The following is a 63,527-nucleotide window of genomic DNA, read 5'->3' as shown; positions in this document are numbered from 1 at the left end:
CAATCTAAGAACCAAAAAATATCTTTAAGGATAGACTAAACTGAGCCAAACCTTATGAGCTAGATCCTATCAAGTAGGATATACCCATTAGGACACGAACAAATGTCAATGCATGAACATACATGTTCATATACATTTCATATGCTCATTAAATCTCCACCGATCCTTACAGGAAGTGTGAGATGGAAAAACCCATTACTATTGAGGAATTTTTGACCAGATCAGAATTGAGCCAACATGATGAAGGGGATTGTTTGCCATCAGAATTTGAGTCTCAATTACCAGCACATGTTAAATTAGATGACAGACCACTTGGTACAGGACAACTGCTAGACTGCTGGGAAAAGTTATCCTCTCATGATCAAATCACTTTCCAGAAACAATATGGGGATCTGTCACAATTACTGAAAATTAGGGTCCAACATGCTTGTTTTGAGGCCATGATAGGGTTTTGGGATCCAGAATATCGGTGCTTCACATTTGATACTGTGGATATGACTCCTACTATCAATTGCACTGTAAACATTTGATACTTTCATATATATTTTGAATTTTTAAACTTTTTTCTTAATTTTTTTGGATTTTTATAAATAATAATAGAAATAAAATAACATTCAAGAAAATCTTGGTGGATCCAAAATTGGGTTACAACAGTTGCCCCCTCTTTACAATGCTTACAGTGCAAAGGCATTGAAAAATTCATTTTCTTTTGACTTTGCATAGTAAGTTTTGTAAAGAAAAACGATGGAAGTGTTGAAAAATGCACAGATTTTCAATTGGTCTAATTCTTATGGGCGACCTGCCCAAGTGAAAAACATGAAAGTGTTTTCAATATTCATCTTGTGAAATACATGGAAGTGATTTCAGATTAATGTTGTGAAATACATGAAAGTGATTTCAAAATTGATTGATTTTTTTTTTTTTTGTGAAATACATGAAAGTGATTTCAACCTTAGTCTTGTGAAATACATGAAAGTGATTTCAAAAATTGATTTTTTTGGTGAAATACATGAAAGTGATTTCAACATTGGTCAAGCGGTCTAATTGTTCCTGGCGACCTGCCCGATGGTGAAAATGCGAGGAAACTCGCAAGTGGTCTAATTGTTCCAGGCGACCTGCCCAATGGTGAAAATGCGAGGGAACTCGCAAGTGGTCTAATTGTTCCAGGCGACCTGCCCGATAGTAAAATGCGAGGGAACTCGCAAGTGGTCTAATTGTTCCAGGCGACCTGCCCAATGATAAAATGCGAAGAAACTCATCTTTGGAAAGATTGGCCTGATTGGGTAAAGGGTTAGAATTCACATTCGGTGCATCATCAAAAGTTATCCATCCAGCTTTTATCAATTGCAGAAGCTTGTTTTTAAATGCATTACAGCTTTCAATGTTATGCCCAGCAATGCCAGCATGATACTCACATGTCAGATCCGGCTTATACCAATTTGGGTATGGAGGTTGCAGTGGGGTTAAGGGAACAGGAGCCACTTGCCCAATACTCAACAACTTTGAATACATTTCTCCCAAGGGAAGTGGTAATGGTGGCAATCGTTCTTGGGTTCTTTGAAAGTTCCTTCTTGGAGGATTAACAATTTGGTTACTTTGTTGGTCATTTGGTGGGTTTTGTTGGTTGGTAGGGAAAGGCTTAGTGAAGTTTACACTTGCAACTTGTTGGGTAGGTATTTGGAAGTTATAATGATGGTAATTTTTCTTCTTACCCTTATACACTCCTTCCACGTTGTTTACCTCAGAATCCTTCTTTTTCCCAATAAAGCCTTTCTTCTCAGTAGGCTCTACCATTCTCCCTATTCTTATTGCTTGTTCTATCCTCTCAGCGATAGTTACGGCATCATAGAAATGTTGAGCTGAACTACCCACTAGGTGTTCAAAGTAAGGAGATTTAAAAGTGTTGGAAAACAAAGTGACCATTTCTTTTTCTAACAAAGAGGGTTGCACATGAGATGCTTTTTCACGCCATCTCAAAGCGTATTCTCTTACAGTCTCTTTGTTGCCCTTCTCCATGACTAACAAGCTTGACCTGTCCGGGGCTACCTCCATGTTGAATTTATACTGCTCCACAAAAGCTTTTACCAAATCTTTCCACTTTTTGATCTTGGTATTATCTAGCCTTGTATACCAACTTAGTGCCGATCCAGAAAGACTGTCTTGAAAGAAATGGATGAGAAGTTTCTCATCATTCACTACTTCTGCCATCTTATTGCAATAAGATTTAAGATGTGTGGCTGGGCATTCAGTTCCAGTATACTTGATGAATTCTGGTACCCTAAATTCTTTGGGTACAACTACATTTGGAACTAAACACATCTCTGCAGCATGAACAGGATCATATAAGTCTGCCCCTTCGACTGCCCTCAATCTGTCTTCTAGAGCGGTCAACTTCTCATAATCAACTTGTTTAGAGAATTTCATCATATGTGGGTCATCAGCTGTCAAGTTTACAGTAACCGGCACTTGTGCTGGTGGAACATTGGTAGTGGACTGTTGTTCAAATAAAGAGGGATTTGCCCCTAAATTTTGAGATCTGAATACAAAAGGAGCTGCTGGCATAGATATAGATGGAGTTGCGACTGCTGGCTGAGTAGAGGTATTTTCTACGGACTTGGATGCTAGGGCCTGCTCGAGTAGACTTGTAAGTCGTGTAATATCATTTTTCATGCTCTCCAACTCCCTTTGGTAATGAGCCTCTAGATGTGCTCTTTCTTCGTTCTCCATTATTTTCCTTCGTAGTCGAGTGTAATGAATTTTATGGTCTTTTGGGGGACCTATATTTCAACCTGAGTGAATGCGAGAAAAATAAATGAAATGCACAAATGGAATGCAAAATGCCATATGACTTATGCATGCTTGTTATTTGTTTCAAATTTTCTTTTAACTTATGATTAGGAACAGACCAGATCAGATTCTCTTCAGAAAGTTCTCACTGAGGACTCCAAACCTACAGGGACTTGAACCGATTTAGGGGAGAAATTTGATGCCATAAATCAGAATCAAAATAAACATTTCTCATAACAAAAAGATGATGAAATTGCCTTTTATTAATTTACAAAATTAAAATCGCAACAAGTCAATCTTTCCAAAGCCTTGGACCGTCATATGCTGAGATCTCATTAATTCCATTTTATCAATCTGGTGATAAAATTTACCTGCCTTGGACCGTCATATGCCAAGATATCGCCATTCTGTCGATACACGACGTCGGGCGACGGCTCATGCTTTTTTTTTGTTTATTTTAACAAAAAGGTTTTTTTTCTCGATTGGGGGAAACAAAGATTTTATTGGAGTCGCCATCTAGTAATTTGAGGGAACTAGAAATCCCAAATTAGACACTGGTCCCAGAGATTCGGGTACGGGGTTAGTTATGATTAAGGGAAGGTAGACACCACCCTTAAAACATCCTTTCAATAGAAAGGTTACCCTTACTTGTGTGTTTTTTATTTGATTCAAATGCTATTATATTTTGGGCTTATTGGTAATTATTTTAAAATGATTAACGTCAGTCCCTAAAAATAGAAGACACGTTAAAAATGACATCAGTCCCTAAAAATTAGGAGACTTGTCTAAAATACTGACGTTTGTCCCTGAAAAGGAGAGTTACGTCTGGGTTACCAAAAGAAATAATGGATATAATCCATTATATTTTGGGTTTATTGGTAATTTGCCTTTTTTAAAATGATTAACGTCGGTCCCTAAAAATAGGAGACGCGTTAAAAATGACATCAGTCCCTAAAAATTAGGAGACTTGTCTAAAATATGATGTTTCAACCCTAAAAAGGAGAATTACGTCTGGATTACCAAAAGAAATAATGGAAATAACCCATATTTGATATTTACATTTTTGACATCGGTCCTTTTAAAAAAAAGAGACGTGTCGACAAATAATATTCGTTTATAAAAAAAAATTTTATTTTGATATTATTGAGAAATGGATATAACCATATTCGAGAATTGGGCTTTGGATCCACGAACAATAATATGATAAAATGGGTGTGGGAACCACGTTGTTTTTTATATTTTTTTGTTTTATTGTTTTTTTACATGCAAGAAAATTTATATACAAAATAAAAAAATGTTAGAAATCTCAAAAAATTTACCTGAGTATCACTGTATAGGTAAAAGACTGAAATACCCTCGAAATTCTCCGAAAATTACGAAAATGCCACTGGCGGCGCGTGTGACTCACGCGCGGCTACTGTTGGCGGCGGCGAAATTTCCCGGCGAGATTTTTGTCCAAACGACGGTCGATCCTGGTAGATCTGAGGACGAAGATTCTGATGGTGGTGGTATCGTCTGTCGTTGATGGCTGACGAAGGAGAATCGACGACTTGAAGCTTCGGTGGCCGCCGACAATCGCAGCCTTTTTCCGGCCAGATGAGGCGGATAAAACGCTGAAAACCACCGGGGTTTTTCTTTACAGCAAGGGATAAAACTTTCTGTGGTGGTGCGGAGGCAGGAGGCGGCCGGAAAGTGGAGATCGGATGAGAGAGAGAGTCGCCGGCGAGAGGAGAGAGAGACTCTAAGCTGTGCTATGGTGTGAACGCGCGCATGGTTCACCGGTGCATCTGAAGGCTGTGAACCGTTGGATCTCCTTTGAACTGATCTTGCGGCTGCGATTGGCTGGATCTGGAAGTTGATCGGACGGTCCGGATGAGAGGAGCCTTGATCTAGTGTGTCGCGGTGCACCGAACGCTCGGTACACCGGATGACGTGGCGCAACGGATCTAAAGGAGAATTGTTTTAAGGGCTGAGATTGATTTGGGTTTTAATTTGGTGTGGTAGGCTCTATTGTACCCTATTAAATCAACGGTTCAGATCTAAACACTCTAGATCTAACGGTTAGGATATATTTGGTATTTTTCAAATTGTTTTTTTTGAAAATCAATATCCTACTCGCATGAAGAAATAGTGAAAAAAACGTGAATAGTAAAGATTTTTTCTTTGTTCTTTTTCCCCTTTTCTTTTTTTTTCTTTCTTTCTTTCTCCCCCCTCTCTGTCGAACTATCACTAGCTATTTATAGCCAATGAAAATCTTCAAATATTATTTTTTAAATCACCGTTTGCTTTTGTTATTTGTTTAATCGCCGTTTGCTTTCGGCGCAACGCGTTGCGCCGTTTGACAATTTATTTTTTTTATTATTTTTTTTATTTTTTTTATTATGTATAATAATATATATTTATATAGGTAAAATTAAAAACTCTATTTAGTATTAGAAAAAACCTGATTCAACCACTAAAAATCCATTTTAATGACCGAAAATTATTTTAAACACTGGGAAAAAAAACTTTTGATGGGTATCAACCCATTGAACCGGGTTTTGGTCGAAAATGATGGTTTTTAACCCGAAATAGCTCGAAACTCATTTTTTACTCTGGTTGACATGGTTTGACCTGTACTGACCTGGTGGACTCGGTTTTGGTCAAAAATGACGGTTTTGACCCGAAAAGGCTCGAAACTCATTTTTTACCCTGGTCGACATGGTTTGACCCGTATTGACCCGGTAGACTCGGTTTTGACCAAAAATGACGGTTTTGACCCGAAACGGTCCGAAACTCATTTTTTACCCTGGTCGACATGGTTTGACCCGTATTGACCCGGTGGACTCGTTTTTGGTCAAAAATGACGGTTTTGACCCGAAACGGTCCGAAACTCATTTTTTACCGTGGTCGACATGGTTTGACCCGTATTGACCCGGTGGACTCGGTTTTGATGGAAAGATGCGGTTGACTCGAGAAAAGTATATTTTTGAAATAAAATAATAATAGATAATAATAATAGAAATAAAATAACATTCGAGAAAATCTTGGTGGATCCAAAATTGGGTTACAACAGTTGCCCCCTCTTTACAATGCTTACGGTGCAAAGGCATTGGAAAATTCATTTTCTTTTGACTTTGCATAGTAAGTTTTGTAAAGAAAAACGATGGAAGTGTTGAAAAATGCACAGATTTTCAGTTGGTCTAATTCTTATGGGCGACTTGCCCAAGTGAAAAACATGAAAGTGTTTTCAATATTGATCTTGTGAAATACATGAAAGTGATTTCAGATTAATGTTGTGAAATACATGAAAGTGATTTCAACAATGGTTTTGTGAAATACATGAAAGTGATTTCAAAATTGAATTTTTTTTTTTGTGAAATACATGAAAGTGATTTCCACCTTAGTCTTGTGAAATACATAAAAGTGATTTCGAAAATTGATTTTTTTATGAAATACATGAAAGTGATTTCAACCTTAGTCTTGTGAAATACATAAAAGTGATTTCAAAATTGATTTTTTTTTTTGTGAAATACATGAAAGTGATTTCAACATTGGTCCTATTTTCCAGGTGACCACTCTGATGATAAAATGCGAGGAAACTCGCAAGTGGTCTAATTGTTCCAGGCGACCTGCCCGATGATAAAATGCGAAGAAACTCGCAAGTGGTCTAATTGTTCCAGGCGACCTGCTCGATGGTGAAAATACGAGGAAACTCGCAAGTGGTCTAATTGTTCCAGGTGACCTGCCCGATAGTAAAATGCGAGGAAACTCGCAAGTGGTCTAATTGTTCCAGGCGACCTGCCCGATGGTGAAAATGCGAGGAAACTCGCAAGTGGTCTAATTGAAAGTACTTGAAAGTGATTTCAATATAATTTTGTGAAATACATGAAAGTGATTTCAACAATGAGCTTCAAGGTTGATGAAAAATTCTAAAAGAAGCCATACCTGTATGGTTGAAATCTGATTTGTAAATCGATCTCAGAGATGATTAAATCTTCTCAAGAAAGTCTTGTATGTACGGTTGGGATTTGATTTGTAATTGGATACCAAAGACGAGGAAAGCTTCTCAAGAAAGTCTTGTATGTACGGTTGAGATCTGATTTGTAAATCTCAAAAATGAGGAAAGCTTCTCAAGGAAGTCATGTATGTACGGTTGAGATCTGATTTGTAAATCTAAAAAATGAGGAAAGCTTCTCAAGGAAGTCATGTATGTACGGTTGAGATCTGATTTGTAAATCTCAAAAATGAGGAAAGCTTCTCAAGGAAGTCATGTATGTACGGTTGAGATCTGATTTGTAAATCTCAAAAATGAGGAAAGCTTCTCAAGGAAGTCATGTATGTATGGTTGGGATTTGATTTGTGGATCCCAATAATGAGGAAAGCTTCTCAAGAAAGTCTTGTATGTACGGTTGAGATTCAATTTGTGGATCCCAAAAATGAGGAAAGCTTCCCAAGGAAGTACTGTATGTACAGTTGAGATTTGAGCTGCCGTTCAAAATGATGGTAGGAGTAAATTCCTTATAAATGACGCAGTATTTGGCAAAAGACATCATCAACTTCTTGCATTTTCAATACTCTCAAAGTTCTTAACTTTTGAAGCTTTAATCATGTCTTCCTCTTCTTCCAATGCTAACCCAAACCCTGTTCCTGCAGCAGTAGAGCCTGCAGTTTGGCGTACTACCTTTGAAGTGAATGGTCGTCCGGTTACAATAGAGGATACTGTAATGGACAATGAAGATATTGCTGTAGTCGTGGCTAGAGACATGATCCTTCCTCGTGATGAAATAATGCTAGCTGCCAGGACCGATATTGAAGCGGTGAATCAGTCACTTGCTCTCAGTATCAGAGCTACTTCGTCTTTGGTGAACGTTGCAGAGCGTCTTCATGCCAGAAGACTTGAGTTGAATACTCAGGTTCTTGATCTCCATCATCAGATTGAGAATTTAAGGAATAGACTCCGTGATGAGAGACGTCACAGAAACAACTTGGAGAGGAGAAACCAAGAGCTGAATACACGTGTTGACTTTTGGCGGGACTATGTTAACACACGACACCTTGAGTTCGAGGAAGAGATGGAGCGTATGCATAAACAATTTGAGGAATTCCGAGGCATGATTAACCATCAAGATGAAAATATCCCTGATCGCCCTCGCACTGTTTAACATTTGTACTTGTAAACCCCTTTTCCCATGAATAAAAATCCATCTTTCTTATCTTTATTTATGAATTTTGCTTTTGTGGAATTGCCATCCTTGATGTGATTTAAAAGAACTTCAATTCATGTGAGTCTCGTTGGATCCCAGTGGGGATATTGTTTTATGAAATATCTGCAAAACAATTATGCAATGCATGGGGAGTTAAATGATATGCAATGCATCTTACCTGTTTTTGAAATATAGATTCCCCCTCTTTGATGCTTCATCGTCATAGGGTGGCTTTGTTTGCATTCCAAAACCTTATTTGTTTTTCGATGCATTGGCTCATTCATGTGCCAGCCATCCACTTGGCTGTAAATGCAGTGTCCATCTTGGACTGTCCGCGATAATTACTGCTCTCACTGTTTATCAAGCTTGACAATGCCCCCAAGTGTAGCGTTGCTTGATTCATCATTAAAAAGTTTAACAAATCGTTCATCTCCTGGATTCTTTCAAGAATTGTTCTCTGATTGATTGTGCGCATCATGCCAACACCTATCAAGATTGTCAATCAGTTATGAACTCACTTCCAGTTGACACATAATAAGTTCTTCTCAGCTCATCTAATCAGATTGTGAAAAGAAGTGTCTCGGCCTCATCAATGATGTTGCTTTTATCACCCATACTCATGTGGTGCAATGCGCATTTGAGCTTTGAATCAGATGGTCCCACGGTCAGTCTAGGTGGGTGCGGTGCATTCTCCCAACATTCATTCAAAGGCAATCATGTGATACTATCTTTCAATAGTCATAGCCATATTGGAGACGATAAACCAAGATGAAGATATGAAGATGTCCTTCAGGTACATCTTTGCTCTCAATTGTTGTCGGGGTTTACTGGACCATAAACTGTTCTTGAGCATCATTGCCCTTAATTGATCTGCATATGCTCATTCACTGATTATCTTTCTTTGAACCATATTGTCCTCAGTTCATTGATTCATCATTTGATCATCTCTACTCCCCAGCTGATTTAAAAACTGTTTGTTTTCCTTCTTGAAGGTCATTGTATTGCCCCCAGCAGTGTCGAGGAGAATTGATGTCATTTCTGTCAGGAATTTGCAAACTCGGTCGATGTTTTTCTTGTTTGAAAATCTTTCTTGTTTTGGAATCAAATCTTACATTTCAAAGATCACGTCAATTCAAGTCTGATTGTTGAAATGAAATCAGAGAGATGTCAATTTTTGAAAGTATTTTTGGAAATCAAGTTTTGTTGGTCAAAGATCCAACACACGTTATTCAATGTAGTCCTTTGATTGTCTTGTATTTTTTAGAGAAAAGAAATTGACTCGTTGTAAGATTAAAATGGCTTTTTCCATGGTTCTTTGTATCCATTTTAACTCTAATTTTGGGTATATCTTTTGATTGTTTGTGATGAGGTGACCTTTTATGAATTTCAAGAAAAACAAGGTACCCGATCAAAATTTGAGGCTTAATCAAGAAAGATTGTTTCTTTTTCTTAGCACCAATTTTATCAGCATGCATAATAATCAGTAGCTTGATTCATGAAGTCACGACCTGTATGAAACAACTCTTCAAGTTTTGAGATCGCCATTTATCGGTTCAGATTGCTTACTTGATTAAAAGGACTTTCTAAAGCACGTAATGTAGGCTATGGTTCCTGGCTATGAAAGAAAGGAATTTCACAATCTCAAAAGGTGTTTGAGGGTTTCAAGAACCTAGGATCACCATCAATTACTCATCAATCTCTTTTCCTCACGTTGTCTTTGTAGAGATAATGACATATAACCTTGTTAATCTCAAAAATCAACATTTGTGTAACATAGGTTATAACGCAAATCCAACTTTTCTTTGATGAATAGTCAATCTAAACTTTTGAGGATTATAGAGGCTTTACCATAGACACACCGAAAGACATAACGCTTGATTTGTCGTGTTAACTTTTGGCATTTGTTGTGTCTTTATCAATCTTTGGCTTTCTTCTTCTAGCCCTTTTCTCAATTATTGGACTTTTTTTCTAAGCCTTCCCTTTATCCATCGACTCTAACATTGTCTTCGTCTTTTCTAGGAAAAGATTCTCATTGCCCCCAGTGTGGGGTGTGATCCTAGTCAGGGTTTTTTATGAAAGAAATATTCTATCAGCTCAAAATGGGACTGCAAGGGATATATATTTCAAGAATTGTGAAAGGATGAAACAAAAATGGCCTTTTCTCATTTCAAGCAAGGTCGGTTAGAACCGATAAATTTTGACCTCACCTAATGTAATGGTTTAGACTTGTACGAATCATAATTCATGAGTCCATAACTACTGAATCCACTATATGTCATTATGCATACTGCTAAAACTTATCTATATGGTATGTGGTTCAATTTCATGTGTGAGCTCAAAAGTTTCTTGGTCACCTCATGTCATTTCAACAAGCATCGAGTCATTCAAGCAAAATAATTTTAATCTTCAGGATTGGCTAATCTTAAACGCATGTTGGAGCTTGATCAAAATATTTTGTAAATAACCTTTGAAAGAAACATCTCATGCGTTCAGAACAACAAAGGGACAAAGAAAAGACATGTTTCATTAAAAGATGAGATTTGATCCCAAAATAAAATGCAGAATGACAAAACTCATAACAAAAAGGATCGACAGTTTAACACTCTTCTTGGACCAGCTTTTCTGGCAATATCTGTGTTTTGTCAAGCATTTCGATCACTTGTCAATCTGAGGATGTTGAGGTGACAATATGGCCGATGACGTCATTTTGCACAAACTCAACTTGATTCTTGAAATTCTTGCAACTGTTCAACTGAATGGCACAAAATCCCCCAATGATATTCATGTATCTTTTACTAAGGGATGGGGGCTCAAAGGCGCACTCAAAATGGAGGTAGGGTTAGAAAACGCACTACCTAAAGGATGAGGGCTCAAGGCGTACTCAAAAGGAGTTGAGGGCTCAAAGGCGCACCCAAAATGAGTTGAGGGATCAAAGGCGCACTCGAAAGGAGGTAGGGTTAGAAAACGCACTACCAAAGGGATGAGGGCTTAAAGGCGCACCCAAAATGAGGTAGGGTTAGAAAACGCACTACCAAAGGGATGAGGGCTTAAGGCGTACTCAAAAGGAGTTGAGGGCTCAAATGCGCACTCAAAATGGAGTTGAGGGCTCAAAGGCGCACTCAAAATGGAGGTGAGGGCTCAGAGGCGCACTCAAAAGGAGTTGAGGGCTCAAAGGCGCACTCAAAAAGAGGTAGGGTTAGAAAACGTACTACCAAAGGGATGAGGGCTTAAAGGCGCACTCAAAAGGAGGTAGGGTTAGAAAACGCACTACCAAAGGGATGAGGGCTCAAAGGCGCACCCAAAAATAGAGGTGAGGGCTCAAAGGCGCACTCAAAAGGAGGTAGGGTTAGAAAATGCACTACCTAAGGGATGAGGGCTCAAAGGCGTACTCAAAATGAGTTGAGGGCTCAAAGGCGCACTCAAAAGGAGTTGAGGGCTCAAAGGCGCACTCAAAAGGAGGTAGGGTTAGAAAACACACTACCTAAGGGATGAGGGCTTAAAGGCGCACTCAAAATGGAGGTGAGGGCTCAAAGGCGCATTCAAAATGAGGTAAATTGGTGGAGTCAGGGCAATAAGTCCAGAGTCTAACAGATGCTGGTAGACAAACTCGAGTGGTCGAGGTATGTCAATCTTAGCAAAGACATTTGAGTAATTAATGCTACAGTGAGACCTGGTTGGACCACATAATTAAGGCTTCCCATCGTCAGGGTCATCCTTTGATTCATCTTTCATTATTGTTCTAGAATTCTTGGTAGAATCTTCAATCATTCCCCTCTTCATAGCTTGTTCAATTCTTTCGACAATCCTCACAACATCATGTCAATCTTCCCATGTTGTTGTGGTTATTTGTGGATTGGTAGAAACTTTCCAACAACCAGGCAATCTTGGTAACGCACAAAAACATGCAGCACCACCACTACCGACGTGTGGAATCACGCGTTGTCTCAACTGGAAGAGAAAATGATGAATCTGAAACCCTTTTGTCTCCTCTTCGATTCCTCACTGGCAGTACATCAAACAAACACCTATAGTAGGAATTCTGCTTTGTTAAAGTTGCAATGTTTGCTCTTGTTTTTCTTAGATCAGCATCCGATGCTCCTGGACCGGAATGGTGTTTACAATAGAGATGTCTGGAAAGAAAGCCAATGCACCAGGAACAGAAAGCTAGCAGCTATTATGTGCTCTTGGAATATGTGAAGGCTTTGAGCGACTATCAGTGCAGTTGAACGAGAACAAGGGTTGTCGTCATTAATTGACGACTGAAGGCATTGCTGTCATTGTTCATGATGAAAAAGGAGAGGTGCAACTTCAATGGAACGTGGGCAAGTAGTGTTCCCAGCAAGAGACTGTGCAAACGTTCCATTTCCATTCTTGAAGCTCAACACTTATTCAAACAGATTTGTGAGTTGAGCTACTTCACCTTTACTGCTCTCAACTTCCTTTTGATAACGAGACTCTAACTAACCCCTTGTCTGATTTTCCATATTCGTCATTTCATTAGACCTCAGGTAGGGGAACGTATGTTTCAACCGTATGCATGCTTGATAAATGAATGAAATGCATAAATGGATGTAAAATGCCATATGTTTTATGCATGTTTGTTATTTGTTTCAAGGTTTCCTTATGACGAGGAATAGACCAGATCAGATTCTCTTAAGAAAGTTCTCACTGAGGACTCCAAACCTACAGGAACTTGAACCGATTTGGGGGAGAAATTTGATGCCATAAATCAGAATCAAAATAAACATTTCTCATAACAAAAAGATGATGAAATTGCCTTTTATTAATTGATATTAAAAGTACAACAAGTCAATCTTTCCAAAACCTTGGACCGTCATATGCTGAGATCTCATTAATTCCATCTCTGATCAACCCAAAAAACTGATGGAATTCATTTCTGGTCATTGGCTCACCATCTGCTACTTGTTGGGCTAGGCCTCGTAATCCTAAAGCATAATTCTTGGCATCATCTGCTTGTACATGATAGCGCATAGCTTCAGAAGCCCAACGTTCTGCTTCTCTTTCTGCATTTTCTTTTTCTGATGATAAGGTTTGCTCAACAGAAAGCAAATGGTCGACATGCTCATCTAAATTGGCAATGACTAAATCTTGATTTTGATGTTGCTCTTGAAGTGATTCATTTTTCTCTTCCAATTTTAATACCATTTTCTCAGCTTTTGATGCTCTTCTAACCCATCTCTTCATGTTGACATCTTGCTTCCTTTTATCTTCTGACAAAAGTACATATTTTTCTTGTAATTGCTGGAACTGAAGTTGTTGATGTTGTAGCTGAGCTGACAAGTCATCCTTTTCTTGTTGTATGATAGCCAAAGTTTTCTCTCGAACGGCGAGATTAGATTCTAACTTTCTTTTTTTAGCCCATAACTCTTCCACTTCAGCATTCAAACTTAGGTTATAAGATTCTTGTTGGGCGCAGACTTCTTCGTGTATGTCTTCAGCAGACTGAATCAAAGACCTGGGTGGCCCTTCAAAAGGAGGAACTTTGTACCCTTTCCCTCTCTTCTTTTGCCATATTGGATATCCTTCAGTTGTTTTTCCTTCTACTCTCTTAGCAGAAGTAACCCTATCAGGATGTTTCCATGCCTTCTTCACTGATTCCAATAATTTCTTTGAGGTCTTGAAATCTTCATAAAATGTTCCCAGTTTGGTAGTCCTTGGAATAAACTGCTCAAATCCAAACTGTCGTAAGACCATGTTGGGACAGTAACTAATACAGCAGCGGGCTCCTATCAACGGGACCCATGGGTACTCACCACAATATGCCAGATAAGATTTGAAATAAGAGTATCGACTTCTCCAATGAAATGGAGATTTACTTAGACTCGAGAACATTGATTCCCATGTGGTTCTTCCTACTTCATGCAAGTGTTTTTCAGCAAAATTCTCCAGCTGAGAATAAAGATGCCATGGGGTACCAACCAAACCTGAAATCTTCCCCTCAATCATATGACTCACAGTCCAGACAAACAGCAACTGCAAGCAACATCTTAAACGACCCCTACCGACTTTTCTACAATAATTCAAGGATGAGAAAGTTTCTGCCAATATTGCTGTAGCAGGGTTAATTTTAAGGGTCACCACATTTTTGAATACATTGACAGCCTCAAAATCGATCATTCCCTCTGCAGATGGGAAAAGAACCAAACCATATATGCCTAAGGCCAAAATTCTCAATCGGATTTCATTGCTTTCATCATGTAATCTCCTCTTGAATATGGCTTCTAGTTCATTCCAAAACCAACCCTGGCTATTTCCTCGTTTAGTTGCATGTGATTTTGCTAGTTGACAGTCTGTCTGGGTAATCCAAGCAAAGTTAGAAAGTGCATGCTCTATAGGTGTGTAAAAGTACACCTTTTCTGACTTGGGACAATTTAGCAGGGATTCATACTCCTCGATAGTAGGAGTCATATCCACAGTATCAAATGTGAAGCACCGATATTCTGGATCCCAAAACCCTATCATGGCCTCAAAACAAGCATGTTGGACCTTAATTTTCAGTAATTGTGACAGATCCCCATATTGTTTCTGGAAAGTGATTTGATCATGAGAGGATAACTTTTCCCAGCAGTCTAGCAGTTGTCCTGTACCAAGTGGTCTGTCATCTAATTTAACATGTGCTGGTAATTGAGACTCAAATTCTGATGGCAAACAATCCCCTTTATCATGTTGGCTCAATTCTGATCTGGTCAAAAATTCCTCAATAGTAATGGGTTTTTCCATCTCACACTTCCTGTAAGGATCGGTGGAGATTTAATGAGCATATGAAATGTATATGAACATGTATGTTCATGCATTGACATTTGTTCGTGTCCTAATGGGTATATCCTACTTGATAGGATCTAGCTCATAAGGTTTGGCTCAGTTTAGTCTATCCTTAAAGATATTTTTTGGTTCTTAGATTGCCCGAATTACTCGTGAAGTAATCGGCCTCTTAACCTTATACAACATGAGTAGGGGAGAAAAACTCCACAATACTAGTTGCATAGGGTGAGTTACAATCCAAGCGAAAGTCCAAATGAGCATCAGTGGACATAAGTCACACTTGCCACCTGAATCTTTCTTTTCTAATCTTAAACAGGACGAGCTCGGGTCTAGAGCTTTTTTTTTTTTTTAGGTTCACCGTGAAGTGTGTGAAGACACAAATAAATAAATATGCATGCATATGGCAATATGGAAAATTGAAAAGAATCATAGTAGATATTGCATAAAATAAATAATGCAAATAAAATAAATGCCCAAAAATAAATAGCAATAAGAAAGAGCAAATGAAAAGCAAACACAAGCAGTTGGCTCAACCCTAAGTCCCCAGTGGAGTCGCCATTCTGTCGATACACGACGTCAGGCGACGGCTCATGCTTTTTTTTTGTTTATTTTAACAAAAAGGTTTTTTTTCTCGATTGGGGGAAACAAAGATTTTATTGGAGTCGCCATCTAGTAATTTGAGGGAACTAGAAATCCCAAATTAGACACTGGTCCCAGAGATTCGGGTACGGGGTTAGTTATGATTAAGGGAAGGTAGACACCACCCTTAAAACATCCTTTCAATAGAAAGGTTACCCTTACTTGTGTGTTTTCTATTTGATTCAAATGCGATTATATTTTGGGCTTATTTGTAAATTTTTTAATGATTAATGTCGGTCCCTAAAAATAGGAGACAGATTAAAAATGACATCAGTCCCTAAAAATTAGGAGACTCGTCTAAAATATTGACGTTTGTCCCTAAAAAGGAGAATTACGTCTGGGTTACCAAAAGAAATAATGGATATAATCCATTATATTTTGGGTTTATTGGTAACTTGTTTTTTAAAAACGGTTAACGTCGGTCCCTAAAAATAGGAGACGCGTTAAAACTGACATCAGTCCCTAAAAATTAGGAGACTTGTCGACTTTGTTTTTTTGTATTTTTTTTACAACATGCAAGAAAATTTACAAGCATTTATATATAAAAAAATATCAAAAATACCAGTTGAAACCCAAAAAATTACCTGAGTGTCAATGTATAGGTAAAGGACTGAAATACCCTCGGATTTCTCGAAAAATTATGAAAATGCCACTGGCGGCGCGTGTGGCACACCCGCGGTTACTGTGGGCGGCGGCGAGATTTCCCGGCGAGATTTCTGTCCAACCGACGGTCGATCCTGGTAGATATGAGGACGAGGATTCTGATGGAGGTGGTATCGTCGGTCGTTGATGGCTGACGAAGGAGAATCGACGACTTGAAGCTTCGGTGGCCGCCGACAATCGCGGCCCTTTTCCGGCCAACTGAGGCGGCGAAATCAATGAAAACCACCGGGGTTTTTCTTTACATCAAGGGAGAAAACTTTCTGTGGTGGTGCGGAAACTGGAGACGGCCGGAGATGGGAGATCGGGGGAGAGAGAGAGAGTCGCCGGCGAGAGGAGAGAGAGACTCTAAGCTGTGCTATGGTGTGAACGCGTGCATGGTTCACCGGTGCATCTGAAGGCTGTGAACCGTTGGATCTCCTTTGAACTGATCTTGCGGCTGCGATTGGCTGGATCTGGAAGTTGATCGGACGGTCCGGATGAGAGGAGCCTTGATCTGGTGTGTCGCGGTGCACCGAACGCTCGGTACACCGGATGACGTGGCGCAACGGATCTAAAGGAGAATTGTTTTAAGGGCTGAGATTGATTTGGGTTTTAATTTGGTGTGGTAGGCTCTATTGTACCCTATTAAATCAACGGTTCAGATCTAAACACTCTAGATCTAACGGTTAGGATATATTTGGTATTTTTCAAATTGTTTTTTTTGAAAATCAATATCCTACTCGCATGAAGAAATAGTGAAAAAAACGTGAATAGTAAAGATTTTTTCTTTGTTCTTTTTCCCCTTTTCTTTTTTTTTCTTTCTTTCTTTCTCCCCCCTCTCTGTCGAACTATCACTAGCTATTTATAGCCAATGAAAATCTTCAAATATTATTTTTTAAATCACCGTTTGCTTTTGTTATTTGTTTAATCGCCGTTTGCTTTCGGCGCAACGCGTTGCGCCGTTTGACAATTTATTTTTTTTATTATTTTTTTTATTTTTTTTATTATGTATAATAATATATATTTATATAGGTAAAATTAAAAACTCTATTTAGTATTAGAAAAAACCTGATTCAACCACTAAAAATCCATTTTAATGACCGAAAATTATTTTAAACACTGGGAAAAAAAACTTTTGATGGGTATCAACCCATTGAACCGGGTTTTGGTCGAAAATGATGGTTTTTAACCCGAAATAGCTCGAAACTCATTTTTTACTCTGGTTGACATGGTTTGACCTGTACTGACCTGGTGGACTCGGTTTTGGTCAAAAATGACGGTTTTGACCCGAAAAGGCTCGAAACTCATTTTTTACCCTGGTCGACATGGTTTGACCCGTATTGACCTGGTAGACTCGGTTTTGACCAAAAATGACGGTTTTGACCCGAAACGGTCCGAAACTCATTTTTTACCCTGGTCGACATGGTTTGACCCGTATTGACCCGGTGGACTCGTTTTTGGTCAAAAATGACGGTTTTGACCCGAAACGGTCCGAAACTCATTTTTTACCGTGGTCGACATGGTTTGACCCGTATTGACCCGGTGGACTCGGTTTTGATGGAAAGATGCGGTTGACTCGAGAAAAGTATATTTTTGAAATAAAATAATAATAGATAATAATAATAGAAATAAAATAACATTCGAGAAAATCTTGGTGGATCCAAAATTGGGTTACAACAAAAAGGTTAATGGATTTTAACATATAAAATAGAGATAATGTATGCTTTCCCATTTTAAGAGATCGCTCCCAAACTTTCATGGAGACACCAAGTGAAATTTGTGAAGCCTCTTCTTGTCAAAATACAAGTGGACTAGATACAAAATGGATGCATACGTACGCCACCGACTATACACCTTTTGAAAAAGAAGATTCGACGAGTGTAAACCGAGACTTTGCTTTGTAACTATTTAATTTACATCTTCCAGGAAAACCTAGCATTTTCATAGCATTTTTATAAGAATCTAGTGCTCTTGAACATGCTAAGAATTAAGGCATTCTTTGGTTATCCCCAAATTAAGAAATTATAGCTGGACCAAACACAAAATTGTTAAAGCCTTTGTTCCTCGTACCTGTCTCTCTCTCCCTCTCTCCCTCTCTCCCTCTCTTAAATAAGGTGGGTTTGAGCGAAATTTCCTTATTTCACACGTCAAAGAAATAGCTTTCAAGTTTTGAGCCACGAAGAAGTCCCCTCCGCCTTTTTTTTCTTCACACAACAAGGCAAAGCAAATGCATATTCGAGCGTGTTTCTTTTCTTTAATCAGTTTTTCTTTTCTTTATCTCCACTGTAACCAAAAAAAAAAAAAAAGCATATTCGAGCCAAAAGATAAAGAAAAGAAAGAATGATACCCAAGACTATCCCGAGGGCAAAAGCAAAGAACAAAAAAAAAAGTAAGCGACAGAGTTTCCTTGACAAAAACTACAAAAAGTTGCCAATCTCTTGTTATTGTAATAAATCCAAACCCCATAACAGCAGATTTACTACTTGTACCATTCTCAAAAACACCATTAGACAATTTTGCTCTCTTGTCTTCCGTTACTGCCTACCAAGCCAATGGGACTTTGTTTCTCTAGACTCAGTTTCTCTAAGTTTTGTTCTCATGATATCCATATTTCCTCTACCTCGGATGAAGACTGCGACCAACCAAAACCACCTAAAAGACCAGCCCAAGAACATTATAATCCGTCACCACCACAACCACCACCAGTAGCCACAAAACCAGCTCCTTCTTCAAAAACATCTGGCAAATCTCAAAGTACTCTTACTCCATCTTCAACATCAAATATTGGCTCTATTCTTGGCAAACCATACGTTGACATAACCAAGATTTACGATCTTGATAGAGAATTAGGTAGAGGTCAGTTCGGTATAACTTATCTTTGTACAGAGAAGGCAACACAAAAAAAGTATGCGTGCAAGTCTATTTCAAGGGGGAAACTGGTGACTAAAAAGGATATTGAGGATGTTAAAATGGAGATTTTGATATTGGAGCACTTAACAGGGCAACCGAATATTGTTGAATTCAGGGGTGCTTACGAGGATAAACAGAATCTGTATTTGATCATGGAATTATGCTCTGGTGGGGAGCTTTTTGATCGGATTATTGCTAAAGGGAGTTACTCAGAGATGGAAGCTGCAACAATTATTAGGCAGATTGTGAATGTGGTTCATGTGTGTCATTTTATGGGGGTTATGCATAGAGATTTGAAGCCCGAGAATTTCTTGCTTGCAAGTAAAGACGATAAAGCTCCGATTAAAGCTACTGATTTTGGACTCTCTGTTTTTATCGAAGAGGGTTAGTAAAATTATTTTTTTACAAATTTGGTTCTCATTTTATTTTATTTTATTTTCCATTTTTTATGACTTTTTTCTTTTTCAAAGTAGATAAAGGATTCTCCAACTTGTGTGGTTTAATTTTAACATAATTGGATTTTTCCAAGTTTTTTTTTAGTTGAAAGATCTTGCCAAGTCCAAACTAAATGTTTTTGCATGTTTTGTAACCATTTGGAAGACTAAATTTAGGATCTTGATCTCCTAGTACCATGTTTAGCAACTGAAAAAATTTGAGTTTTTGCATTAAATTTAAGGTATTGGCTTATTCCAATATATCATTTAATATTTTTATGTTTGAAAATGATATGTGAAATTTGAGTCTAAATATTCAGATTGGTGTATTAATTATTTCTTATTGATGCGATAATGGATTAGTAGGACCAGGTCAATCAAGAAAGTAACTTCTCGGGTCAACCAAGTCTAATTGTTTTTCAATTGAAAAATAGGAAAAGAAAAGAGAATAGTACATCCTAAAGAGAGAGATACCACATTGAAAAGTATACAAGTACATTGTCATATTAAGATTAACGTCATGATTTTCTCTTATCACTGAACATTGCATAACTAATTTTTCAGGAAAAGTATACAGTGACATTGTTGGAAGTGCATACTATATTGCTCCAGAGGTGTTGAAACGGAGTTATGGAAAAGAGATTGATGTATGGAGTGCTGGGATTATTTTGTACATTCTTCTGAGTGGAGTGCCTCCTTTCTGGGCTGGTATGTTCTTTTTGAGGAAATAGAAACACTTTAACATTGTTTTCATCCTTTTGTTTAAATAATGTCATCAATTCTGATTGTTTTCTTACAATGACTTGTGAATCACAAATTTTTAAACTAGGATTTTTATGTCCTTTGATATTTTTGTAATGTAATATTTTTTCAACTGACGTTTAAATGAACTTAATTTATGATAGAGACCGAGAAAGGAATATTTGATGCGGTATTAGAAGGCAATCTTGACTTACAGAGCCCGCCATGGCCTAACATTTCATCCTCTGCAAAGGACCTTATAAGAAAAATGTTAACGAGGGACCCTAAGAGAAGGATTACCGCTGCCCAAGCACTTGGTAAGTACATAATCATCCATAAGAATTTAATTGATTAGTCCTTCCTCTTATTTAACGGGTGTTCATGACTTGGATCTCCAATATCCTTCTTCAATTGATTAATCTTACAACTAATTGTGTTTGCTAAGGAAATTTTCTTCATTATCAAATTATAGATGTCATAAAATTATATGGCTTACTGATACTACTCATACCATATACTTGATCCAGAACATTCATGGATGAAGGTGGATGGTGATGCATCTAACAAACCTATAGATAGTGCTGTCCTGATTCGGATGAAACAGTTTAGAGCAATGAACAAGTTAAAGAAGCTTGCGTTAAAGGTATGCTTTAATGCTCCATTTTTTGGATGATCACAGCCACTTAATTTTCCTCAAATTAATTCTCAAATGACTCTTTTTCAATGCTATACTATGTGATGTGAAGGAATAAATATAGTTGTTAGAATGATGTAGACTTGGAGTCATCAATAAGAACAATTCTTTTGTTTGTCTTCTACTGCTTTCATCCTCTGATCGTTGCTTTCCTGATCTTAAATTTACTTTCTTAAAGGTAATAGCAGAGAACCTTTCAGAGGAAGAAATCAAGGGCTTAAAGCAGATGTTCAATAACATGGACACTGATGAAAGTGGTACTATCACATATGACGAACTCAAAACTGGACTGTCAAGGCTAGGATCTAAGCTTACTGGAGTAGAGATAAAGCAGCTGATGGATGCTGTGAGAACTAATACTATATATCATTGCTTTTATCATTGCATTAGGTTATTAGTTGCTAACAAACATTGTAGCAAGATTCATACTTGAGTCTGCAAGAATAAGCGTTGACGAGACCAATTTTGTTTTAATAGGCTGATGTTGATAAGAGTGGGACTATCGATTATCTCGAATTTATTACAGCTACCATGCATCGGCATAGACTTGAGATGGAAGAGAACTTGTACAAGGCCTTCCAATACTTTGACAAGGATGGCAGTGGGTTAGTTTGCTCCTACATTTCTCCTTTAGTTTTTAGTTTTCTCATGAGATAAATCTGATTCATAAATCTTCTTGTGAAGGTCAAACTTTATTAAACTTGTTTAATTTCACAGGTTTATCACAAGAGATGAACTAAGGCAAGCCATGACTCAATATGGGATGGGTGATGAGGCTACAATAAATGAAGTCATAGAAGATGTTGATACCGATAAAGTAATTTTCTCATTTTCTTTTCAACCTCTTTATTATCACGTGGTGGTGCTTTTAAAAGTCATTAAACCTGGGGACCCAACCTAAGAATTAAATCTCGGGTTAAATAGATTAGTTTGAAGGGGTGTTTTTTTAAGTTTTTTGTTTTTAAAAAATAAAAACAAAATTATTTTGATTTTTTTTTTAAATTCTAACTAGGTTTTAATCGGGTAATGAGTTGACCTATCATGTCAATCATGTCTCACCAAATTAGCTCCTACTTTATTTTATAAAACGTAACCTAGGTTAGATTTTGGATTAACATGCTAAATTGAGCTGAGTTTAATAATATTATGCTTTTATGTAACTGATTTGGTAAGGGAAAACATATTATGCAGGATGGAAAGATCAACTATGAGGAGTTTGCGAGCATGATGAGAAAAGGAACCCAAGATTATGAAATAAATTTAACATAGAAATATTATTGTATATAAAGTGCTTAAAAATAAGCCCTTGTGATATCTGCAAATCCTTTGCCTGAAGTTTTTTTTTTAAATGTTAACAAGAACAATGATAAATAAATAAATAAATAAATAACCTCATGTTGCAGCTATTGTAAATGATCAATTGATCAAGGGATAATCAAGATTCAACAGGAAATTGTAAACATATTTGTTAAAGGAAAAAAAATAAAGAGACAGAGAAACTGCAAGCACGTACATGTCTCTCATACCCGAGTTTGATTCAATGAAATTATTTTAGACTTGAAAATTTTTAGATCAACACTTTCATAACTCATAGTCACTCACGACATTATATTGATTTCATTGCAGAATTATTAATGGAAAAAAATTGAAAATTTAAATTTTTAATGTTCATTTTTTGCGTTATAACCTGCCTTTTAAATTGACTTTGTTGCAGAATTACACTAACCTTTTATTGTTTGTTTTTGTAATACAACATACTTTTCAAATTATTTTTCATCTAAAAAAATATCAAAATTATACATTTTAAAATATTTTTTTGAAGATTTTGATATGCTGGAGTCAAAAAATAAAAAAAAATAAAAAATCATTATGATATATTTTCAATTAAAAAATACTTGTTTAAAAAAACATGTATCATAATACCAAACACACAAGCAAATTACGGTGGTGGGTTTGAGCAAAATTTCCTTCTTTCACGTGCAAGTAAATAAAATAAAAAAAATAAATGTGGCATGATAAGCATGCCAGTTGTTATACTCATGGATTTTTTGGTATTATGGTCCAATTGTGCTTTTGGAAACTTTCAAAAAAAATTTAGCTTCAAATTAATAAGTTTTAAGTGTTTTTTTTATTATTTTAATGTACCAATGTTAAAAAATATTATTTTAATACTGATGCAGGCAAAAATTATAGACCAAAAAAAAAAGAAAAAGAACACATGAATATTATTACATGGGCTCTTGGATAAGAGGCTTTGCTATTAATACGGGGATTTGTATTTCAGTTCATGCTGAGTTATAGGCGGTGATTACAGGACTAGAGTTGGCTTGGTCTTTGGGCTTTCACAAGATTATTTTGGAATTTGATTTTTTAGTTTTGATGGGTCTACTCTTGAAACAATCTGTGAAAGCTGATGCTAACTTTGCCTTGGTTAACAGAGCTCGTGAAGCTCTAAGTAGAGATTAGGTAGTCCAAATGCAACATTCTTACAGGGAAGCGAATATTGCTACCGATTGACTTGCTAATTTTAGGCTTTCTAAGCATCCATTTTCTAGGGAGGATTTAACTATTAATGACCCTCCAGAAGGCTTGTATTAGTTTTTAATTAAAAAAAACTATAATTTATAGATTTTTTCTAATTTATTTTTTAAAATTATAATCATAAAAGTTATTACCATATCAAATAAACACTTCAAATAGCATCAATTACTAGGATTTTATGCATACAATACAAAAACAAAATTCTCTTTTTTATTTATGCATATATGGTTTAATTCAAACACTTGAGCTTTGGTATTCTTTTAACCGAAGAGGTGTTATTAAGAGTTTGAAAAGATGGTAATTTTACTCAAATTATTGGATATATGATCATCCAATCTAATTGAATTAAATTTATATATAATTTGAATAGAGACAAATATAGAAACAGGTGAGTGGTTTATCTAATTCATGAAAAACAATTTATACTCTTATACCTAAATTTGAAATTAAAACTCTATTTTATGATTTATAAATGAAATACAATTTTTTTCTTCTTAAATCTATATTTTATTTTTAAAAAATCATTTTAAAAAAACTAAATATATTAGCAAAATACATTATAACATAAACTAAAAGGTATTAACCTTTTACTGTAGCAAAAAACATTGTGCATTCTCTCACAATGCACTATGGATTGAAGTAGTTCATTTTTAAATAAATTTTACTTTGGTCCTATAACTTTTATTTTGCGTGATTTGGCCTTTTTGAATCTAAATTAGCTCTAATTGCATATTTTTTTAAAGAGAGATGATTGAATTGAAAGCTAAGTGGTAGGATTTTTGGTTTCCCAAGCGACACGTTATTTTGTTTTGAACTATTTAGGAAGGACGACGCATCATCTGTCCCATTTAGCTTTCTTTTTTAAAAAAAACAAAAAAGGTTTCCAGTAGGGCTTGGGGTTGCAAGCCCGCGTGTGGGGCATTGCTTTATTGGGTCAGGCATTGGGCCTTACTTATCAGGCCCAAAAGTACCTGACCTGGTAATGTTTTTATATTTTTTTTATGTTTTAGTTTTTAAAAAAATAATGCATTATTTGTGTATATTTTTTTAAATAAATTTTTGGTTTATATTTAAATTAGATTATGATTATTTTTAAATAATAAAAGGTGTGTTTAGTTTTTAGAGAGGTGAGTATGATTCATCTATGGTTTTTTCTTAATTTTATATAGATTATTCTTTTAATATTGAATTTTTTATATGATTTTTCATATGTACAGTCTTATATTTTTTAAAAAATTATTGTTCAATAAATTTTATGTGTTATGTGCAGCCTTACATTGTTTTTTTATATATATAATTATTGTTCAATAAATTTTATGTGTGTCGGTTTCTATTATAAAGTTTATATGTTTTTCTATTACAAATTTATTTTGATAGAGAAATTAATTAAATATGACCAGGTAAATTACCTGTGTTGCGATGTTAAATATCCTGATCTTCATTTTTCTCTTGGTTTTCTCAATTTTATTTTTGTTTATTGTTGATGAATTTTTTTTCATTACTTTGCACAATGATTATTGGGTTGTTTTCTCAATATTTTTTATTTTTCTAGCTAACTAAAATAAAAATACATCGAATAAAAATAATATAAATTTAAACCTATATTTTTATTCCTGACTCTGGCGTCAGTGAATAAACCAATAAATTTACATTATTTTTATTCATGCATACATATTTTTTATTTTTTATTTTTTCTACTTTTTTACTTTTCTGTTTTTTTTATTTTTTTATTTTTTTTTATTTTTTGGGTCGGGCCTAGCTCAGCCCACATGGACAGGGCTAGGCCCAGCCAGCCCGGCCAGGTCACTGGCCCAAGCCAGTGACCCGGCTAGGCTAAGACACGCACAACGTTGCGTAAGGGCTAATTAAAATGCACGGCAACAGTGTCCAATGAATTAAATTGTAGAATGGGAAAGGATGAGCTTACCTGGTCTATGAGGCGATGGAGATGGTGGCGAAGCTCTGACTGGCCGACTACCTCCTCTACTCTGCTCCTTCTCCTGCTTTCCTTTGTTTCCTTTTAATTCTGTGCCCGTATACTTTAGTTTTCCCGCAGCTCCTGAGATGATGAAAGTGCCGGCTTTCAGTGATGTTTTTTGGGCATTTTCTTTTTTTACAGGGATGTCTGCAAAGATGAAGGCAATGGCCTTAGGCTGAGTTTTTTTAGCTATGGTTTTCGGTTCGTGCTCATCCAGTCTCCCCTCCTACTAGCCTCTTCTGTTTCTTGGGATTTCCTCTGTTTGCTCCCCTGGTTTTGTTTTTGTCTTTCCCCCAGTTCTGTGACCCCTGCTCAGGACAAAGGAGATGGTAATAAAAGCATGACGTTCTGCCCGTTGAACGTGAGCTCCCTCTGGTTTTTCTCTGTTTTTTTTAGTTTCTTCTTCCTCTGTTTTCTTCTTCCTATCCTCGGTTCTGCCCCTAGTTTTTTCTTTTTCTCCCGTTCGTCGCTTTTTCCTCTCCTTTTCTCCCCTCTTTCAGTCCCCAGTTTTTCTTCCTTTTTTTCTCCCCGGTTCGTCCCTGTATTTCTTTCCTGGAGTGCCCTGTTTTTGGTGCAGTGGCTGCTGAAGATGGAGCTTTGGAGTTGCTGCTTCTGGAGGCGACGAAAACGGTTGTGAAGCTGGTGGTGACTCTTGTCCACTACTTTCCTTGGTCTTCTTTATGTGCTTCCTCTGCTCAGGACACCAACGATGGTGATGAAGATGTTAGGTGCTGTCGGTTGAATGGAAGCTTACTCCCCTGTTTCTGTTTTTCTGCATGCGTCTTCCCTAGTTTCCCTTTTCTAAGCTGTTGCTTGTGATATTATTAGAAAACGAAGACGCAGACGATGACGATGGTCGATGGTGATGGAGGTCTGCACCCAGGAGATGAGGGTTCTTCCCCTGTGTTTTTCTTATTGTTGTTCGTCTCTGTGTTTTTTTTCTGTTCTCTGTTTTCTTGCTCTCGTTCTCTCTATTTTCCTGCGTTTTTCTTTTCCTTGTCTGCCTTTTTTCCCCAGTTTTTCTTCCTCCTGTTCGTGGCCTTTTTTTCTTTAGCCTCCTCTGTTTCTTTGAGAAGAAACAGAGGAACGAAAGTCTATTTTTTTTTCTAGTCTCTCCCGGTTCTCTGTGGTTCCTTCCCCCTGTGATTCCCCCCTCTGTCTTGCTCTCTTTTTTCTCCGCCTTCTTTGTTGTTCCTCTGTTTTATAGAGTCCGATCGGTGGTAACGGATGGCATGCAGAGGGACGACAACATTAAAATGTCCATAACTGAGGTGAGCGGATGGTTACTACCCTTTACTGCTGGGAACGGTCTTTGGTTAAAGAAGAAGAAGATGAACAGCGTTCTTTCAAACGACGCTGTTTTGGGATATGAGGTGGCCATTTGCGTTTTGACCCATGAGTTTCGAAAGTTTTGTAATTAAGCCCCTGGTTTAAACTGTAATTGGCCCCCTGTATTTGCGCGCCATTTTCAATGTGATCCTTGGATTTTAATTTTGTAATGTTGACCCCAAACTTTAATATTTCTTCACTTAAGTCCCTGATTTAATTAATTTAATTAAATCCAAAGTCTAATTAAGTCTAAAACTTATCAATTCTCCAATTAAGCCCCTGATTGGATTAATTAAATTAATTTCAAGCTTAATTAAATCTCAAAACTTATCAATTCTCCAATTAAACCCTTGATTGGATGAATTAAATTAATTTCAAGCTTAATTAAGTCTAAAAATTTATCAATTCTCCAATTAAACCCTTAATTGGATTAATTAAATTAATTTCAAAGTTTAATTAAACTCCAAAACTTTCAATCATTTTTTCCTTAACCCAAATTTTAATTCATTCTTCATTTATTTCATTTTACTTGTTTTTCCATCATTATTATTATTATTTTTTCTTCATTATTTTTTTATTTTTTTAGTAAATAAAATAATAGTAATAATTAAAATAAAATGGTCAAAAATTGGGTTATGACAAGATGCATGCATAAGTTTTTTGATTTACTTCTATGAGCTTTTTTGCTATATATATATATATATATATATATATATATATATATATATATATATATATATATATATATATATCTGTGCAGAATCTAGTGGATGAAACTATTTGGTTAATGGTTGCCCTAAAAAGTTTAAAGATTTTAGGTGTTCTTAGGTTGCTTTCTCTTGAGGGGAAAAAATACCTTTTAAGACAAGTGTATACATTGAGTCCAGAGACATAAATGAATACATAAAATATCTTTGTAGATACTTAATTAAGTTATTCAAATCCTTTATGTAATAAGAAATTGACAAGTATTTGTTACTTTTTACTTACTAATAATTACTGAGACTTCATTTCTCACTCAAAAGTTGGGTTTTTATATTTGTTTTGTTCATCATGTCACCTTTTATTTTGAATTACTCAAATAATATTTATGTTAGATTGATATCCCTTTATATTTTACAATTTAATTCTTATATGAAATTTAAGACAGTTTAAATAAATTTTTTACATATTATTTATTTGTTGCTTGAAATCCAAATCATATACCTTTTAATTTTATCCACTCTTATTTATATTCTTTAAAAATATTCCTTTTTTTACAATTAAAAACAATATACATTTTCAAAAATAGCCTATAACAACACATAAACATTCTTTCTAGTCCCTAACCTAATCTAGGTCGAGATGCTAGGCATGTGATCGAAGTCTGGGATGAGACCCCTAGAGGTTTTTTTTTTTTTTTTTAGAAACACAAAAGCCCGATGCTCGCACCCAGTTACTGTGGGTTTCTTAAAATCCACGTGGGCTCACATTGGGCCTCTTATCTTGGGCTTTTCTTTAGCTTCCGCCTCAGAAAGCAAACTGTAAGAAACGGACACAGTACTAAATAAAAGCTATAGCTTTGGAAACCCGAAGAAAGTACCCTCCGCTGTCAGCAAAGAGGCAAAAACCCTAACCCTAACTCCTCTTCACTCGCAAATCAGGTACTCTGTCTTTCATCTTTTGTCTCCGTCAATTAAAAGCTAAATAACATTAATTTCTGCACAACACTATCGAATCAGAGACCCAGCAATTTTTTTAATATTTTTTAAAATCTGGGTTTTACTTCGTATCGGCCCCGAATAGTTTAGTTGTTTTGAGTGATGGAAAAATTGAAAGTCTTATTAATTTCTTTATTCAGCTAGATTATAGATTTGTCAGCATCTTTTTTGTATTTTTGTTGCTTTATTTTTATTTTCTTATAAATAAATTCCATGAAATCCAAAGTTGTTATATTAGGCTAATTTCGTGGCAGGATTTTGTAATTTTATCTTCTTAGGTTCTTGATTATTTTAGTTGTGATTTGTTGATGAATCTATTTGTTGCCGGGGTGTAATTTTTTGTTTAGTTTTGTTTTTTAAATTGTCTGTGTTTTAGGATCTTGAGGTTTTCTGACTTGTAGCCTTTAGCGTGAAGCAGAAGATGGCATCGCGTTTCTGGACACAGGTTTGCTGATATTTTGCTAATAGTAATTTTGTTATGTTATATTGTAGGGGAAGGACTGTTTGACTTGGTTTGTTGTATTAGTTTTTTATATTTTTCTGGTTTGGTTATAGGGTGATAGTGAATCTGACGAGGAGAGCGATTATGGAGATGAGGTTGAGGATGGAGAAGCTGGGGAGTCGACTGCCCCAGCAACTGTGGATAATAAGTATCTTAGAGGAAATGCTAGTGATAGTGATGAATCTGATGATCAAAAGCGTGTGGTCAGGTCAGCCAAAGACAAGCGTTTTGAGGAGATGTCAGCCACTGTTGATCAAATGAAGAATGCTATGAAGATTAATGATTGGGTCAGCTTGCAAGAGAGTTTCGATAAGATTAATAAGCAACTTGAGAAAGTCATGCGGGTGATGGAGTCTGAGAAGGTTCCAACCCTTTACATTAAAGCTCTGGTAATGCTGGAAGATTTCTTGAATCAGGCTTTGGCAAATAAGGAAGCTAAAAAGAAAATGAGCAGTAGCAACGCCAAGGCTTTGAATGCAATGAAACAGAAATTGAAGAAAAATAATAAACAATATGAAGATCAGATTAATAAGTACAGGGAACACCCTGAAAGTGAGGAAGAACCAGAGGCTGACGAGGACTCGGAAGAGGAGGAAGAGTCGGATGTGGAGGAGGACCCTTCAAAGATGGTAATGTCCGATGAGGAGGATGAGGAAAATGTCGATGACCAATCTGGGAAGGATGGGGGCTGGGAGAAGATGATGAGTAAGAAAGATAAGCTCATGGATAAGCAGTTCGCAAAAGATCCTAGCGAAATCACTTGGGATATTGTGAACAAGAAGTTTAAAGAAATTGTTGCTGCCCGGGGTAGGAGGGGAACCGGAAGGTTTGAGCAGGTTGAACAGCTAACTTTCTTGACAAAGGTTGCTAAGACTCCTGCACAGAAGTTGGAGATTCTTTTCAGTGTGGTTTCTGCACAGTTTGATGTGAATCCAGGTCTCAGTGGGCACATGCCTATTAATGTCTGGAAAAATTGTGTGCAGAACATGTTTATTATTCTTGACATTCTGGTACAATATCGTAATATTATAGTGGATGACACAATTGAGCCTGATGAGAATGAAACCCAGAAAGGAGCAAACCATAATGGGCCAATTCGAATTTGGGGAAACTTAGTGGCTTTTCTTGAGAGGATGGATATTGAGTTCTTCAAGAGTTTGCAGTGCATCGATCCACATACACGTGAGTATGTTGAAAGACTGCAGGATGAACCCAAATTTTTAGTTCTTGCTCAGAATGTCCAAGAATATCTGGAGCATGCTGGAGATCTTAAAGCTGCAGCAAAGGTTGCCTTAAGACGTGTTGAGCTGATCTATTACAAACCACAAGAGGTTTATGATGCTATGAGAAAGTTGGCTGAACAGACAGAAGATGGAGGCGAGGGTGAGGAGCCCGAGGTTGAGGAAACTAGAGGTCCATCTGCATTTGTTGTTACTACTGAGCTTGTGCCTCGAAAGCCTATCTTTCCTGAGAATAGCAGGACAATGATGGATGCTTTAGTCTCCCTCATTTACAAGTCTGGAGATGAGCGTACCAAAGCTCGTGCAATGCTCTGTGATATCTATCACCATGCTCTCCTGGATGAGTTCTCAACCTCCCGTGACCTGCTATTGATGAGTCACTTGCAAGATAATATTCAGCACATGGACATTTCAAGCCAGATACTTTTCAACAGGGCTATGGCGCAACTTGGTTTATGTGCATTCCGGCTTGGTCTAATCATTGAAGCACATGGATGTCTTTCTGAACTCTATTCTGGTGGAAGGGTGAAGGAGTTGCTTGCACAAGGTTTTTCACAAAGCCGATATCATGAAAAAACTCCTGAACAGGTGCTGCTCTCTCTCTCTGTCATGTTCTTACTGTGCTTGCATCCACAAGGAGTTGTCTTATTATTTACAGAAACATGGTTTGTTTTATTTAGTCTCCAAAGGGGGGTTGCCAAGCTAACATGGGGATTTTATTTTTGTATAGATAAGTCAATATTAGCTGTAAACATTTTGAATTGCTTGCAGAGTGATATTCTAACAGCTTAGGCACTGAAATTATTCTTGCATTAAGCTAAGTTTTGATCTTTATCATTCAACATCTTAAAGTCTTTACTTTTTTCATTTTCTTTCAACTCCCTATATTTTTGTAACCTAGTTATTTACAGGTTCCAGATTAGTTTCTCCAATAGCGTTTATGCATACTGGTAGCATGGCAAACAAATGGTTTGCCTATGATCTGGTTTATCACTGATTGATTTCTTTGCTGGTAGAAGTGGTAATTTTATGTTATTGTGCATGCAGCTATTAAATAAAAATATATTTTTTGTTTGTTATACTTGTTGGCATGAGTGAATCTTTTTCGAGCATTTTTCTTGGTTAAATGCTCTTATATTTATATTTGTCATAGTTTGCTCGTTGTCCAAGGACGAGTCCCCCTTACTGGTGCAAGTAATTGATTTCCACAGGAAAGACTAGAAAGGAGACGCCAGATGCCATATCATATGCACATAAACCTTGAGCTTCTGGAGTCTGTCCATCTCATTTGTGCAATGCTGCTGGAGGTCCCCAACATGGCAGCTGATGCTCTTGATGTCAAGCGCAAAGTCATTAGCAAGAATTTTAGGCGGTTGCTTGAGGTAAGTGAGCGGCAAACTTTCACTGGGCCTCCTGAAAATGTTAGGGACCATGTGATGGCTGCTACACGGGCACTTAGCAGAGGAGATTTCCAGAAGGCCATCGATGTTATTGAGTCTCTTGATGTCTGGAAGCTCCTCAGAAATAGAGATGGTGTTCTTGAGATGCTTAAAGCGAAGATTAAGGAAGAAGCTCTGAGGACCTACCTGTTTTCCTACTCGTCCTCCTATGATGCACTTGGCTTGGACCAGCTGACCAAAATGTTTGACCTTTCAGTAGCCCAAACTCGAGTCATTGTCAGCAAAATGATGATTAATGACGAGCTCCATGCAAGCTGGGACCAGCCAACACAGTGTATTGTCTTCCATGATGTTCAGCACACAAGGTTGCAGGCTCTAGCATTCCAGTTGACAGAGAAGTTGTCAATCCTTGCTGAAAGTAATGAAAGGGCAACAGAGGCAAGAATTGGTGGTGGTGGTTTGGATCTGCCTCAGAGGCGGAGAGATGGCCAGGATTTTGCTAACGTGGCCGCTGCAGGTGGTAAGTGGCAAGAAAACTCTTCTTTCACTCAGGGAAGGCAAGGTTCTGGCCGTTCTGGATATAGTGGTGGTGGTGGGAGGCCACAGGTGTTGGGCCAAGCTGCCGGGGTTGGCTATTCAAGGGGAGCAGGCAATTTGCGAGCAGGAGGTGGATATTCTGGAGGCGGACGGTATCAAGATGCTCCCACCCGCATGGTTACTCTCAACAGGGGAGCCCGCGCTTGAATAGTTTTTATTTTTGAAAGACTCTTGGACCAGTTTTCAACTTCCCAAACTGTTTTTTTTTTTTTTTCTATTTGGAACTTCAAGCATGCAGTATTTTGAGTATCCAATGGCGGTGTAATCCTTAACCTTTTTCAGGTAGCCCTATTTATGAATTTTTGAAGTATTTGTATCTGTCAAATAATTTGGGTTGATTTAGTAACAGTGCAACAAATTAAGTAATAGTTCTTTCAAACAAATAATCATGCAGCTGCTGTTTAATTTGATATAATGATGGTGATACAGATAAAACACGTGATGCTTTTCGATTTCTTTGTGGGGAATTCTAGCAGCTGTCCACTTTTTCAGTAAATTAATGAAGAGTTACAGGGCTATTTTGGGTTATTAGCATAGAAAATTTACAATTTTAGTTAAATAATACGTGAAATAGTAATTTGTATTTATCGTGATTTTAAAATGTGGTATAAAATTATCATCATCCATAGTTATTAGCCAGTGATAATTGGTCACATAATTCATGGATAAATATTAATTTATAAAATCTAAAATTATAATTAACAACTATTAGGTAAGTTGCTGTGATTATGAATCGTGATAGGCTGCAATTGTATTATTTTAAATCGTATTGGGTTGGTATTGATAAATTCGTTGAACAAATACTATTTCGAACCTCAAACACCAAAAACCCATATGTACCTATCGACCTAAAATCAATTCACTTGTATAAACACGCACCCTAATCTCAAAAACAGAATCTCAATGAAAAACAATGACTCCTCCAAATGGGTACCTTGAAATATTGAATCCAACATCCAGACTGTATCAAAATCAGCCTAAGATCCAAGTTTATATTATCAATGGAGTGTCTGGTTTATGTAAATCAATGTAAATATTGTAAAATTAACTCATAATTATACGAGTGGATTCTACCTTTTCACGAGCGAGTGCCTAACCAATGCTTTCAAAGCATTATACAATATACTATATAAAAGATCAGTATTTCATTATTTATTCTTTTACTGTTTAACAAAACACAAATCACTGTGAATTAAAATAGTATAATGATATGGTTATTCTTATCAAAAAACTTGTTATGCGTGGAGTTGGGATGAGGTTGTTTTTTTCATGAGTTACATTTAACATTGAAAGAATAGTTGGGGATAAAATGGTCCATTCAAGTTTTTTAGGGTTTGGCGCTAGAAAATAGCATGACTGCTAGACACCTAGCACCGGGGTCAGAAATGTTTGTCAGACCCTGGATGCTAAGACCAGACTCGCACACCTGGGTTTGACATCACACATAGTTGCCAACTCAAACAAACATATCTTCATTATTATAAATAAATCATCACAAAAAATTATTTTAACGTTTTAGATCTAAAAAATCAAATCATATATTCCCATTGAAATAGTTTATGTTTTATATTTATAAATTTGTTATTCCTTTAATAAAAAATATATCTTCTATTATTATTGTTGTTGTTGTTGTTGTTGTTGTTATTTGTATTATTAGTATGATTATTGTTGTTGTTAGTGTTATTAGTGTGACTATTATTGTTATGATTATGATTATTTAAGTAAACTTGAGTTAGACATGTTTGTCAGACCCAAGTAATGTAGGTCAAAAAATAATTTATAAACAAAGTATAAATAATTTATAAATAAAAAACTATCACAAAAAAACTAATTTAATATTTTATATCTAAAAATTCAAATTATATCTTTCCATTGAAATTGTTCATTTTTTATATTTATAAATTTGTTATTCCTTCCATAAAAATTCTATTTTGTTATTGTTATCGATATAGTTTTTGTTCAAAAGTACTTTTTATTTTAAAATATATTAAAATAATATTTTATTTATTTATTTTTAATATTAATGCATTAAAATAATTTGAGAATATAAAAAATATAATTTAAAGCAAAGAGAAAATATCATAATTAATATTTTTGAAATGCAATAACAAACATGTTATAGTAATCATGTTTTTTTCTATAATTAATAAAAATAATTTATAAAATATCATAATTAACAAAATCAAGGAAATAACACAGCTTAATATTGCAACCAAGTTGCCCTACTTCGATTGAAACCTTTTAAATTTTGTAAAAGGTTGTGAGAACATCACATCCCTTAACATTTTAAATTTTTAGAATTAAGTTATTTCCAGTCACTTAAGCTTAGCTGTCAGATCCAAGATGTGCTACTCCGATTGATGCTATAGTGTCTTAGGTCTGATATGATCGTCAAACTCAAGTCTGTTTTAAAATTATTTTTTAAAATGTAAAATATTATTTTTACATTTAAATTTTATTTTAATTATTGATTCATTGTGGAGCACGGGTTAATAAACTAGTATTAAATTAACCTATAACGATGATTTATTGGTTAAAAGGTAAAATAAATTTTTTTGAGATCATGGGTCAACTCTCATCCTCTACAAATATATAAAATCCCTTTTTCCCTATAAATTTAAATAAAATTATTAAATCTAGTTCTGTTTTGGATCGATTTAAGATTTAAATTATTGGATAAATAGATTAATTTAAAAAAAACATTTTAATTAATTTTTTTAAAAAAGTTAGAACCACTTTATTTTATTTTAAAGTTAAATTAGATTGCCCGGATCAACTTTTACCCCATTTAGCTTGAAACTTGGTTAGAATAAGATCTTGAATCTCTTTTTTTTTTTTAAGTTAAATTAAATCACCAGGATCAACTTCTACCCCCATTTAGCTTGAAACTTGGTTAGAATAAGATCTTGAATCAATGGATTAATGGGTTGATGCACGAGTATAGCTAGGTTTAATAACCTCTACTTTTGAGCCTCGAACGGGTCTATGGATCTCAACAATGATCCAAGTTACTGCTCATAGGCAAAAGCACATAATAACAGCAGTAATACACTTTATTCTATTTCGGCCTATTTGCTACAGTTGGCCTCTGGCTCGACAGACATGAAAACTGAAGTCCAGCCCACGGTCAGTTTCACTCTCGATAAACACATCACGAAGTCCAACAGGAAATACGAAAGGAGCAAGAGGATGCTCTCGATTTCCTCTGTATCCCGTTGCCCAGCTCCCTCTTTCTTCCTCTCTCAAAAGCCAACAGCTTCAAGACTCCTCACGGTTCACTCTAGTTCCACAAGGAAGCCTAATTCGAACCAGAATCCAGGCCAAAGAATCAATTACTCTGGTGTAAAACTCGAGGAGTCAGTAGATTCTAAGTCAGGAAAGTCAAGACTTGATTCTTGGATTTCTTCTCGCATTTCTGGCATCAGTAGAGCTCGTGTTCAGTCTAGTATTAAATCAGGACTTGTCTCTGTCAATGGAAAGGTTATCGATAAGGTAGTTTTCTCAACACTTCCGCGCTGATCACTTCTTGGTTGGTTTTCTGGGATGTTAAATTTTGTTGTTTGTTTAAGGTTTCGCATAATGTAAAAGCTGGAGATAAGGTGAATTGCGTTATTTCAGAGTTGCAACCTTTGAGGGCTGAACCTGAAAATATATCTTTGGATATTGTCTATGAAGATGAGAATGTTTTAGTAGTTAACAAACCTGCCCACATGGTAATCAGTCTTCATAATTTTAAAAAGGTTGAAACTTTTGGAATTGAAATGTTAATGCTGTAATTTGAATTTTGATTGTGTGATTTAGGTTGTTCATCCTGCGCCTGGTAATGCTACCGGCACGCTGGTTAATGGGATACTACACCATTGTAGTCTTCCAACAGTTTCGAGCCAGGAAGTTTTGTCCGGTGCAGAAGATGTTTCTGATGATGATGATGAAGGGTTATGTTCTAGCTCATACGCTGTGTCTGTTCGACCAGGGATAGTGCATCGGTTGGATAAAGGAACTAGTGGATTGCTTGTTGTTGCTAAGGTATTTCCCTTCTTTTAACTAACAACCTTAGTGGGTCTAATGTTAGGTTTGCTGTTAACTTATGATAAAGTTTTGATAATTCTAGTGTACTACATATTGATGGTAGGATGAACATTCTCATGCTCATTTATCTGAGCAATTCAAGCTACACACAATTAAGAGAGTATATGTTAGTCTTACTTGTGGAGTGCCCGCACCAATGGCAGGACGTATTGACGTTCCTATTGGCCGAGATGTGAGTAACAGGATACGTATGGCTGCTATAGTCGAACCAAACCGGGGACAGGCCCGCCATGCTGCTAGTAGGTGATTATTGGCATTCACCGGTTCTTTGTCTTATATTGCTGCTAGTTGGCACCATGTACTTTCTTATCATTTTTTTGTATAGTCTCCATGAGTGTTAGTTAAACTCAACTTTTTTGTGCTACACTTGTTTTAAGTTGATTGAATCCTTTATCAGGTATAAAGTGATTGAAATACTGGCTGGAGGTGGTTCAGCTCTGGTTGAGTGGAGGTTAGAAACTGGGCGCACTCATCAGGTACAAATAATGTAAAAGTTTCATTTTATTTAATGAATTGTTGGATACTGGAATAACAGTGAATGTGACTAGCTACTCAACTAGTTTATTTTAATCTAAAGGCTCTTTTAATCTCTGGAAGTCCCCTTATAATTTCATGTACAAAAAATGGCATCAGCAAATGTTTCCTTTTCTTGATGCTTTTTTCATTTATATTTTGTTTTCAATGGTAACTATGGATCTTAAAAGTGCCTGTGTCTTCGAGTTGCTGAAATCTTTCACCCAATTCTTTGTTTATTACTGCTGCACTCATTTCCCTTTTGATATCTCCCTTGCTTATTGATTTTTGAATGATGATCAGCCTTGGACATAAACCTTTCACTATTGTTGACTATGTTTTTTAACCTCTTTAAGCTTTTACACTTTTGTGAGTGATGGTTAGATTGTTTTTCTGAAGCAGATCCGTGCACATGCAAAGTACATCGGAATTCCTCTGTTAGGTGATGAGGTTTATGGAGGGACCCAAAACATGGCTTTGTCACTGCTTCGATCCAGAACCCAGCCTAGCTGTCATCGCCAACTTTCTTTATCACTTTCAGGACTAGAGAGGCCTTGCCTCCATGCTTTGGCTCTCGGGTGAGACAATTAGAATAAGGTTGTCTGCTTGCTCCTACTTTTTATATAGACACCAGTGGTTAATATGGGATTGTTGCTTCTTTCCATTGTTTTGTAGGTTCACACATCCATGCACAGGGAAAGAAATACATTTTTCTTGCCCACCTCCTCCAGATTTTACAGAGATCTTGAGCCAGCTTCGGGAGATGGGAACAGAGAAGGTATAATGCAATTCTGTGCTGGGGCATCACTTTATGAATATTTGTGCTCCTTGGCAATTTTGCAAGTTGAATGTAAAACTTAAAGTTTGGGGAGGTCATTTAATCTTGTCTGCAATATGATTAATAGATTAAAATCTAATATAGGGCTATTCAAGTAGCATTCAATCCTGGCAGACCATGGATAGTTGTAACTAGCATATACATTTGCTTAGTAGTATCATTCTATTGCAGTGTTGCACTTATTGTGTCATTCTGCTAGTGTATGGTATTGGATGATATGGTATACACTTTTCATCTTAATTCTTTAATCTGCAGGGCTCTATAAGCCTGCTTGTACAAATCCCAATAAATCAAATAACTCATCCTTTGACCTTTAACATGGATTTTCTGTGGCATCATTGGGTGCTTATGAGACTGAAGTTCTTGTTAATGTTGTTCATGGTGCGAGCAAATAATTTAAGGAACTTGCCTGTCTTATGATCTACCGTTTGATGTGCAGCTTTCATTCAAGGAATGACAGAACTTATTTGACCAACAATGGGAAAAAGATTTAACTGTGTCTGTGAGCAAGATGATAGTGTGAAGATATGTGCAATTGTGCAACACCAAATGGACAAATCCATGGTGAGGGCAAGATTCTGGCATGTTCATGGATGTAATGGGCAACAACAGTCTGCGACAGGGGTAGATCTTCATCACGAGGGATGGCACTGCTTCTTTCACTTCATATTTCTCCCCAGAATAATCTGCTCAGTTGGCATAACTTATCTGAAATACTTTATCTGGAAAATCTTGGTTTATCTTTAGATTGTTTTTCTAATGATCTGAGGATTTCTATTGATCCTCCGTGAGAAGCAGCATCAAAATAAAACAATAAAGCATTCTATAGTGCAGCTATAAAACTGCAATCAGGTGAGCCAATATGCCATTGATAATTCCTGAGTTATAGGGCGGGTTCACCAAGCTAAGCATTCCACGGCTCCATCGGGGTGTTATGCATAGGACTTAATCTGCATCTTCAACTCTGTTTAGTCCCAATTTAAAGGGCGTGGTCTTTAGTCTTTAAGGTTTACATCATTTTCAGTTTTTCACAGCTGCGTTTGCAAGACAAAGAAGCCAGCCTCTTCAAGTAGTAAACTTTATAGAGTAATAAGGTGAAAGTGTTGACGTTGCCAAATTAAACCAGGGGTTTCTGGTGTATCAACTAACAATAAAGTTTGCTTGCAAGTTCTGAAGAAAATAAAAACTCATAAGCACCAGCTTCCAACAAATGGCACCCACAGTTAGTCGAACTTCATAGAGTAATAAGGGGTAGGAAGGGTTTGGCAATTTGTATAGTTTGCTGGTTAACGTTTCAGCTTTCCGGCAGCAGGGGGCGGCACCAGGTTTGGAAATGTGGCTTGGAAGTTGAATAGAATTTGGGAGTCTTGTGTAGTTTTACTTATATGGAAAGGAAAAATCAATGATAAAATATTTGGAAGACCAGGGAGAAAATTCAATTACCCTACAGTTAGACCAACAAATCTTCTGTTGTTTATAGTATTCTGAATTTTGAGTCTTGATGGTTGGTCAGGTTATTGAGAAAATATTTTTTATTTTTTTTATTTTTATGTTCAAATCTTAAAGTTAGGTTTAAGAATCTCTAAGGATTAAAGAGGAAATTCTTTGAATATATTAAATTATTGTAAAGGATGTTACTTTTTAATTTCGATTAAAACATAATTTATTAATGTGAGAGTATCTTTTACCGTTGATTTTTTTTTTTTTTTTGCTTTTTAGAGTATTGCCATTCAAACTTTATTACCAAATTTGTATTTTTTTAATGTTAGGCAAATTTAAGTAGAGATATTGTTTGAAATTAATTTGAAATCTTTTTGATACTGTGATCTTCATACTTACATTTTTATTGTGATTGCAAGTGGATATACCATTAATTTTATTTTATTTTTTGCGTGTGTGAGACCTACAAACTTTTCTTTGGTCTCTTGCTAATTAATAAATATCATCAAACATTATATTACATTTGAGGCAAAAAAATTTCTATTTTTATATGATTTATCACTTCAAATGTGGTTTGCAATGTTGCATTTTGATTATTGATTTTATTTATTTGTAACTATTGGTATTAGTGCAAATTATCCCATGGACTCCTAGGTCAAGCTAATATATAAGATATTTCGTTAGTTTTCTAATTCTAGCAATCTGATTTATTCTTTCTTGATGAGATAATTGGTGGATCATTTTTAATACCTACAAAAGACCATCTCTTGTGTATTTTAAGAACTTTTCAGTGATTAAATAAGTATCATATAAGAAAAAATACAACAATAATCTAGAAGAAAACCTTAAAAATAGATGTCATTTGTAACGGAGAGAAACTAAACCTTCTTTTGAAAGATTTCCCCTCTTTTTTATAGCCCATAAGGCTCTTTTTATCGAAAATAAATGATTAAAGTATAAGTAAAATATGTATAATATGTGGGTATAATCATCTCTAACATGTCAAGATAAAATACCTCTGTCTTATCACAATAAAATATTTCCAATTAAGTGTTCAAATTGAGAGCTTGAGACTCGTAAGAGTTAAAAAAAAAATACATACTTGGACTTAATGATTGATAGATACAGCTTAGAGATAATAGGTCTGATAATTTACTAGATTCACTTAAACTCGGGCTTAATATTTAGTTAAATTCAAGATAATGAATCTAATAATTCACCATCAAGATGCACGTATAATTGAGTTCAACACTTAATTAAGTTTAGAGATAATAAATTATTAGGGCTATCTTTTTAAAGGAGACATCCAAATAAAAACTAGTTAGTTACTTTAACTGTTGATTTTATTTACTCGGTATCTGTTAGCATTAATGCATCATCAAATATGTACACGGAAAAGAAGGATATAATCAATTAAAAGAAGATTGTATTCTCCTCAAACAAATTTTTTCTCTGTTTTTTGTATAATCAAATAGATACCATCAAACTTTAAGCAGAAACGAATAGGAACATAGTTGTAAAACACAATCAGGGCAGGGGCCACGTCAAGGTGAGAGGGTAGATCTTCAATTTTTTATTTTAAGAAAAAAAAATCATAATAACATCATATTGATTAAAAAAAAATTCAAAAACAAAGTTAATGGATTGAAGGTTGTTTTTAATCGAGTCAGCAAATCAACCTTATTGTTTTCTTATTTTATTTTATTTTTCAACTCGAACTAATCAAGATCCTAGATCATCTTGATCTTTGTTCGACCTCTTACGTTACCTATTCCTTTGTAAAGAAAAAAAAGACATGCACGTAAACAGGAAATCTGGAGATTCAAATTGGGCCCAACAAGCACATTAAACGTGGGACTTTGATCCAACAGGAAACTGAATCGGCCCAGTGAGAGAATAGACCTCCAAATACTATCGAGATGAAAAGTTGAAAACTAACATAAGAATGCAGCAGGATTTCTGGAACGAGAGCTTCTTCATACAAAGAGGCAAGAACACGGTGCACATTCTGTAAAACGGTTCTGGAATCGCTTTAATGGTGTTTTTAGACCCACCCCTCATCGTCATCAACAGCAGGATTCTGTCAAGCAGTGTTAACCGCTGCTCTTCCAAAGGGTTATGTTTGGAGGGCATGATGTATCTTTTAAAAAATAATATAAATCATATTCTTATGATTTGACAACTCAAATAATAATTTAAATTTTGAGTTGAGATACTTATTTTACATAGAATTAGAGTGATGATCTAGTCACGAGTTCACCTGCTGGCCACAGACATAATTCCAAAACTGCTGGTGCTTGCAAGGATAGGTTCCTATTTCTTCGTGGAATGCATTGACAACAAGGTTTTGGTGCAGGATCAGTTTCCCCCTTTCTCTAGTGCATATTAATCAATCTTTCCTTCAACCCCTGAGAGGCATCATTGCCTGTCATCCTTGCACCGTCAAGTGCACATACAGCAACCACCCATGATCCAACTATCCTGTCTGTTCATACAGGGATCATTTTCTTTTTTCGCTGGCAGCAGACTCGTAATCCCAGCAAAGAATTCCAGTTTCTCGTCCCTTCAGGCTATCGAAAATCGCAAATGGGAGCAATAATTAACTAGTAGAGAAATGCTTAGATGATCTCGTTTAAACTCTCTTACAGAAAACCTATATTCACAATTGAACAAGTGCAGAATTCCCTTTTCGTTCAGCTATATCATAAGTATTGGTAATTACAGCTTCAGCATCATAGAATTTCTCGATAGTAAAAACAATTTGGGGCAATTGGATTGTTAAATAGAAGTGTGTAAAAATTCTTCTGCCCAACACCATTAACACGGAGTCAATGAAGCTCCTAATTGCACAAATTATTGCAAATCGGAGTGATTTGCAACATATGGCAACAAATATGAAATCAACCCTTCTGGGTTTTACAAGAACAACATGTCATCGACTCTCCAGTTTTCAATTTCAAAAGACACGAGGAAAGAAAAAGAAAATTACCCTCATCGATTAATCAACGATTCCCTCCGCCGCCGCGACGTTCTTTCTCAATCTGCTCTCTCTGCTTCTCAACAAGTTTGTCAATCGCCGATTCTACAGCCTCTCTCCCTCCAATGAGCAACCGGGTCACAATTTCCGGGTCTTTTTCAAACCGGGCCTCTTCAAACTCCTTCCTCGCATTCTCCCTCAATACATCTCTCCACAGCACTCCTCGCGAATCGGGCCACATAAAGTACCGGGTGGCCCTCAAGATGTCTCGGTATAAATGCAGCGCTTCACGTCCCGTGCTGGTTAATCGCCGCTGATTCAGAATCTCTTCTTCCTCCTCGTCAAATGATTTCTCCTTCTTCACTAAATGTCTGTCTAGTAGTTCTTCTAAGGTGTCCGGGCCTTCGTGTAATAGACGTTGATTGAAAACGACGCAGCTTCGATTTATCATGTATAGAGAGGAAGATAGACTTCGCCATTTTTGCAGCTTCATAGCCATTTAGGCTGCCTCTTCGTTAGGACAAAATGTCAGCAGAGGAGGTCAAGGGGATGTGGTTTATTTAGATGGGCCACAGGAGTATGGGCTTATGTTTCTTTCTGGAAATTGGAATATGCAGGCTTCTGGCCCATCAATAAAACATGCTTCCGAGTAAATTAAGGATTTCCACGAGTCTACTTTTACATAATGTCAGTTTAGACTTTAGATTTGGGTAGAAATCGTTTTTAAAGTATTTTTATTTAAGAATGTATTAAAATAATATATTTTTTATTTTTTAAAATTAAATTTATATCAAGATGATTTAAAAATATAAAAATAAAATTTAAAATAAAAATAAAATTTAATTTTTTTCAAAAATACATTTGCACCGCAAAAACCAATTGTATCTATATAGATACTTTACTCTTATTTAATAGATAAATAAAATTAGATATTTATATTTTATCTATCAAATTTTGAGTATTTATTATGTAAATATGTGTTTATTATTTATAATAACAATAATAATAATTTATTGTATAAATTATATTCTTAGCTCGTTAAAGATTTTCTAGCTATGCCTTTCCCATTATAGTTTTGAAATCCGGCCCGACAATTCGACTTGGAACCTGACTAACCCAAAGCTTGAACCGGGTCGGGTTAAAAAAAAATAAAGAAAGGAAAAATTTTGTGTGACTCAGTTGACCAGGCAAGACCCAGTCAAAAATCTGGTTGCAACCTGTTAGTTTTAGTTTTTTTTACTAAAACGATGTCATTTTGATTATTTTAAAAAATTAATTCCGGTGACCCGATCAAAACCTAAAACGCTAGTCTTGAACTGGACCGGATCTGAAAATTATGCTTGCCATCATTATGTAATGCTAATCTCAGGGTTTCAATCCTTGGAATGTGCTAGATGTATTATTTAGAGCAAGCATGCATCTATTACTTTTTTTTATATAAAAACAATTCCTTAATCAACAACCAATTGAAGATAACTTCATTTTATCTCACCAACCTTCCCATACAAAAATCTGCGATCATTACACTCAAGAACAAGAGCACAAGAGAAAAAAAAAAATCAATAAATATTTCATTTTGTACAAGCAATATTTTCAAAATATTCATAGATTAATGGGTTCGAAACTCGACCGACATTCATGCCAAGCAAAAGGACAGGTCGTCCACAAGAAAGAAAAGCCTCCGTGTGGTATCTAAGATCCCCATCCTCGTAGGAACACAATGGTCTAGCATTTAAAAGTCAAAGGGCATTTGTGTATGCACATTCCGAACGTATTTTTATGTTTGACTTTCATAAAAAATAAAACCTTGCAATAGTTTAAACTCTCCACGGCATGCACCACCGTAGCTATCAATGGATATTAATTGCAGAGGACCACTTCGTTGGAGGAATCGTAATTACTAAGTTCACTACCGCAAGAGGGAGATAATTACCCATCATTTTCCCAGTAAAAAAAAAGGTCGAGTGGCATGATCAGTTACATTTTCTCTTCAAGTAATATCATTATTGAAAAAATAAATAATAATTGCAGCCTCGTTAGGCAAGTTTTTGCATTGCTCTCCACCAACTCTCCTGCCTTGTGGGTTAAGGTCGATAAAAATTAGGTGTGCTCATAATCTGTCAAGTCCAATTCATTACAAGGGTTGGTGAATGTTCGATGTTACAACTTATCCTCAAGTGTGTTCATTATTAACCAAAAAAAAAACAATAATGTTTTTTTTATTTTATTATTTAATTCTAGAAGTTACATAAATTCTTTTTAATTTATTTTTCGTGTGATTATTCTAGATTCATAACCAAGAACATAGGTTTACTCGAGTATTTGTTTTATTTTTTTCACTAACATTTTTGTTTTAATTTCATTCTTCATAGTTGAGTTAATAGAAAATTAAACTTTGTAATTTATTTTGGTCTACTTTCTACGAGGTTATTTCATCTAATGACTCGGGTTATGAGTTTAGCGGGTTAACCTTGGTTAACCCGAGTTTTTTTTGTGCTATTTTTTAATTTTTTTCTTTTTATTTTTCATCTTTCAACACTTAATTGATTAAGAATTTAACTTTATAATTTATTTTAATTTATTTTTTATTGAATTATCTCGGTCTTATAACCCAATTAAAAAATTTTATAGATTTTAGAAACTTTGGAAGTAGCTGCCTTTAAAATTCCATACTTTTTTCTTAATCTTTTTATTTTTTTTATCCTATGTAAGTGTCACGTTTAACCTTTTTTTTTTTTTTTAATGACTAGGATGAAGCCTAACAAGTTATAGACCGACATTGACAAAGCAAATGGATGGACAGATGAGGGCATTAAATATATTAGGAATTAAAGTTGGAATGCCAAATAAATTTCTATCAAGAAAGGAAATCTTCATAATCAGACAATTAATATTAAATTCCTGTGGGCACAAAATGGTTTGCTAAGTCGCACCTTCACATTTTGACCAAACCCTATCTATCTCTCCGATAGGACAGACACGGTCAAGTCACAAGAAACTTGCTGGTGCAAGTTGATGATCCAATTTTATCTTCCTAACACATGAATATATAAAGCCATGTATGATTGAGGGACTGAAAATTTCGCACAGAGAGAGTTCAGGAATAACAGGAATGGAGAAACAAGCAGCAGCAGCACCAAACAGGATCTTGAAATTTCTACCAAAAGCTGCTTCTGCGGTCAACTTCCATAACCTTGCATTTAGCCCAGGAAGAGACAGGAGATCAGAAATCATACACAAGCACAAAGCCAATGTGGGAAAAGGATTTAATCCTTGCAGGTCGATGATCCCATTTGAAGTTAGAAGACAGCCCAACAATGAGAGCTTTGAGACCCAAGAAGAACCCACCTCACCAAAGATCTCGTGTATGGGCCAAATCAAGCACAAGAAGAAGATGAACAAGGCTACTTATAAGCGTGTTTCACTTCCTCAGGAAACAAAGCCTGTGTCACAGACTCAACGTCAGGTAATGAAGCATGCATCTAAACTCAAGAGACTATTTACTGGATCAAAAGCAGGAAGGAAATCTAATGCTTTTGATGGTGGTAAGCCAACACTTCCTGATAGAGCACCTTCATTAAGTCAAATGAAAAGGTTTGCAAGTGGTCGTGATACTCTGGCAAGTTTTGATTGGACCGCTCATCAGATTGCACCAGTGGAGCCTGTTGGCAGGGACTATTATTCTGATGAAGAGAGGGGAGATAGCTTTGAAGATCAAGAAGATGAAGAGGTTATAATTCCTTTCTCGGCACCTATGGTGTTAGGTGGAGGAGCAGATTTGCTACCAAGGAAAGAAGTTAATCTTTGGAAGAGAAGAACCATGGATCCACCTGAGCCTCTTCGATTGAAATCCAGTATGGTTAGAGCAAATTAATACAAATCTTTTCCTTATCTGTTTATGTTTGCAAAAAATTTCATTATTTTTTAAAAATCTTAAATGCTGCAAGATAGAAGACGTCATTGAGATATGTAAGATAGATACAATTGTTAAGAATCATGTACAAACTGTGTTCATTGGATCTTCATTTGCTTAAGCTTACTTCGAGTTGGCTTGAAATTAAATTGATGACTAATCCAAAGCAAGGCCACGAAAATGCCAAAAAACCAGAAGAATAAAGTGATTCGATCGACTGCCAACAGTTTTTTTTCTTGGTTTTTTGTTCTCTCGGCAACAAAAATCTTGTTGTAGCTAGGTGATCATTTTGAAGAAGGCTCCTGGTCCTTGCCATATGAACAAGTAGAATTTTCTACATAAATTTTCACACGTTGGAGATTAATACTTGATATTCTTCATTAAAAAATTAACACCATGCGGCATGATTGGCCAGCTGCCTCGATTGAAAAATGCAACCACATGAGAGGTAAGGGGTGGCTTTTGGGTCCTATCAGATGTGTTTGAAAGGGCATCTGCAGTATCATGTGGAGTCCAACATGTCGCTTGCCTGCTACGGCTAGCCCTACCTGCTTGACAATGACATTTATTTTTTAACTGATATTTTGATAAATTAATAAAGAAATTTTTCGCATCCTCTCTTTTTAAAAATAAACTAATAAAAAAGATTGTTTTCTTTTTTCTTTTTATGGGAGATTTTCTACAATGCCTGGTGTTTTCCTCGATTTATTAATTTTTTTTTTGTTCAAACCCTTATTGATTTTTCTTTCAATTGATATTTGCCAGAAGCATCAAAATATCCTTTCTCCTACATTCCTGGATTATATAATTAATATTTGCTGCCAATTTAAAATTTGGCACAGCAATCATGTTCATCATCAATTATTCTATCCGGACAGCCCACAGGTCTCGGTTCCTCACGCCTAGTACGCGTCTGCAGCCTCAAACCGTGTCAGGTCGATCTTCTAGCTACATTCAACCCATAAACAAGAAACCCAGCCCATTCTATCTTGCAACCCAAATGCCATATAAACTCCGTAAAACCTTTTCTTTTTTCCTTTTCAAATTGTAAACTCACTTCTAACATTCCATGTTTGAAATTATTTTATTTGTAAATAATTGAGTTTTAAATAAAATTTAATCTTTAAAATTGATACAAAAATAAATCAAAAGTCAACTCATTTAATTTACTACACTAAAGAACAAGATTTGATATTAAAACTAACTTATCCAAAATACCAAACTACCTCCTCTCTATTTTCTTTTTTTCTTTTTGTAGATATTTAAAAAAAATGAAGGTGAAAGGAGTAATATTTTAAAAAATAAAATAGATTTTATTTTTCAAACATGTTAATTCAATTTATTTATCAATTGAATTCAAAAAATAAATTATACAAAAAAAAGTAAAAAAACTCAGACATTCATTGTGCATATAATCACATTTCATTATGGATTTGCACAATGAAATTACTATTTTACTCTTGGTTGGCAAACTCATAAAACTCGAGTTTATGGGTAGGAAGTTATTTTCCACATAACTCATTAGTCATTATAGAAAAGAAGGGTGTTAATCGTTATTTTTTCATCTTTTATTCACAATGTAATTACTTAATCACCCATAAAGGGGGAAAAAATTTTCCTTCGGTCAAGGAGCTTTTAGGGTTTCTAAATTTTTTTATCAAGTTAAATTACTTAGATACTCTTAAAAAATAATCTTTTTTTTTTGTTTAAATGCAAGAACACTTTAATTATTTTGTTATGGTTTTTTTGTTATTCTCATATGGTGTAGGGGTGATCAGGTCTTTTAATATGTATATTAAAAAGTGGTTGATACGTGCCTAGCATGCTCCAACAAGTAGGTGTCACTTGAGCCCTTCGAGTGGCTAGTATAGCCCCAACACAACTCTGAATGTCACCATCAGGGTTAACTTTCGATGCACCTCACACCTCTGTCATGGTGATGAGGCGCATGTAGTAAGAATACTGATGATTGAGCTCCCATAATGTGTTTTTTTTTCCTTTCTTTTTCCTCTCTCCTCTCTAGAAAAATACACTAGCAATTACAAAACAAACAAACAAACAAAGAAGTCTGATTATTTGTTTGTTGATTTAAATTAAATCTTCATTCTTTTGATTGCAATGTATTTTGTTTTGAGTTATTTATTGAGTTAATTTTATTTTTAATTTTATCCCTTCACATTTTATTTTTATATCAAGTTTGGTCCTCATTATTTTAATTGCAATGCATTTGGTCTTGAATTCTTTATTGAAATATTATTTTTTCAATTTCATCCCTTGACATTTGATTTTTATATCAAATTTGATCCTCATTCTTTTAATTGTTATTTTTAGTTATTTTAATCATTTTTTTAATTGATATTGTTTTTCAATTTCATCCCTTATGATTTTTTTCAAATTTGGTCCTGTTTTGAATTCACTCCAGATTAAGAGTGAAATGATGACCTTAACTTGGGTACGCTCACAGAGAAGAGGTTCACATCCAATCAGAGCTCATATGGTTATTCTTTGATTTGGTCCCCATTCTTTTACATTATTATTTTTTTGGGTTTGCCTTTTATATTATGATTTGGCTACATAATCCCTGTCATAAATTCTGAAGGTTAGACCGAACTAGTTTTGATTATTTTTATTTTTTTAATTTCATCCATCATAATTAGGTTCGTTGTAAATTTATATTATTTTTTTAACCTTTTCTTTCTATAAAGTTACTCAATATTATGTCTCAGATCATAGATTCAATAGGTTCACCAAGTTTGATCTGAGTTGTTCTTTCATTGTTTTTTAATTTTTTTAATTTAATCATTTAATATTAGGTGGGTTTGACAATTAAGTTTCATGATTTTATTCAATTTGTTTTTCACAGAGTCCTCACGAATATGTTATAGATTTATTTTGATTTTTGCTAAAGCTGGGTGATAAAAAAATTTCATGTCCAAACTCCAGTTCTTTCAGCGTATTTAATTTTTAGAATTCACCTATGTCATAACTCGGACATAATTGAGTCAATTTATTTTTTTTTTCAATTATTTTCTTTTTAATTTTGTCATATGTCATTTTATTTGCTAAGAATTGATATTCATATTTTTTTTCATTTTTCTTTTTATACAATCATCCCATTGTAATTTAATTTTTACTTTGTTAACAAATAAAATTATTGAGATGTTTTAAAAATATTATAAACATATATTCTCATAATATTGACAAGCATTCATCTTTTACATTGAATCATTGTTGTTATTTTTTATTTATTGTTTTGATCTTATTTTCTAATTATATTATTAATTTAATTAAGTTTAATAAATTCTTGTGAGTTGATGAGCAAAATCTTAGATTTTTTTTCTTTTAAAAAAATATATGCATTGTTTTAATATCTTTTCTACGAGCTCTGATTCTACTTTGTCTACATGTATTTTCCCGTCTGAATTTTTCTACCCAATTTGAGTCCTGACAATGATTAATTTCGTACAAATGATTAAAAAAATTATGTAAAAGTATTTGGATTGTACTCTCGTAGGTAACACGAACTCCTTGGTATCTAAGGATTTCTCCGATAAGTTCTCCTTTGCCAGAACCCACATACCTTCCACAAATCTTACCATCTCTGATGAACAACAAAGTATGCACCTCAACCACATCCATGTCCTTCAAGAACTGCATGCAACTATCAATCTCATCACCATTCATGCGTGCAAACACCACAGTATCAGACATTTGCCTAGGCAACTTAATCACCGTTGGATAAACCTTCACGCATGGCCCACAATACTTCAACCCCACATCAAGAACAATCAGCTTGTGACCAGCTTCGATCAACTTCTCCACGCGCGTTTTCTCTGCAATGAAGCTGCAGAACAGCAGAGTGGTTATCACCATAGTATAAAACATATCCCGTAAGCTTGTCTTGGGTGATCCCTTTTTCTTCATGAATCTTCTCCATGCTCTTGTAGAAGCTAAAGTGTGGAACTTTTTCTATTTTATCTCTCTTACAAATCTCTCTACCCTTCTCTGATTTATCTCCCGTCACAAGAAGGAAATCTACATCGTTGCATGTTCTGCTTAGTTCTACCATAAAAGGGTAGATTTTACTGCAATCGCTGCATATTCTACAACAACGAGCTTGTTTTTTGCAGTTCTAAGTGCTTCATCGAACTCCTATACGCTATGAACCTTCTGTACCTTTTCATCGTTAATAGGTTTTCGGGTCCCTGGAGCAGCTGTAGCCTATGCAGTAAACTGTGCACTGCTTGTACCAAGTTTTGTTGCTAGGGGTTTTACATCCTTAGAGACAAAGGGTACTAAAAATGAACTGTGCCATCAAGGAGGACTCGCTTCCATCAAGGAGGACTCGCTTTACAGATTTTTATTATTATTATTAATGTGAGAATTTAGGATAACTCGTGTAATTTGATTAATCTTATATATTCTGAAGTTAATATTCATACAAGTTTTTAGTAGATTTAAGATTTGATTTAAATTAATAATTTTTAAAAAATAAATTTAAAATCTGATAAATTGAATTATATTTTTCAAGATTCACTTGCAGAGAAAAAAAAAATGGTAGTGATTTGATAAAAAAAAATCCGTAATGGTAGCCGTGGAAATAAGCTTGTAGAGAAAAGGTCTAGGCAATTGAGAACCTCAGAGGAGCTAAGCAGTAAGCACAGATCGAGAGGGAGAAGAGATGGGAGGAATTATCATGAAAATCTGAGTGACCATAATTGTTATCCACAAATTTTTTTGTGATTCTTGTTATCCTTACAGCTGTGCGGGGCTAGATTTTTAGGACCATAATGTTTTTCTCTTCGGCCTTCAGCATATTCCTATTCGTCAGAAAAATAGTCGGGCTTTAATAAAAAGGCGTAAATGGATCAGCACATATAGGATCCATTGGGCTTAAGCTGTTTACAGATACTGGCCGGGTTTTCTTTTCTGTCGGCCTGGATCGGGAACATGGACAGCCACGTTGTAAAGTATGTTGTTCGGCTTAATTATTTCAGTGCATGTTTGGCTCGGAGATATAGAGGTTTTTTTTAAAGGTATAATTTTTTCAAAGCACAAATCATATTTTATAAAAGTAAAAAATATATATTTTTTATATGAATCTCGTAAAAAAATACTAACCACACTTCCAAACCAAACACCCTCTTAACATTACATATAGGTGTAAAATGCACGTGTCTCTTCCATATTTTTTTTTCTTCATTTTCAGTTTTTTAATTAAAAGATTAGAAATGTGTTCATTTGTCGATAACAAAATAGGAATTTTTTCAATAAATAAAAATTATCACAGCTGTTTTCTAAAAAAAAACAAAATAATAATTTATAATAGTCATATTCAAAGATAAATTTATGAAACTAATTAAATATGAAAAATCTAAACAAAAATAAAAATTTTATTGTTCGGCATTGTTAAAAGGTGTTTGTCTATAAAAGAAAAACATTGTGCTATTGCATTTGAATAGAAAATTCTATTTTTTTTTCTTTTTCTGATTCTAAGTTTTCAAAAGAAAATTGAAGGATCGCTGTGTTTACGAACAACCCGTACACGTCTAACATTTATCGGATTACTTCTTTCCTAAGTTCGAATTAGGAGATAACAATCACTCTTCCGTTCAGGAAGTTGAGACTTGAGAGGAGGAAAGTTACGTTTTTTTTTTTTGATTTACGTGAGGTGTTTGGGTCAGCTTGCACGCACCACGACTATTTCCCACGGTCCACTGGGCATCCTGCAAGCCCAGGGGCAGGTTAGGCACCGCAGGGATGACAGGCGTGCACATAGAGAATTGAATCCGGAACGGAAATAGAACAAGTTACACGATTGACCACAACAGCTAGACCCTCAAGTACAGGTTTCTTCATTTGGTCGGTGCTTCCATGGCTACTTTCCTAGCACAGAACAACTATAAGTACGAAAAGAGCCCAGCATGAAACTCGTTCCTCTTGTCAGGTGGCAACGGCAATCTATGGCCTCGGGATCTATTAGGTGAAATAATCGGTGCAATGATCTGTCCTCGCGTTGTCAATTTCGTAGTTGGACATGAGCTGGAAACTTTCGGAATTTTGTTGGAGGCAGGAATCAACAATCTCCCCTCAGTTTTATGGACCCAAACATATAATTTGCTCGTACATATTTATTTTTGTATTTTAAAAATATTTTAAAAAATAATTTTTAAAATTTTTTTACTTTAAATTAATTTGTTTTGTTTTTTTTAAATGTGTTGATATCAAAAATATTTTTGAAAACAATATTATTTTGATGTATTTCTAAGTAAAAATACTTTAAAAATCAATCACTACCACACTTTTAAATACCCCAAACTAAAAACCAAAAAACCAACCAAACATAATATTCTTGAAAGAATTATCAAAAACCAATCAAAGGCTCTCTCATGGTTGTCAAAACCAGTTTGGAGCATGACCCGATCTAGAACCTTGATCAACATGTATCACCTTGGGGCCAATAAAATTTTACTGCATGAATGTCCAAATTGGTTTTTTTTCTTAAAAAAAAAAGACCCGCCAGAGAGATATTTAATAAATGTGCTCCCTCATGTTATATCACAAGTATGTCCATTATAGTCAATTGGTAATTAATGATTGACCTCTGGAGGACAAGACTATACAAATCGATCGAGTTTTACAACCCATGATCCACATAGTCTCAATACTCTGGTAAATTTTGCAAGATTCAGGAAACATTTCCAGTCTAGGAGATGATCCAAGACCAGTGTGTCAGCAAGAAGTAAGAACTAAGTCTGTAGGTCACCATAACAGCATCATTCTCATTAACTTCATCCTGTCAGGATTTGCAAATTTATTGCAAAACATCATAGATAGTTCAGAACCGTGACCCCATGGATCATCCTTCATTTAATACTACAGTTCCTTTAATTTACGGACAGTTCAGCTAATCCCTAAGCTTGCTTACCGAACTATAAAGCCCACGATCCAGTCAAATGAACATATCCCTGGCAAAATGTCTTGCTCTCCTGGCCCCCGAATACTTGATCCGAATTTCATTTCCATGGGATTTGAAAAGTGCTGGCCATATAATTCAAATGCTAGATAATTAAACATATAATACTCGTACAGAGGAAAAATTAATTTCCCCAGACTATAGCTTAAACTGACTCTTATATGAGTTCATTAAACCCCAAATCGGCTTGTCCAGCAAAATTAGCCCTGGAAGCATGTGACCCCTACATGCTAATTCTTGCTGTAACATGTCTGGAGACTTGTCATAACATGACAAAAGACACAAAAGCTGAACTAAATTGGAGGAATCCAGGCTTGTAAAGCAAACTAACGACACAGCAAAAGTCAAGATCCAGAGCTGGCCTGCTGGCCACCTGAGGTTTTATTTTTTTTTATCGCAAAAGCGCCTTTTTCTCTCCATGTGCGCCTCGAGTGCTCTCTTGTTCTCACATGCACTCAACTCCTCGGTAAATCTTGCCATTAGATCTCCTTCGTTAGCCCAAATTCTCTTTAATTTTTTTCGAATCACTCAGAACACTAGAAACAGAAAAAACTTCAAGAAGGCGAAAATCAAGTGAAGTGAGAAAAAAACTGGAAATTTAGATAACAATCATCTTGACCTTTGGATTCTTCACTATCACCATAATAACAGTAAAAAAAAAACCAAGTTACAGCCAGGAAAATAAAAAAGAAAAATACAAAGATGAGGATTTGAACTAAGAAAAAGCTAAAAGGAAGAGAAGAGGAAAAAAACTAAAAAGTCACAAAGGAGGTGGAACACGAGTTACTCAAACATAATAATAATAAATAAATAAAAACAGGGCTTGTTTTGATTTATTACCAATCAAATTAGAGACTAAGAATTTGAAGCCGCTTCTGTCTTCTTCTCAGGTTTTCTGCAGAGAATCATATGCATAGGAGTGAAAATCCCAGAATCACCACCCTTGGTAAGGTAATCAGCTGTCTTAAACAGCATCTCGTGAACATCAACAGTCCCTTTTGGTGCAATCCCTACAGCGGAAAGTACTGTTACAACAATGTGGTTTCTCCAGTAAGCAATCCTTCCCATCTTAAGCCTAGTCCACCATGGCTGTGCTGGTGGTTTAGCCAAGTCTTTCTCTTTCACAACTTCAAATCCTACCTTCCTTGCTGTCTCTGCAATATCAGTATAGTTTCTTAGCCCAGGCAAAGCATCACCTCTTTCAATACCTTGAATAACCTCCACGTGTTCAGGGTCAGAATCCTTGTACTTATCAGTTGTGACCCATTCATAGGACACGTAAAGAGATCCAGGCTTCAAGACCCTAAAGATCTCTGCATAAACCTCTTCGAGTTTCGGCGCGTGACATGTCGCTTCGATTGAGTAAGCTCCGTCGAAGCTGTTCTCAGGAAACGGCATCTCTAGGAAATTTCCTTGAACAACTTCACAGAGTGAATCTAACCCGGCTTTCTTGTTGTGCGTGCGCGCACGATTCACTTGATAATCGTTGATGGTGATGCCGACAACCTTAGCGCGTGAATGTGCAGCAATAGCACGCATCGGACCACCAACACCGCATCCGACATCCAGGATTCGATCTCCAGGCTTGACATTAATCAGATCCACGGCCATCTCTTCGTGTAGGCGCGTGGCTTCACTGTGGGACTTTCCGGGAATGGATGGAGAGAAGTGGAAGGACTGACCCCATCCCCACTCGTAAATATCAGTGACTAAATTGTAAAATGTGTCAACAAAATCAGGGACCTTTTCAGTTGTTTCGATTTCTTTGGGACGGCGGAAAAAAGACCAGTATTGATCGTAGTTATCTTGGACATTCTCGGCCGAGATGGAGCCACCGGATAGATCTACTGCCCGTTTGCCTTTCTGCTCGGCTGGGCCGAGAACGCAAACGAACCAGTAGATGCCACCGGCTAGTAGAGCCCCAGTGAAGAAGAGAGCGAGTGAGTCCATGAATGAGTGTGGGACGGAGTGTCTGGAGGGTTACGTTTCTCTCCTTTTTTTATCGAGTTTAAGGTCTCCTTTTTTATATATTTTTATCAGGTTTAAGGGAGGAGAGGAGATGGTTTTTTATGTCTTGTGGACGGGAGAGTGCACGTGCGTTGCTCGTGTTTGAGATAATTCAAAGGAAGACGGGGAAAAGATTTATTACTTTGAGAGGTTGTGATTCCAAGTAGGGTAATTAATTTACTAGCATGCCCCTCGTATTTTTTCTGCTTTAATTAGCTGTACATTTTTTGTTTTTTGTTTTTTAAAAGATATGTGGAAGCCTGAGAGGATGATATCTTAGATATTTTGGTTTTTTTTAAGTAGCATTTTAAAAACAAAGGTTAGAAAAATAGTATTGGTTCAGTTTTTTTTTTTTTGAAAAATAGCATAGTGTAAAAAATTACTTTTGTTTTTTTTTTTAAGGATATAAGGAAGCACGGGAGGTATGAAAAGATATTTTGATTTTTTTATTAGCATTTTTTAAAAAAATAGCACAGGCTAAATATTTTTTAGAAAAACAACATAATTAAAAAAATTATTAAAACCAGCAATTTTTAGATAAAACGTCACTTGAAGATAGAATTATGAGCTGGAAGTTAAAACGGCGTCGAAATAGTTTCTTTCCTTGTCTTCACATGGCACTTCTATTGTCAGTTTTAATTTTCTAAATTTAAAATTAAAGTAACACTTGCTTACACGTTCAAAATATATTTAACTACAAAAAACATAAAATTTATGTTTTTTTCAAGTCAGACACTGTATTACAATATAGATAAAAACATAAAATTTATGTTTTTTTAAAATCAAATAACGTATTACAGTATAGATAAATAGTGATGCATCAATGTATTTCATTCTAGAAATTAATTTCTTATAAAACTCATGGCTAGAAGAACTAAAATTTAATCTCTTATAAAGCTTATAGTTAAAAGCACATTGAGAAAAAAAATGCGTTATAAAAGCTTGACAAGTACCAAAATTTATGAGAAGATGGTTTAGAAAAGCATCAAATTTAATTTTTTAAACCCGACTACACGATATATTTAAAAATTTGCAGGTTTGACAGAATGTAAATTCACTAAAGCTCAGCTATGAGCCAAACCCAAACTCCCGTGAATTTGGCAAGATATTGGCTCAAAAGTTATCGTGCCTGGGATTTCTTCAAATCCAAGCACCCAACATAAAAATCCAATATCATCATCTTTCTACAATTTAATCTACAATATGTCCTTTAAAAATCATCAATACATTAATTGATGTTAATGCTAGTTGTAATGGTTGATCCTATTAATATTTATATTGTATATAAAATAATATAGGATCATTTTCTATAAACACATGATACTTTTATTTATATTAATATCATATAATAAGATATTTACATCAATTTTAATATTGATATAAAGTCCCTCCACTTTAATGGAAAGAAGAAAAAAACTCATAACCAGGATGAAAAAAGTTTAAGGAATAAAGATTATAAATATTATTTGAACAACATATGCAAACTTAGACAACTTTTACTATCTCATAGTATATTATCAATATTTTATCATAAATGAATTGAGAATTGTTCATAAAATTTTAATATTTATTTACTATAACTTTTTATTATAAAACTACTGATTTAATAATCAAACAACTTTAAAACTTACTAAAAAAAAGACTATTATGTAGGAATTCAAATCTTTATTAGTGACCCGTTACACCTTTGATTATAAAAAATTAAAAATTGACATAATAGGCATTACAGTATGACCAAAGTGAGTCTCGAGGTTGTCAATTTCGTTTCAGTATATGTTTTATTTTTTTCAATTGGAATTAAATATTTTGATTTCAGAGTGTTTCGATATGTCATTTCAGGATTGTACTGTTTGTGTACATATATATATATATTAACAAACATAATTTAAATTTAAGATAAATTAAAATATATATCTAAAAAATCCAGAACGGACCAAGATTTAAAATAAGATAAAAAATTATTATTTTTTGTTTTGTTTTTTAAATTAATACAAAATATTTTGATCATTTTGAATAAAACAGAACAGAATTAATAACTTTAAGATAAACAAGACTCTAAATAAAAAATAAAAATTCTATACCTTGACAAAGGTGGGTCATGTATTTAATAGATTAATCTTCTGTTTTTTTTTTTTAATCTTTCAAAGCTACCGAGTCATAGAGGACTACAGTGATTAATTCACTGTCTCGAGAGGAACTTCAACTGATGGTACTGGCACAGCAGATGCATATATCGTAATGTTTTTTTAATCCAGGATATATATATATATATATATCAAAAAATATTTTTTAACAAAATCACGAGCAGCCAAACAATGTTGATTGTGTTGCTGTGGGCTCCTCTTGCTGTCCTTTGATAGAGCTTTGTAGTTTGTACAGTTCACTTACTACAGCATTAAACGACGTGTCAATGTTAGATTCTCATCATCCGCTTGCTTGGTCTCCGCTTTTGACATTTATGTGCATCTCTGAATGAATAATTTCTCTCGACAATTTTAAAAGAACGTTATTTGAAATAAATTCTTTTTAGATGTCGATGGTATTGATATATAATGTCCGAGCATTTTTAAAATCGGCAAGAATTTATTTTAACTCAATTATACCGAATACCTAATAAAAATGTTAAAAAAAACTTTAACAATAAAATACAAGTCATTGATTTAAATTAATAGTGATTGTTAATGAATTTCATTTTAAAATCATGAACTAACAACTTTAATTTTATTTTTAATTTTTTTTATTGATGTTTATCATCTTTGTTTGTTTTATTAGAATGAAATTTTCATGTTAATGATCTAAAAAGAAAGATAAATATATGTTTGATATTGTGGTACAAGATAATTTTTTAAAAAATATATTAAAATAATTTTTTTATTTTTAATATTAACACATGAAAGTTATTGAAAACTATCAATTTAATATTTTTTAAATATAAAGTAAATACACACTTAAAAAACACTTGAAATCAAGAGCCACGCACTCCTAAAAAGGGCCAAATAAACTATTAAAAAAATTGATCTCAATAGTTTCTTGTAAGCTATTAAAAAGAAAAAAAGATTTGATCTCGATAGTTTTTTTTTAGATTAACATGGGTGTTCGGGACAACTTGTATATACCTCGACTAATCCTACGAGCTTTAAAGTTAATGACTATATAAGTTTACAGTAACCATCATATGAGCAATTATAGGGTTCGAACATGAGATCACAGAAAAAACAATTTTTTTAATTACAAACTCTTATTAATAAATCACCACGTAGATGTTTGAACTCGGTACTTTCTTGTATCTTGAGCTGGTGCTTTACTTATTAGATCAGCTCTTATGATTTAACTAGATCAGATATAATTTGATTTACCACTTGCATCAAACCATGAATGGAAGTGCATGATGTTGGCTGGGACCATGTTATTCGCAATCCCCCCTAGATGGAAGCACTAATGTCCCACTACCGCCTATTAACAATTGCCGAGAAAGAAAAGACAGGAAGGCACGACTCGGGATAATATACTATAACCATATGATAAAAATAATAATCATAGTAGTAATAATGTGCTCGAATCGGTAACGGGTTGGTTCAATGATTAAGATCGCCCATTACGGGGTAAAATATTTTAATTAGAATCGTCTTATGGCTATAATTAGTGATTAGTTAATACCAAACCTACTTTGTGGTTCCCATCACGTGTATGACCAGATCCAGGGGTGGTGGACAACGAACGTGCCCTTGGTCAGCAAAGGAGTGTTTTTTAAATTGTTTATATTCACTTAAATACGATCAACTTGTTTTTTTAAAATATATATTTAGGGTAATTAAAAAAATGATTTCAGTTTCAATACAAAATAATCATAGAATATTCATTATTGTCAATAACAAGACACATGAATAAAAAAAACCTAATTTCATAGAGCATCTTGTCGTTTATGTTTATAAAACTCTTACCGACCCAACAAGTTAACTTATGATCAAAACAAGTTAACTTATGATCTAAACAATATAAGATTTGGATTGATTTGAGTTGAAGAAATAAGAATGAATCGATTGAAACCTCAAGTTAACTTGTGGTAAAAATCAGTAAAAATAATCATAAAAAAAAACAATATTATGAAGTAAATTATTAATTATAATTATAAAACTTGTATGGTAAATTAACTTAAAATCAAGTGTTTTGAGACTTGAACTCCGTTTGTTTGCTGGAAAGTAGTTTTTTTTTAAAAAATAAATTTTAGAAAAATGAATTATTTTATGATGTTTGATAGTGTAATGAAAAATAAGTTGAAAAACACTTTCCAGTGTTTGGTTATGTCATGGAAAATGAGCTGAAAAATAACTTATTAATGTTTTATTTTTCTCAAGTTTATTAAAATAATGAGGAACAAATCTTACAAATTAAAAAGTTGAATGAGAATGAAATTGAAAAAAAATATAATTTCATAAATTATTTCAAATAAAATAAATAATAATCAAAATAATAGAGATCAAATCTCAAAAATAAAAAAAACGAAAGATGAAGAATTTAAAATAATAATAATTAACATTTCATAAATTATTTCAAATAAAATAAGTAACAATCAAAAGAACGAGGATCAAATTTGATAGATAAAAAATTTCGATAAAAAAATAACAAGGAAAAAACAAATAACAATTATAAAAATGAGGACCAAAATTAATATAAAAATTAAATTTTAAGAGATGAAACTGAAAAATAAATATTCAAAATAAAATATATATAGTAATAAAAAGTTTGAGGACTAAATTTGACATAATCAGCAAATAATATGATTTTTCTAATTTTTTCACAACTTCTGGAAAGTGTTTTCCATCTAAATTTTTTAAGAAAACACTTTCCTGAAAACCAAACCAAATTTTTCTTTAACTGGAAAGTGTTTTCCGTTGACCAACTTTTTTAATAATAAATAAACACAGAAAAATTTAAAAAATTATTTTTTAAAAATTATTTTCTAAAAAATAAACATAGCCTTAATTGATTCGAGTTAAAAGAAATATGAGTGATATGTCTTGATTTGATCGGGCACCTGAGTTAACTAGTGGTAAAAATTGATTAAAATCTAGCTCTCAAGTTGATATTTTTTTTAAATTTTTTTTAAAGTAAAAGCAACGTTATTCTTATATTTTTTTTCCAACGTGACAGGAGCAAAGAATCTTTGCAATTGTTTTCCCTTTTTCTAACGTGCCTTCATAACAATGTTAAGATGGGCTGTTTTGTCATGTTAATTCTGGGTGTCGTGTTTATAAAATATTGCTGAGGTTTGGTTCGGAGGCAGGACGTGCTTATGGTGTTTTGTGTTTTCGGATCTCGTAGTTTATATATTTAAATCTGCTGTCTTGTCGAGCTGTTATCCAACGACACGACATTCAGAAATGGACAAGCTTCATAACATGGAACCAATGGCATGCCTACAAAACACAAACCGTTAAGTAAATTCTATAACTTATCAATATCGAGCCTGACCAATACTAAGTTTAATTTCGAATTAGTTTTTTTAATTAAAATAACATTTTTTTATATTTTTAATTATAATTTAGATTAATTTATCAAGCACGAGTTAACTTACCATTCAAATCTTATACCATATTGATTTAAAACCATATTAGAAAGCAAATACTATAAAAAATACAAAAATAAATAAATAGTATAAAAAGAAAAGTGAATGGCTTCAATTTTCTTTTCTTATATAAGCCAGCAAGAAGCAACGTGTGTGCTTGGTAATGTGAATATGATGATTTTTAAAAATATATTTTTAATAAAAAAATATAACAAATTTTTTTATTTTTACATCAATCTGTCAAATAATTAAAAAATATTTGAAAAACATTAATTTAATTATTTTTCAAAGTAAAAGACAATCTAACAAAATCATATTATTTTAATAAAAACAATTAGTTTAAGTTAATTCGATTATGTTAATAAGGTGATTTAATAACCCAAACTCCTTTCCGAGTTATTTTTTAAATCAAGTTTTGCAGCCATGAATTACAAATGGTACACATGCCACTATGCTAACTACATAAATATTGAAATCAATTTAATTATGTTATAATCAGTCCATAAGTGGCTCTGAAAAGGCATGCAATCCTTGGTATAGATCCTGAAATCCTGTCCTTTTAATTTCCAATTTCTCCTCCCTGGCTCATGTTATGATTGTTTAATTTCCAGTTTTATTACTACAAAAATACATGGAAAAAATTTAGCACTGAACACATGAGGGAAAAGGGAACCTCGTTTCTGCCCCTAGTGTATTATCTTATCTCGAGATTCGTCTACAAGAAATTAAATTTATCGTATAGTTTGTATAAATGGAAGAGGACACATTAGTGGATCAACATGATCATAAAGCTGGAAGAAATGGCAATTAGCTAGCTGTACGTGTAGTAAATTCCGAATGGATAGTGGGAGTTGCTAGATACTGACGAGGAAGCCTCTTTTTGAAGTGATGCTTTCTCTTTGCCACCGCACTTTCCTTCAAGAAAAAATCAGTCCCAGAAAGATGCTTTAGAGCTTTGTGACTTTTCAAAGCCGAGTCCTTTCCTGCCTCTTCATTTCTTGCAAGTTTTGGGAGCTTCTGCTTTCCACAGTTCCTTTGAGGAGGACGCTGCAGGTTCACTGCCTTTTTGACAAAATACTATGAGCTGATTATAAATGTCTCGAGTGAAGTTGCATAGCTTTGGAAGTTTGATGCATATTTCTAGATGGATGGGATTTGTGGGGACAAAAATCATACAAGTAATTGGTTAATGCAATGAATCATGTATTCTTGCTAGATGTTATAAGTTTAAAAATCCGAATCATGGATTTGTGGGGACAAAAATCATACAAGTGATGTGATGCACGAGCCAATCAGTATCATAATTTGCAATGTTACATAAGTATGAGTTTTTTTAAAAAAAAAATTACAAAATAACAATAAGTTATTAAAAATTCCAATAAAACTGTGTTCAGTGATATAAAATTTAATTAAAAGCGTGTTCATTTGTTGAAAAAAATGTTTTTTTATAAAATAATAAGAAATACATCAAAATTACAACTATTTTTTTTATAAAAAAATCAAAACAATAATTTATGATAGTCTAGATTTATGTAAAATATTGATTTTATTTCAGTTAAATTAAAGATATCATGAAAAAGTTATATTGTTAATTAAAAGATAAAAAATACTAGATTTATAGTAAAATTCAAGTTTATGATAGTACTAAATATTAAAATATAAAAGAATAATTTTAATATCTTTCATAGCTAAAAATTGTTTGTATATAAAAATATTTACTGCTCATATTTTCTCATTTAAAAAAAAATAGGGAGAACCTCTAATATTCTCAGTCTTCTAAATGAAATTCAACCATTGAATTATTGAGATATATAATTAGTGTATAGACAAATAGGCATTAATATTTCGAAGCACGAAAGTACTGTCTTCTCTCTTCTTCCAAGATATGGGGCCGTCTGTCGCTGCGAACTTTCCTTTGATCAGGTTTCTTCATAGTTAATTAATCACAAAAATATCACTGAACTGCAAGAAGGGTTTAACAAGAAATCAAAAGAAATACTCATCCCATGTAATAAGATCAGTCACAAGCTTTCCCTTTCATTTTTTGGCTAGATTTTTTTTTCTTATAAAACAAAATAGTCAAAATTCTAACTTTACGTTTGAATACAATGGTTTTGATAATGCTAGATGAACATTTGCCAGATTCTTGGATAATTTTACTATGGATTACAGGACCTCTCTGTTGATGGAGGACTGCCGAAGGTAACTTCCTGACGTTTAGATCCTCGAATGAGAAAGACCGGGGCCCAGGCTTCCTCGACTTATCCTGAAAGCTGACAAGACTTGAAAATGATAAATAATACAAATTTTATAGCTGACTCCAATGGAGCTACGGATCCCAGCTCTTGTAGCTGTCAATGCTTCCATCAACAAGACTTTTATACCATCATAATTTCTTATGCCAGAATGCCCCATTGACGGTACATGACAGAGGATAAGAGTTTGGTTTTGATTGGAAGTATCGACAGAAGTCAAGACGATGACCAAATTGCAGTGACTATAAAGGAGTTTTTTTTATATAAAAAAAACAGTAAAAAAAATTAAAGATCTAACATATTTATATTTGCAACATGTAAATAGTAAATAATATCTGTAACTTGTTTTGAATAAAACATAAATTTTATTCTACCCCAACCCCCCCCCCCCCCCCCCCCCCCCGGCTCATGTCACCCCTCTCTTCAATCTCAGATCCTCTCTATCCACCATCAAAAACATCCTGAGCGGCTCTAAAATAATCTTCTCTCTATAAAACACACATCTGTCTCTCTCTATTTATCTTTACTCGTGACAACCACACCTTCTCTCTCTAGCAGCGGCAGGTGTTGAATTTCCTGGCCAAAATAGCTGCCATCAATTATCCTAACCACCCATATTTCATTTTTAGATGTAAATTAAAAACTTTCACTCAATTAATTTGATATGATTTATGTTTAATTAATGTTAATTTGATTTATTGAATATTAGGATTTTGAATTGAGAATTAGGTTAACTAGATATAATTGAAGTTGATAATTAGATATAATTATGTTATTTTGTTTAATTATCAAATATTTTATTTAATTTGATTTTATGATTGCGTCGTATAAATCTTGACCATTGGTGGA

The 63,527-nt window shown here is 34.7% G+C and overlaps 7 protein-coding genes and 1 pseudogene across 14 annotated transcripts; 4 read left to right on the top strand and 4 right to left on the bottom strand.

Annotated features, from left to right (window-relative positions):
• Nucleotides 1–1,255: 1,255 nt before the first annotated feature.
• Nucleotides 1,256–2,727, bottom strand: LOC133692805 (uncharacterized). The gene is made up of 2 exons (XM_062113951.1): nt 1,374–2,727; nt 1,256–1,275 (listed from the first exon to the last, which is right to left on the bottom strand). The coding sequence occupies exons 1-2, from the start codon at nt 2,725–2,727 to the stop codon at nt 1,256–1,258; spliced, it is 1,374 nt and encodes a 457-aa protein (XP_061969935.1).
• Nucleotides 2,728–18,476: 15,749 nt separating this feature from the next.
• Nucleotides 18,477–22,222, top strand: LOC133691293 (calcium-dependent protein kinase 29). Its single transcript, XM_062111738.1, has 8 exons — nt 18,477–19,331; nt 19,946–20,089; nt 20,287–20,439; nt 20,650–20,765; nt 20,995–21,162; nt 21,294–21,421; nt 21,534–21,633; nt 22,008–22,222. Exons 1-8 carry the CDS (start codon nt 18,590–18,592, stop codon nt 22,083–22,085), a joined length of 1,629 nt encoding a protein of 542 aa, XP_061967722.1. The 5' UTR covers nt 18,477–18,589; the 3' UTR covers nt 22,086–22,222.
• A 5,973-nt stretch (nt 22,223–28,195) lies between these two features.
• Nucleotides 28,196–32,470, top strand: LOC133692632 (eukaryotic translation initiation factor 3 subunit C-like). Of its 5 annotated transcripts, none has more exons than XM_062113712.1 (4): nt 28,196–28,307; nt 28,741–28,809; nt 28,920–30,695; nt 31,319–32,470. In XM_062113712.1, exons 2-4 carry the CDS (start codon nt 28,786–28,788, stop codon nt 32,249–32,251), a joined length of 2,733 nt encoding a protein of 910 aa, XP_061969696.1. In that variant the 5' UTR covers nt 28,196–28,307; nt 28,741–28,785; the 3' UTR covers nt 32,252–32,470. The 5 variants fall into 5 exon arrangements, with proteins under 5 accessions (XP_061969696.1, XP_061969700.1, XP_061969699.1 ...); XM_062113716.1 differs by having other exon boundaries at nt 28,216–28,307; nt 28,783–28,809; XM_062113715.1 differs by having other exon boundaries at nt 28,220–28,307; nt 28,773–28,809.
• A 2,723-nt stretch (nt 32,471–35,193) lies between these two features.
• Nucleotides 35,194–38,577, top strand: LOC133691242 (RNA pseudouridine synthase 2, chloroplastic). Of its 3 annotated transcripts, none has more exons than XM_062111667.1 (8): nt 35,194–35,596; nt 35,674–35,817; nt 35,906–36,130; nt 36,237–36,436; nt 36,591–36,669; nt 37,091–37,284; nt 37,382–37,484; nt 37,984–38,577. In XM_062111667.1, exons 1-8 carry the CDS (start codon nt 35,207–35,209, stop codon nt 37,999–38,001), a joined length of 1,353 nt encoding a protein of 450 aa, XP_061967651.1. In that variant the 5' UTR covers nt 35,194–35,206; the 3' UTR covers nt 38,002–38,577. The 3 variants fall into 3 exon arrangements, with proteins under 3 accessions (XP_061967651.1, XP_061967652.1, XP_061967653.1); XM_062111668.1 differs by having other exon boundaries at nt 37,109–37,284; nt 37,984–38,419; XM_062111669.1 differs by lacking the exon at nt 35,674–35,817.
• Nucleotides 38,578–41,121: 2,544 nt separating this feature from the next.
• On the bottom strand, nt 41,122–42,502 carry LOC133691441 (uncharacterized). 2 transcript variants are annotated; one of them, XM_062111949.1, is made up of 2 exons: nt 41,974–42,502; nt 41,122–41,637 (listed from the first exon to the last, which is right to left on the bottom strand). In XM_062111949.1, exon 1 carries the CDS (start codon nt 42,458–42,460, stop codon nt 41,987–41,989), a length of 474 nt encoding a protein of 157 aa, XP_061967933.1. In that variant the 5' UTR covers nt 42,461–42,502; the 3' UTR covers nt 41,122–41,637; nt 41,974–41,986. The 2 variants fall into 2 exon arrangements, with proteins under 2 accessions (XP_061967933.1, XP_061967932.1); XM_062111948.1 differs by having other exon boundaries at nt 41,122–41,554.
• A 2,571-nt stretch (nt 42,503–45,073) lies between these two features.
• LOC133692798 (uncharacterized protein At1g76070) lies at nt 45,074–45,835 on the top strand. Its single transcript, XM_062113946.1, has one exon. It carries the CDS (start codon nt 45,074–45,076, stop codon nt 45,833–45,835), a length of 762 nt encoding a protein of 253 aa, XP_061969930.1.
• Nucleotides 45,836–49,117: 3,282 nt separating this feature from the next.
• LOC133692793 (thioredoxin-like protein CDSP32, chloroplastic) lies at nt 49,118–51,733 on the bottom strand (annotated as a pseudogene).
• Nucleotides 51,734–53,447: 1,714 nt separating this feature from the next.
• Nucleotides 53,448–55,036, bottom strand: LOC133692223 (24-methylenesterol C-methyltransferase 2-like). Its single transcript, XM_062113008.1, has one exon. It carries the CDS (start codon nt 54,798–54,800, stop codon nt 53,706–53,708), a length of 1,095 nt encoding a protein of 364 aa, XP_061968992.1. The 5' UTR covers nt 54,801–55,036; the 3' UTR covers nt 53,448–53,705.
• Nucleotides 55,037–63,527: the final 8,491 nt, after the last annotated feature.

This window comes from Populus nigra, chromosome 4, assembly GCF_951802175.1.
Source record: "Populus nigra chromosome 4, ddPopNigr1.1, whole genome shotgun sequence".
Taxonomy (NCBI): Eukaryota; Viridiplantae; Streptophyta; class Magnoliopsida; order Malpighiales; family Salicaceae; genus Populus; species Populus nigra.
The sequence above is the reverse complement of the archived record's forward strand: the minus strand, read 5'-3'. Positions and strand labels throughout refer to the sequence as shown.

Bases quoted from the DNA above. Each gene is read 5' to 3' on its own strand.
- LOC133692805 (XM_062113951.1), bottom strand. From the start codon at position 2,727: ATGGAGAACGAAGAAAGAGCACATCTAGAGGCTCATTACCAAAGGGAG. The intron at 1,276-1,373 runs GTAATGCATTTA...TTACCCAATCAG, and splicing joins TGGGCATAACATTGAAAGCT to GCCAATCTTTCCAAAGATGA.
- LOC133691293 (XM_062111738.1), top strand. From the start codon at position 18,590: ATGGGACTTTGTTTCTCTAGACTCAGTTTCTCTAAGTTTTGTTCTCAT. The intron at 20,440-20,649 runs GTAAGTACATAA...TACTTGATCCAG, and splicing joins TACCGCTGCCCAAGCACTTG to AACATTCATGGATGAAGGTG. The intron at 20,766-20,994 runs GTATGCTTTAAT...ACTTTCTTAAAG, and splicing joins TAAAGAAGCTTGCGTTAAAG to GTAATAGCAGAGAACCTTTC.
- LOC133692632 (XM_062113712.1), top strand. From the start codon at position 28,786: ATGGCATCGCGTTTCTGGACACAG. The intron at 28,810-28,919 runs GTTTGCTGATAT...GTTTGGTTATAG, and splicing joins CATCGCGTTTCTGGACACAG to GGTGATAGTGAATCTGACGA. The intron at 30,696-31,318 runs GTGCTGCTCTCT...TGATTTCCACAG, and splicing joins ATGAAAAAACTCCTGAACAG to GAAAGACTAGAAAGGAGACG.
- LOC133691242 (XM_062111667.1), top strand. From the start codon at position 35,207: ATGAAAACTGAAGTCCAGCCCACGGTCAGTTTCACTCTCGATAAACAC. The intron at 36,437-36,590 runs GTGATTATTGGC...ATCCTTTATCAG, and splicing joins GCCCGCCATGCTGCTAGTAG to GTATAAAGTGATTGAAATAC. The intron at 36,670-37,090 runs GTACAAATAATG...AGTGATGGTTAG, and splicing joins AAACTGGGCGCACTCATCAG to ATTGTTTTTCTGAAGCAGAT.
- LOC133691441 (XM_062111949.1), bottom strand. From the start codon at position 42,460: ATGGCTATGAAGCTGCAAAAATGGCGAAGTCTATCTTCCTCTCTATAC.
- LOC133692798 (XM_062113946.1), top strand. From the start codon at position 45,074: ATGGAGAAACAAGCAGCAGCAGCACCAAACAGGATCTTGAAATTTCTA.
- LOC133692223 (XM_062113008.1), bottom strand. From the start codon at position 54,800: ATGGACTCACTCGCTCTCTTCTTCACTGGGGCTCTACTAGCCGGTGGC.